Raw genomic sequence first — 51222 nt, 5'->3', positions numbered from 1 at the left:
CAAACCCTACCCTGACCTTAACCCCTCACCCCTAACCCTAACCCCCCTAACCCTAACCCCCACCCTAAACCCTAAGCTAACCCTAACCCCTAACCCTAACAACCCCTGACCCTGACCCTCACCCCTCACCCTAACCCAACCCTAAAACCCTCACCCTGACCCCAAACCCTAACCCCATAATACCATGTTGTGTAGCTGAAGTAATGATTTAGCACGGGGATGCACTTAGCAGGGATAGGTGGTAGATAAGAGAAGGGTTTGTCTATTGGCTAAGGTTTCCGATGCACGAGGGCAACATGCTTTGCTAAAAGGTATATAATCTCTGTATAACCTGCATTCGGGGTCCCCTCCTGATTAGCAGGGGGGCACCATGCTCGAGCATAACAAACTTAGTATCTTTGGGAACTCTGCAGTTGTGGACTTTGTTCGTGTGCCTCAGCCTAGACTCGAACTGTGCGTGACCTATCAGGTATAATTCGCAGCAGTTCCTGTGCGTGACCTATTGGGTATAATTCACAGCAGTTCCTGTGCGTGACCTGTTGGGTATAATTCGCAGCAGTTTGTATGCGTGACCTGTCGGGTATAATTTGTAACATAGGATTAATAAGGAATGGGATAGAGAAAAACATGAATTTTTTTATACAAATCCAAGTGGCAGCCTCTAATGTCCTTGGACCACCATGGCTACTACAGCACTGCACATGGGATATTTTATATCTACCTCTGAGAATCGTGGAAGAAATAGGTCTAAAAAGAAATATTTGATAAAGAGAGAAAACCACCCAGATCTGAAGAGATTTTATATTAAGTGAGAATAGCGGAATAGTATATGGAATTTCAATAAACAGAGTAATAATCCCCCCCCCACACACACATTCACACGGGTAGCAGGGAGCCCTCTAGGGAGGTGCTTTAAGAGGATAAGTGAGGGGGGTATGGAGCAGGAAAACCCCCTGGCAGTGGGGAGGGGACAGCAGCAGGGGGGGGGGGGGCTGGTGACTTGCAGCTGAGGGGAGCTGCCTTGGGCAGTTGGGGGTAGCAGTAGCTGGGACTGTGTAACCTTGGGCTGGACAGTCTTTAGGGACTTTTTCCTCCTGTGCCCTTCCATGCCGTGTTGCTGGCAGAGAATGGCCACGCCATACCACCCCAGAGGCAGCTGTGTCTCACAGTGCTGCAAGCTGTACCCATTAGGCCCTGTCTCATTTGGGGAACGATTCAGGACAACAATTTTGCAATGAAAGAAAGAAAAATTACTGCAGGTCAAATGGGTGGGAAAATATCCGAAATCTGAGATTGTTAAATTAACATTTGAAAATTAGGGAGAAAATGGGGCAAAATTCTTTAAAGAATACAAAAAATGTCAATAATTGCTCCATCAGCACCAATCCTTCATGGAGCAGTTGCTGCCTTTACACCTGAAAGGAGACGTCCTTTCTCTGACTCCTGTCCATGGGGCGCATGGTAGTAAGTGGTGACCCACAGAAGCTGACTTGAGGCTGACGCAAAGTAAGCAAAGCCGAACCCGCCTCCTAGGGTACTGGCTTGGAAGTCGGTACGGCGGGTGGGCCTGGGCTCCGCGACATCAGTGGTTCTCAACCAGGGGTACAGGTACCCCTGGGGGTACACAGAGGTCTTCCAGAGGGTACATCAACTCATCTAGATATTTCCCTGGTTTTACAACAGGCGACATAAAAAGCACGAGTGACGTCAGTCCAAACTAATTTTTGCACAGTACGACGTGTGTGCGCCGCCCTGTATACCACACACTGAAACGTAAGTACAATATTTACATTCCAGTGGGTTTATTTTATAATTATGTAACCCTTCTGCCAGGCCAAGTTGATAGCAGCAAGGGCCGGATTCAGTACACAGGGGTTCCCTCTCATCAAAGCAAATGCAAAAACTGGCTCGAGCCCTCACCCAGTGACCCGGGAAAATCTTACACACCCCCTGGGCGCCTCAAAGAGGCAATACTTCCCCTCTCGCAAGCACAGAGTTTTGGTGTAGTAGAGAATCTTTAATAACATGAGGTAAACAACATCAGCATTAAATTGGGGAAACACCACAACTAGTGTTCATTAACCAAACCATGAGCAAAGACCCACCCCAGCAAATTGGGCCACATCCTTTCCCTCGGGTTCTTGAGTCCCAGAACCCAAACGTCTCTTGAGTCCAGCAATCCACAAATCACCCAAAGTTCAAAAAGTCCAGCCCCAGAGTTCAAACTTCATCTGCAGAGTGTTACTCCCCAGTCTGGCTAAAATGTGCCTGTGTGTGGGGGAAAGAGGTAAGGGACACCTTACGTGTCCTGAAGCTGACTGCCCCACAGGGCTCTGCTCCGCTCCGCTGTCTCACAAACGGCTCCGCTCCACCACGACTGGCTCCGCTCTGCACAGCTTGCCGTCCCACGAACAGCTCTGCTCAGCTCGCCGTCTCATGAACGGCTCCACTCTGCACAGCTCACCTCGCCGTCTCACAAACACTCCGCCAGCCTATCCACGAACAGCACTACTGCACTCTAGTTCTGCCGGCTCCCCACTACTTGACACAGTGCTCAGTGATTTCAGCTCATAGTAGTGGGAGCCTTAATGCTGGTGCACCATGAGGCCAAAGTGAATTCAGCACAGTACCTGTAGCAAGACTCTTAATAGACCCAAAATTAGCTCTGACATTCTACAGTGGAGAGAGACAGAGGTGCAACTGGTGTTTCAGGCCCTCACAAAGAGGCCCACACCACCAGGTACAAATACCTGTCTCAATCCCCCCCGCTCAATTCACAGAGTTTTGGAACCCATGTCCCTTGCCTAGCAAGTGCTACTTAATTGATGGTGAGTCCCTCCATCATAACAAAAGCCCAAGTACAGTTCCAAGCACAGTTCCCATAATCAGGGTAATAACAATTTATTCTTCCCGCCCCAATAACAGAGACACTGGGGATCCCACAGCAGCCAAAGTGACCATTTGGGCAGTTATGGCCTCATTCTAGGCAGGGTGGGTGTGCCTATGCAAATGAGATCAGCCCCTGAAGTTCTTTTCCACAACTTGCCACACCTCACCACCAGATGCCAGGGTGGAGCTCATCCTGACTCTGCTGACAATTATAGGGTCCACATGAGCAAGTCAGCCATGCCCAGTCCCGGGGGCTGCAACACGTGGGCATGTCTGTATCTGACACCTGGGGGACAGGAGACGCAGCCAACGCCTGGAAGGGGACAGTCACCTGCAAAGGGAGCCCCAGCCCCCAGCTACCCATCCCTGGCTCGGCCCCTCAGCCAGGAGACCCCGCCCCCAGCACGATCCCTGGCCCCCCACTGCCACGAGCCGGGCGGGGCCGGTCGCTCCCCCTGGCCGCGGGGGGAGCCGGGGGGGAGGGGGCGTTCCTAGGGGCGCTGCCCGGACCCCGGGGAGCAGCAGGGCGGGGCCCGGAGACTCCGGGGCTGAGGCTCCCCACGGAGCGCAGCGGCCCGGCCGAGGCCGCCAGGGTCCAGGCTCCGCCCCAGGGACACGAGCGGGGGGGCGGGGCCAGGCTGACCCGGCGCCCTCCCTTACCGGGGCTCGAGCGAGAGGCGCCCCGCCACAGCAGAATGCGAGGTGCGCTTCGACTCCCCTCAGAGCGGAAGTGACGCGCCCCACTACCAAGGCAACGACCGTACCCAGCCGCAGGAAGCGGAAGTGACTCATAACCCCGCCCTCCGGCGCCGTCCCTCCTGGGGCAGGCTGAGAAGCGCAGGTCTCTCGCTCACGCTCGGCCTTCTACTGGCGGATTGGGGGTGCGCGTCAGAACGGCCCGCCTCTCCCCGCTCCCTGATTGGCGGAGAGACGCCGGGGCCGGCGCTGGGGGTGGGGAGTCTCAGCCCTGGGGCTTGGCCTTGCTGCCGGTCCGCGGGCTCCGGGCAGCGCCGCTGGGAGCGGGAGCCGCGGGGAAACCTGAGCGGAGACGAAAAGCCCCTCGGCCCCCCTCCCCCCGTTATTGGGAACCCGGCGGGCGGCTCGGCCCTGGGGTCGCTGTTACCCCTGCCCCGCCCCCCGGGTCCTGCCCCTGCCCCTGCCCGGCGGCGCCTCCCCTCTGGCCTAGCCTGCCCCTCGCCCCGTCCCGGCCTCTGCCCCGCAGCCTCTCCCCTGCCCTTGCCTCCAGCGGCTTCACCGCTACCCGCGCTCCGCCGCCTATTTCCGCCCCTTGCTCCGACTCTACCCGTTTGAGGCCCCGGCAACAGCCAGGGCGTCCGCTGCAGCCCGTGGTACCGACGAGCACGCTTAGGCCTTGGGGGAGCAGCCAGCCCAGCAGCGCTCAGCGCCCTGCCCGTCCGCCGCCGCGGCCACGGAGCTAGCGCCGCCGTGAGGAGAGCCTGCTCCGGCTGGGGACACGGGTCTCGATCCTGCGTCCCCCCAGCCTTTGCCCCCGTCCCACAGCTTTGTGCCCGCAGTTGCAGCTCCCGCTAGTTGCAGCCCTGGGAGCGATGGGTCCTGGGAAGAAAGAGGCAGGACTTGCAGAGAACAAAGCACAGAGATCAGTCGCCGGGCAGCACGTGGGGGCGGGTGCTCTGTAAAATACAAGACGCTGCTCCCTCAGTCCGTTGCCTTATTGGAAACCCCGGACGAGCAGCTGCTGCTTCCCCAGCAGGGTCTGTGCTGGGGAGAGACCTTCGTTAAAGCTCGTTCCCTGCCCAGCCGAGGGTGGGACTAGCCCCCCGTGCAGCCCCGGACTCCGCCAATATCAACTCCGGAGCCAGGGACTCCAGGTGACTGAGAGAGACCTTGGGGAAAGTGCTGGGGACGGGCAAGCAAGTGACTTTCTGCCCAAGGGATTCTCAGATGTTGCAGACGCTGGGAATCTGCTCCCTAGTTGTTAACGTGCCCGCCAGAAGCGTTGGAGCTGCCAGAACAATAGCGGAGCTGCTGTTCTCAGCTGCAGCCAGGATCTGCCCCAGGCACAACTGGGATTCCGATGGGGAAAGAAGTGGTTCCCCTTTGTGTGACTGGAGGTGGAGGTATCAGGAGGGGAAGAGATGGGGGAAAGCCAGAGTTGCAGGGAGGGGAAAGACAGTGTGAAATGTGGTAGATTGAACTGTCTTTGTGCAGTCAGGAAATGGGGGGAGGGGTAAACAGGGGGAGGGAATGGCATCCTTTTCCTGTTTATGCCACTTCCCTCTGAAATATTGATTAAAAATTCCTTCTAGTTCTTCCCCTTTTCTCTCTCATTATCACATATGGATAAAAAATCTTTGGAGATTTCCACCTTTTCCCTAAAATTATTGACTCTCAATTCTCTCATTTTATGTTATTTTCTCCATAATTCTCAAATAATTTAAATTCTCTTCAGATTGGGAGACTTTTCCCACCCATTTTATCTGCAGCCATTTGTCCTTGTTTAGGTGAGAAATTGTTGTCCTGACTCCTGAGTCATTCCCTAAAAGGGATCTGCGGTTAGTGGGTGCTGTTTGGGGGAGCCCTCAGACACAGCTGCCTCTAGGGTGGGGAGGGGATGGCTGTTCTCTGTTAGCAACAGGGCATGGAAGGGGTACTTTTCTAGCATTTTGTTCAGAGACTTTGTTACTGGGAGACTATGGCCTTGTCTACACTAAAGGGAAAAGTCAATCTAAGCTATGCAATTTGAATTACATGAATAGCATAGCTTAGATCTACTTACTGCGGGGGCCACACTACGTGATGTCGACGGGAGACGCTCTTCCATCGACTCCCCTTACTCTTCTCGATCAGGTGGAGTACAGGAGTTGATGGGAGAGCGATCAGCGGTTGATTTAGTGGGTCAATTTAGCGATCCTCTGGTAAGTGTAGACAAGCCCTTAAAAATGTGTCTGTGGGCTTAGCCCTGGTGGGAGGAGCCAGGTCTACCCTATAATAAAGTGACCAAGCATTTTCCCAGCATGGCAGAATCTAGGATATCTGTTTGCTGAGAAAAAGCCGGGTGGGAGCAGGAATCATAATGTGAAATTAACTTACGCCAGTTCTGAAACATCTGCAGTTGCCCTTCTCACCCTGCCAGGCTGCAGAATGACGTCCATGTTTCGCTCCAGCTCATCCCATCTTCCCATGGGACAGGGAAGAGAAATGGCTGAAATGGAGCCAGTTCAGGTAGGGATTATTGGACGGTTTGCTGGTGGGTTCCTCCTGGAGGGAGAGGGACAGCAAATGGGGTGGAGAAAGGGAGGAGGCCAGGCAAACCTGCTGGGACTTTGAAAATATGTGGCTTAGATTCTAGGAACAGACCCATGAGGTTGAAAGGTGGAAATGCCCTAATTTGTGGAAGAGGAAACAACCCACTTAGATGGGGCTAGGAAAATTGACCAGATTCCCAGTGCTGGAGCCTGACCTGACTAAACAATGGTGGCTTTGAGATATGAAGGGGGCACCCACCAGTGTGGCTTAGGGGAGATGCCCCTCCCATCATATCCAGCTCCTCACAATGAGGAGGGTGTTGGGCTTCCTACCAGGGAGCTCTCCCTGGACCCTGTGAGGGGCTCCATCTCCTGTATCAGTCTCTGGCTAGTAGATGTGTGATGGATCTGCCAGGACAGAGAGAGACAAGGGGCTTCCTGTTTGTTTCCTCACCCTGGTGTGGGGTGAGACTCTGTTGACTGCAGACCTCCAAGAGCTTCCATTTGATTAGCTCCGTTTCCCCAATGAATAGTGGTGTTCTGGCTGGGGCAGCAAATACTGAGTGGGGGGCTCTTGCTCTTTCAGGGGCCGGTGACCTTTGAGGAGGTGGCTGTGTATTTCACCAAGGAAGAGGGGGCTCTGCTGGACCCCACTCAGAGAGCCCTCTACAGAGACGTCATGCAGGAGAACTATGAGAATGTGACCTTGCTGGGTAAGGATTCCTGTCCCCTCGGTTCTTATCAGGGGAAATGAAGAGTTCAGGTTCACATCACCCCCACAATGCAACCTCAACTCTGCCCTGTTTCAGCAACATCCCAACATGCTAGTAACACGCATATTAGCACTCTGCCCTCCCCAGCTACAGAACACTTTGGAAACAGAGCACAGGAGCAGTATAGCATAAAGTCTAACATCTTCTTTTTGTTAATGCAAAACTTGGATATAGGTCCTATGTAGGGAACAGAAGCTTCTGACACCTCTCTGGCTGTCAAACACAGCCTATGGCACACAAACCATCTCAGACTTATAAAGTGATATCACCCCTCTCCCCAAGGATTCCTTTTCAGTCATTGCTTTCACTTTGCTCTGACTGAACCCTGGAGACCACTAACACATATGTCACCAGGCTGCTGACAATCTCTGGGACAAGCACACACCCTTGTGCACCTTCACTGACACAACCTACAACACTCAGCATGGAAATGAGGCATACTTGGACCCTCAAGGTTCAAATGCACCTCTCTGCATATCACAGTCACAGCTCTGTCAAACTGCTCCAACTAATCCCTCCATCATCCAATTACAGCTGACTCAGTGTACACTAAATGCTGGTATTCCAATCTCTGGAACACAATACAAACAGTGACATGTTATTTTAGTCCTTCTTTGTCTCTGTTATAGATTTATAGACTTTTTTGGCCAGAAAGGACTATTAGGTCATTTAGGCTGAGCTCTTCTATAAGACAAGACACAGAATTGCATCCATTTACTGCTGTATTGAGCTGAATACCTTGTGTTTGACTAAATCGTCTTCCAGAAAGGCATCCAGTCTTGACTCTAAAACTTCCTGAGATGGAGAATTCTCCACTTCCCTTGGTAGTTTGTAAACCTTTGCACCAGCCTTACTGAACCATTCCCAGTGGCTAGTGCCAATTCCAGGGCTATGGAAGGGGCAGAGCCAAGGTTGTGTTGCAGGTGTGGCATGTACTTTAACTCTTCATTTCATAGTTTTTAGAGGTTTAAGTTTAGGTGCCATGCACATGCTGAAAGGACATGATTCAGCTCAGGGCAATTTGAACTTTGCATGATTGTAGTTTATGGGTTTATTTAATTACCTTGATTTTTTTAATGTGTTTTTTTTGCCACTATAACTGTGTCTACCCTAGAGCTTTTGCTAGCCTAGCTATGTTGATTTTTGACATTCCTAACTGACAGCTATTCTGGCAAAAATTTTAAGTGCAGACTGGGAAAGAATGTGCATGTGAATTTTAGATCACTTTAAAATATTACTCTTAACCCTAACATTTTGGTATCAGAGGGCAGAACTTCCTAGAAGAATATCTCCAGGATGCATGACACACATTGTCTGAAAGGTAGCAGAAGTAGGGCTCAGTCTCAAATTCATGACTGTAAATCCGGTTCAATGGCCACAGCATATCCCCTTGAGCCAACCTTTTACTATGACAGCAGATTTCTGGAAATCCTCTAGCAGTTCATAGAGATTTCGTCTTGCTGCACTAGTGCATTTCAATGGCATTGACTCATCAGTTTAGCTTGTGCTGTTCTAAATTCCAGATTCTACAGTTATTAACTTTTTTCACTGCTGGTATCCCAAAGAGGCAGTAGGTGCCATGTATTAACTGAAATAAATGCTAAGTTACTGAGATCAGTTGGGAGACCATGAGAACCATAGTTTCAGCCCCAGCTCCGTGGGAGACAAAATTACAAGAGCAAGATAATTTTATAAAAAGCTGTGTAGGATGTGTGTGGGCGGGGGGGGGGGGGGGGCTCTATTTTAGGAACCTCTTGATCAAATAATCTTATATTTGGACAATTAGGTCTTCCCTGAATGCCCATGAAAAATTTGTCCAATCTGAATAAACGTGAATTTGAGAGTAGTTAGAATAGTTGGTCTTTAAACAGAAAATAATGCTTCCATTGAGCTAGCTCCTGCCTCTCGGGGCAGTGGATGAGCTCTGCCAATGGGGGAACCCTTCCCATTGCTGTAGGGAGTGGCTACACTGACGCATTACAGCAGTGCGGCTACAGTATTTCAAGGGTAGACAAGCCCTGAGATACGACATTCAGTGACACCCCAGTCCCTCCTATTCCTTACTGCACTGAACCCACCAGCCCATGCTCAATGGTCCCAGCTTTCCTACAACTCTCTTTGTCTCTGGGTTTCTCTCTGTGAATAAGAAGCCGATCCAAGGTGACTTCTTTTATGGCTGGTGTCTTAACTTTCTGGGACATGGAGTTTCTATCTCTGTGCTTTAGGAGCCCCTTTGATGAGCAGTGTCTGGCTGTGTGTTTTCCCAGATAGGGTTCCCAGCTCTTCAGGATTGGCCTGGAGTCTCCAGGAATTAAAGATTAATCTTTAATTAAAGATTGTCATGTGATGAAATCTCCAGGAATACATCCAACCAAAATTGGCAACCCTATTCCCAGCAGAAATGGGGAAAGTTAAATCCATAAGGACATAAGAATGGCCATACTGGGTCAGACCAAAGGTCCATCCAGCCCAGTATCCTGTCTGCCAACAGCGGCCAATGCAGGTGCCCCAGAGGGAATGAACCTAACAGATAATGATCAAGTGATCTCTCTCCTGCTATCCATTGCCACCCTCTGACAAACAGAGGCTAGGGACACCATTCCTTACCCATCCTGGCTAATAGCCATTAATGGATTTAACCTCCATGAATGTATCTAGTTCTCTTTGAAACCCTGTTATAGTCCTAGCCTTCACAACCTCCTCAGGCAAGGAGTTCCACAGGTTGACTGTGCGCTGTGTGAAGAAGAACTTCCTTTTATTTGTTTTAAACCTGCTGCCCATTAATTTCAATTGGTGGCCCGTAGTTCTTATATTATGGGAACAAGTAAATCACTTTTCCTTATTCCCTTTCTCCACACCACTCATGATTTTATAAACCTCTATCATATCCCCACTTAGTCTCCTCTTTTCCAAGCTGAAAAGTCCTAGTGTCTTTAATCTCTCCTCATTATGGGACCTGTTCCAAACCCCTAATCGTTTTAGTTGCCCTTCTCTAAACCTTTTCTAGTGCCACTATATCTTTTTTGAGATGAGGAGACCACATCTGTGCGCAGTATTCAAGGTGTGGACAAACCATGGATTTATATGAGGGCAATAAGATATTCTCTATTGTTGCGGTTCAGTGATGAGACAGAACACAGCTTTATGCAAGCAAACAGGCTGGTCAGCGGAGATGGGCTGTTCTGCCCCCCCTGCCTTCCACCTTCTCCTTTTATTATATTTCTCCCCCTAAGCATTACACACTGCTACACAAAGGAATGTATGACGTTGATTCATATGCTTAGTTACCATCCTCTATCTACTACAATCCTGGTTCTCAGGCCTTGAGCCCAGGCTAAAGAAACCTCCCACAGTTGCTGTCCAAACAATCAAGTTCTCAGGGTTCATATCTAGCCCTTGTCCTTGGATAGAGCAATGTGTGCATTGCTTCTAGGAAACAGTCAGGGTGTGCCCCGCCTGCTTCCAGGTGGAATAGCTAGACATTAACCCTTCATCTCCCCTTTTTTGTTTATTGAAGTTGGCCATCTCATGGTAGCCGCCAATTTGTTTTGTCATGCTATTTAACTCCCAGACAGACAAGGACATAACCTGGGGAGCTTTCCAGGGCAAAATTTTACAAAGTCTTAACAAGGAAGGAATACATTGTACACAGCAACAACAAAAAATAAGCCCAATGATTACAAACACAAAATAACCAAAAACTTAACATCTGCAATATAATCATCTAAAAGGGGTACACTTCTTTTACTACAATTGTAACCAACAAAAGGCAATATAAGTATCATTCTACTAAGACAGCAAAGGGTGCCATCACTTAAATTTGCAGGAATATAATTAAAGGTGCATGAACCACAAGTAAAAACCCATCCTGATGGTAGGATGATATGGCCATAATTATATGAAACATTAACAGCATGGGAACAATTTAAAAGGGATTGAGAAATTTTTTGACAGCCCAATGGCACCTTTGTACTAGTGCAGTTAACTACACGCGCACAGGTGACATTGTGAGCCCCGGCCGGGTACGGTGTGTGAAGGGATATAGCCGTGCGAGGCAGAATATAGTTGGCCGGGCCCCAATTAGCCATGCTAGAGTACTGGGAGAAAAGATTAGCATAAGCAGAGAACAGTGTCTTATTCTCCTTCGGACTTGTAACGGGGGAGGCGCTTCCGAGCCAACCCCTACAGGAAATAGCAGGCACAAAAGGCACACAATCATTACAGAATTAGCAGTGATTTGGGCGAGAATCGCCACAAACAAAGTCTTAGGAGTTTCTGGCTGCTGATCTGCTGCCAGTTTTCGTTGAGCCGTGGCGACCAATGCTTTTACTGCTCCCCATGTCACGGGCTGGCTTGGGATGCTACGCCTCCTCCGTTTCCGTCCCGCCGTTGTCGACTCGGGGGGCAACGCGGTCTCCTCCAAGGTCAGCTGAAACTCTGGTATGGGATTCGACAGCCCCTGGTGCCATGCCATGTTGTTTAAGTGCTGGTCGCACGCACCGGGCTGGAACCCACAACGGTCCTGCAGGGAGAGACACAGCAGCATATCCCCGACCCCAAGTGATTAGAGGTGCTGGGCCCAGCCACTGTGGATCGGGCAGCTGACGGTAAAAGACACGCGGTCTTTCCAGTACCTCAGATTTGTGAAAATGCCGATCCGCAGGGGTCTGCTGATCTGCATTCAGTGTTAAATTATTTAAAGTAAACAAGAGGATATACATTTGTTGTTGAATGTCTCCTAAGGTTCGGAGATGCAGCTCCCCTTGTTTTAATTGTTTATCTAGCAAGGTTTTGAGTGTGCGATTGGCACGTTCAACAATGGCTTGGCCCGTGGAATTATAAGGGATTCCGTGTTTAAGACGGACGTCCCAGCGGGCACAAAAGGTGGAGAGGGCTGCAGAGCAGTAGGCTGGGGCATTATCTGTTTTAATTTGGCAAGGGCGACCCATAACAGAAAAGCAGGCCAGCAAATGGTGAATAACTTTGTTAGTGGCTTCCCCACGTTGTGGGGTTGCCCAAAGGAAGCCTGAATAAGTATCAACGGAAACATGTAAAAATGAATAGGGGCGGAATTGTGGTACATGAGTAACATCCATTTGCCACAGCTGATTTGCTGCGGTACCTTGGGGGTTAACGGCATAAGAAAAAGTAGGAGCAGCAGCAGCACAGTGGGGGCAGGAACGAACAATGGAACGTGCATGATCAGCAGGAATGTGAAACTGCCGGGCCAAAACAGAGGCAGACTGATGAAAAAAGGCATGGCTTTCAATGGGGTCAGAAAAAAGGGAATTTACCTGACCACGCAACGCGCGATCGGCGCGTGCATTGCCCTCAGTGAGTGGCCCAGGCAGGGGGGTATGACTGCGAATATGAGCAACAAAGTAAGGGAAATGACGAGTGGCAAGAAGATGCTGTAAAGACAAAAACAGGCGAAGGAGGTCTGCATCAACCTGAGGGGTAATGAGGGCAAGGGGTAAATGATCAATTACCTGATAAACATAATGGGTATCCACAATTAAATTAAAGGGACAATCAGCAAAAGGTTGAAAGGCCAAAATAACAGCAGCTAATTCTGAACGCTGTGCAGAACGCTGAGGCAGTGTAAAACGAGAATGCCAACGAGGGGGGTCACCCAACTGATAAGTGACTACACCTCGGTGGGGAGAGCCATCAGATGTTAATATCGAGGGTGGTGTCTAACTTTGTAAGTAAATCACGGCCCCAAATATTGAGGTGGACAGGGAGCACAAAAGGGCGGATTGTAGCAAGGGCACGGCCTCCTGGTTTAGAGACCGTGACCCAAGACAAACTTTGGCGCCCAGGTTTGCTACCCCCAATCCCCCACAACTCTTTAGAAGGAACCGTAGGCCAAGTAACCGGCCACTCCAGATCACGAATCACTGTAACGTCAGCTCCAGTGTCCACCAGCCCTGTAAAAGGAACATCATTTAAAAGAAGTGTTAACTGAGGTTTCGAGGGGCGGACTGACATTGTCAGAGCAACAAGTGGAGAAGACGCGCTGTGAGATGGCGAGTGAGACAACGTCGATCCAAAGCCTCCTCCACCCCGAGTTCGATCCTCGGCAGCTGGCACCTGATAGGGGACTAAAATCAACTGTGCAATTGACCGTCCACGCGGGAGCGACTGTGGAAGGTGAGTCCACACCTGAACCTTAATAATGCCAGTGTAATCAGCATCAATGACCCCTGGAATGACAAAAAAGCCCTGTTTCCCAGCATGTGAGCGAGGGAGAACAAGACCTACAAAGCCGGCAGGGAGAGGTCCCATCACCTGTGTAGGTATGGCACAGACCTCCCCTGGCAGCTGAAAGTCAGTGTCCTCCTGCATGATCAAATCAAGCCCTGCACTTCCAGCAGTCGCTGCCCTCATAGAGTCTACGGATTCCAAGGCAGAGGAGCGATTGCCTGAGTAGGAAACACCCCCATTTGGCCCTGGGTTTGGGGGGGACCCGTCGCGCGGTTTCCCGACCCGCTACGACACTGATTAGCCCAGTGATAACCTTTCCCACACTTGGGGCACTTCTTTGAGGGTCGGGCTGGTGCCTTAGATGAGCGGCACTCCCGCTGAAAATGACCCTCCTTTCCACAGCAGTAACAGCGCTTCCCCTCCTTCCCAGTTTTTCTGAGGGCGGCAGCCAGAACTCCAGGCTTGTGGGCTTGTGTGCCAATGTTCTGGCACGCCCGCAGCATGTCTGAGAGCTCTAAAATACCAGAGACTTGTGCTGCCTGGAGAGCACGGTGGCAATCCTCATTTGCATTTTCAACTGCCAATTTTAACAGGAGCTCGTGAGCTGCCTCAGTGTTATCCACCTGTCGGAGGATAGCCTCCTGCAATCTGTTGGTAAAATCCAAAAAGGACTCTAAGGCACCCTGACGGATACTGACAAAGCTTTTGGTAGGCTTGCCTGAATCCGGGACCTTCTTGAAAGCATGCTGGGCACAGGTGGAAATAATGGGGAAGACGGCCTGAGAGAGTTGAGACTGCATCTCAATAGTAGCAAACTGGCCCTCCCCTGCCAAATGCTCATAAATGATACCTTGCTCTCTATATACCTGGGCTTGGCGTTCTGCCATCTGCCGATACTCACTAAGCCAAATAACATACTGACTGGGTGACAACATCATGTGCAGCAGCGTTTTCCAATCCTCAGGGATTAGGGAGTACCCAGCACCCATCCCTTCAATGAGACCACGCACAAAGGTGCTAGTCAGGCCAAATTCACGAATTGTTTTCTTTACCTCTCTAACCACCGAGTATGGCAGAGTGGTCCAGGTGCCCACGGGGTTGCCCTGGTCATCATTCTGCCAGGTCACCGGGCAAACGGAGACCAGATCAGCCAGCTCCTCTGCTGTAAGATCTGATCGAGCTTTCGCTGCGTGAACCATTTGTTGCACCAGCGAAAGCTTCTGAGCAGATGCAGATGACTCTCCGGGGGGCCCCACGCGGGGAGGGTGATCACACACCGGCTCCGGTGGGGAAGGCCAGGGAGGCGGTGGTAATAGAGGCACTGGGGGCGAAGCAGGGGGAGGGATGGCTGCAGGAGCGGACGGGGGTGGCAGGATCGGCAGCTCCTCTGTTGGTGCTAGAGAGGGCCTTTCCGAGGCAACACGCTGTGTCGCATCGCCAGGAGGGGGGATGGCTGCAGGGGCGGACGGGGGCGGCGAGAGCACCAGCCTCGCGAGGGAGGGTCTGTCCGAGGCGACACGCTGTACCACGTCACGGCAGAGGTGCCAGGCATGTAAAGCCTGCACGGGTGCCCGAGGCTCTTTGTGCAATGTCTGGCCCAATCGCTCCCAGTCCGCTAGCTTAAGGCTTCCGGCTTCAGGATACCACGGGCACTTGGCACGCACCTCCTGTAGCAGGAGAGTGAGTTCTCGAGCCGGGCAGTCATGCTGAGCCTTACGCAGCAAATACTGCAGCTCATTGTGGTGTTGCACTTGCAAAGCAGAGAGGGAGCTTCCCATACTTACCACAATGAAAAATACTCACCGGGATCCACGAAGTGGATGAGTGACGTGTCTGAAACCCTTGCCGGGCGAGGTGAGTGCTGAGGGCCCCACGTTGGGCGCCAGTTGTTGCGGTTCAGTGATGAGACAGAACACAGCTTTATGCAAGCAAACAGGCTGGTCAGCGGAGATGGGCTGTTCTGCCCCCCCTGCCTTCCACCTTCTCCTTTTATTATATTTCTCCCCCTAAGCATTACACACTGCTACACAAAGGAATGTATGACGTTGATTCATATGCTTAGTTACCATCCTCCATCTACTACAATCCTGGTTCTCAGGCCTTGAGCCCAGGCTAAAGAAACCTCCCACAGTTGCTGTCCAAACAATCAAGTTCTCAGGGTTCATATCTAGCCCTTGTCCTTGGATAGAGCAATGTGTGCATTGCTTCTAGGAAACAGTCAGGGTGTGCCCCGCCTGCTTCCAGGTGGAATAGCTAGACATTAACCCTTCACTCTATCTTATTCTCTATCCCTTTTTTAATGATTCCTAACATCCTGTTCGCTTTTTTGACTGCCGCTGCACACTGTGTGGACATCTTCAGAGAACTATCCATGATGACTCCAAGATCTCTTTCCTGATTAGTTGTAGTTAAATTAGCCCCCATCATATTGTATGTATAGTTGGGGTTATTTTTTCCAATGTGCATTACTTTACATTTATCCACATTAAATTTCATTTGCCATTTTGTTTCCCAATCACTTAGTTTGTGAGATCTTTTTGAAGTTCTTCACAGTCTGCTTCGGTCTTAACTATCTTGAGCAGTTTAGTATCGTCTGCCAACTTTACCTCCCCACTGTTCACCCCTTTCTCCAGATCATTTATGAAAAAGTTGAATAAGATTTATCCTAGGACTGACCGGTGGGGAACACCACTAGTTTACCCCTCTCCATTCTGAAAATTTACCATTTATTCCTACCCTTTGTTCCCTGTCTTTTAATCAGTTCTCAGTCCATGAAAGGATCTTCCCTCTTATCCCATGACAACTTAATTTACATAAGAGCCTTTGGTGAGGGACCTTATCAAAGGCTTTCTGGAAATATAAGTACACTATGTCCACTGGATCCCCCTTGTCCACATGTTTGTTGATGCCTTCAGAGAACTCTAATAGATTAGTAAGACATGATTTCCCTTTACAGAAACCATGTTGACTTTTGCCCAACAATTTATGTTCTTCTATGTGTCTGACAATTTTATTCTTTACTATTTTTTCAACTAATTTGCCCGGTACTGACGTTAGACTTACCGGTCTGTAAATGCCGGGATCACCTCTAGAACCCTTTTTAAATATTGATGTTATATTAGCTATCTTCCAGTCATTGGTTAGAGAAGCTGATGTAAAGGAAAGGTTACAAATCATAGTTAATAGTTCCGCAATTTCACATTTGAGTTCTTTCAGAACTCTTGGGTGAATGCCATCTGGTCCCGGTGATTTGTTACTGTTAAGTTTATCAATTCATTCCAAAACCTCCTCTAATGACACTTCAATCTGTGACAATTCCTCAGATTTGTCAGCTACAAAGGACGGCTCAGGTTTGGGAATCTCCTGAACATCCTCAGCTGTGAAGAGTGAAGCAAAGAATTCATTTAGTTTCTCCGCAATGACTTTATCGTCTTTAAGTGCTCCTTTTGTATCTCGATTGTCTCGGGGCCCCACTGGTTATTTAGCAGGCTTCCTCCTTCTGATGTACTTAAAAAACAGTTTGTTAATACCTTTTGAGTTTTTGGCTTTTCTTATTACATTTTTACATTTAATTTGGCAGTGTTTATGCTCCTTTCTATTTACCTCACTAGGATTTGACTTCCACTTTTTAAAGATGCCTTTTTATCTCTCACTGCTTCTTTTACATAGTTGTTAAGCCATGGTGGCTCTTCTTTAGTTCTTTTACTGTGTTTTTTAATTTGGGGTATACATTTAAGTTGGACCTCTATTATGGTGTCTTTGAAAAGTGTCCATGCAGCTTGCAGGGATTTCACTCTAGTCACTGTACCTTTTAATTTCTGTTTAACTAACCTCCTCATTTTTGCATAGTTCCCCGTTCTGAAATTAAATGCCACAGTGTTGGGCTTCTGAGGTGTTCTTCCCACCACAGGAATGTTAAATGATAATCATGTTATGGTCACTATTTCCAAGCGGTCCTGTTATAGTTACCTCTTGGACCAGATCCTGCACTCCACTCAGGACTAAATCGAGAACTGCCTCTTCCCTTGTGGGTTCCTGTACCAGCTGCTCCAAGAAGCCGTCAATTAAAGTATCAAGAAATTTTGTCTCTGCATTTCGTCCTGAGGTGACATGTACCCAGTCAATATGGGGATAATTGAAATCCCCCACTGTGATGGAATTCTTTATTTTGATAGCCTCTCTAATCTCCCATAGCATTTCATGGTCACTCTCACTGTCCTGGTCAGGTGGTCGATAATAGATCCCTACTGTTATATTCTTATTAGAGCATGGAATTACTATCCATAGAGATTCTATGGAACATGTGGATTCATTTAAGATTTTTACTTCTTTTGATTCTACATTTTCTTTCACATATAATGCCACACCCCCCTCCCTCACCCCCACGACCTGTTCCCTCATAAGTAAGGCTATGATTTAGTCACAGAGGTTGCGGAAATCAGGGAATCCGTGACTTCCAAAGACCTCTCTGACTTCAGCCTGCGGAGGTCAGGAGCTGTGGAGTACCCCCCACCTGCCGTGGGGGAACCCCGCAGCTTCCAGCCACCACGGGAAGCCCTGAGCTCCTGGGCAGCAAGGGGAACCCCGCAGCTCCAGGCTGCCAAAGGAAGCCACAAGTTCCCAGCCGCTGCAGGCAGCGGGGCCCCCGGAGCTGCAGGCAGTGGGGATACCCTGCGGCTCCTGGCCGCTGCAGGTGGCGGGGGAACCCAGCAACTCCACACTGTCGCAGGTGGCAGAGACCCCGCCAGAGCTCCAAGCCACCGCAGGCGGCGGAGCTCCCAGCTGCTGCAGGCAGTGTGGGGCCTGCAGCATCCAGCCACAGCGGGTGGGGGAACCTGGAGCTGTGACACCCAATGGGCGGTAGGGGCCCCGGAGCTCCCAGCCAGCCCGCAGCTGCCCAGCTATCACAGGCAATGTGGGGACCTGCAGATCCCCATTTTGTCAGGGATATTTTTAGTAAAAGTCATGGACAGGTCATGACATCCGTGAATTTTTCTTTATTTCCCGTGACCTGTCCGTGACTTTTACTAAAAATATCCCTGACAAAATCTTAGCCTTACTCATGCACATTTGAGCACCTAGAGAGCTGCCCCCAGGATTTTACTAGTTAAAATGGGCTGGGGTTAAAGTAATAGACTCTTCTTTGTGATGAATGTCCCATGAATTCCCCTGATCTCCCTTGTTTTCTTTCCCCTGAACAGGATTTCCAGTTTCCAAACCTGATGTGGTCTCCCAGCTGGAACAAGGGGAGGAGCCATGGGTCCTGGATCTCCAGGGCTCTGAGGAAAGGGGAATCCCGAGAAGTGTCTGCATAGGTGAGGAATCATTAAATCAATTCTAGAACTCTCAGTGCCTGAAAGAAACAGCTGGGACTCCCTAAAGAGACCCTATGAGCTCTTGGAGTTTAGGATTATCCCCAGGAGGCATTTTATCCTCAGGGCAGCTATCACAAATGGCTTCCTATGGCTCCTGCTTTGTTCCCTCCCTGATGGGAGGTGGAGGCAGAATCGCTTCCCTCCTCTCTCCCATATGGAGAAGAGTTTTAGAGTATTCAGCTACTAGGGTTTTTTTTTCTGTCTCTCCACCTCTAATTTTGGTTTGTTTTCCCCTTTTCCATCCCTGTTTCTGAGGTTCCTCTCTCTATCCGAGCAGGTGCTGGGATGTTGAGTGAGAATGAGGAGCAGAATCCTCAGCAGGAAGATGGCGAGCAAGTGGAACCACATGGGGGATTATCACAAAGATCCCAAGGGAATGTGTCCAGGCATCGTGTGCAGGGAAGAGCCTGTGAGAGTGAGCACAGGCCAGAGAGGGAGCAGAGAAACCAGCTCAGGGAGAAAGAGGGTAAATCCATTTATTGTCAAGGAACTCACAAGGATCTCAAGCAAATCACAGCCCAGCAGATAAAACCTACAGGAGAGAGAAAAAACACATGCACTGAGTGTGGGAAAAACTTTACTCTGAACTCCACCCTCATTAGACATCAGAGGATCCACATGGGAAAGAGCCTCTATGAATGCTGTGAGTGTGGGAAACAGTTCAGTGAGAAATCAAACCTTATTAAACATCAGACAAGCCATACAAGAGAGAGATCCTATCAGTGTTATGAGTGCAGGAAAAGCTTCAGTCAGTGCTCATCCCTTCTTAGACATCAGAGGATCCACATGGGAGAGAGACCATATGAATGTTGTGAGTGCGGGAAAAGCTTCACTGTCAAATCAGATCTTAATAAACATCAGAGGATCCACACAGGAGAGCGTCCCTATGAATGCTATGAATGTGGGAAAAAGTTCACTTGGAGATCAGCGCTTATTAATCATCAGAGAATCCACACAGGAGAGCGACCCTATAAATGCTGTGAGTGTGGGAAAACGTTCCGTCAGAGCTCAGGCCTTATTAATCATCAGAGAATCCACACAGAAGAGTACCTCTATGAATGCTGTGAATGCGGGAAACAGTTCGGTAAGATTTCAAAACTTATTAAACATCAGACAAGCCACACAAGAGTGACACCCTATGAATGCTGTGAGTGCAGGAAAAGCTTCACTAAGAGCTCATCCCTTATTAGACATCAGAGGATTCACGCAGGAGAGAGACCATATGAATGTTGTGAGTGTGGGAAACGCTTCACTGCCAGATCAGATCTTAATAAACATCAGAGGATCCACACGGGAGAGCGCCCCTATGAATGCTGTGAGTGTGGGAAAAAGTTCACTTGGAGCTCAGCGCTTATTAATCATCAGAGAATCCACACAGGAGAGCGCCCCTATGAATGCTGTGAGTGCGGGAAAACGTTCCTTCAGAGCTCAGGCCTTATTAATCATCAGAGAATCCACACAGAAGAGCACCTATATGAATGCTGTGAGTGCGGAAAACAGTTCAGTAAGAAATCAAAACTTATTAAACATCAGACAAGCCACACAAGAGTGACACCCTATGAATGCTGTGAGTGCAGGAAAAGCTTCACTCGGAGTTCATCCCTTATTAGGCATCAGAAGATCCACACAGGAGAGAGACCATATGAATGCTGTGAGTGTGGGAAATGCTTCACTGTCAAATCAGACCTTAGTAAACATCAGAGGATCCACACGGGAGAGCGCCCGTATGAATGCTGTGAGTGTGGGAAACGGTTCACTTGGAGCTCAGTGCTTATTAATCATCAGAAAATCCACACAGGAGAGCGACCCTATGAATGCTGTGAGTGCGGGAAAAGTTTCATCCGGAGCTCACACCTTAATAGACATCAGACCCTTCACAAGGGAGATATACAGCATAAAAACTTTATGTAGGGCAGAGAAAATACATTTTTAAAAGGACATTTGCTAATTCTTACATAGTGACCTTTTAGGGCTGTTTGCACCATTTGCATCACCATGTTCTCTCACTCTCTCAGGTGAGTTGCCCACTTTTCCTTTTGCAGGTCACCCTTCTCTGGGATGAATCCTGTGGTCCTTACTCCTAATTCTTTTCTCCTGTGAGTCGTGGGAGTGTCTCTCCCTCCTGCCAGGAATATCCATCAGCCCCAGCTGGGGGAAATGGGGGTGACCTCAAGTAACTACACTGAGCAAAAATCGACCTTGGCTTTGTCTTCTCTAGGATTTTCCATGGAGTTGGCCTGCTTGAGGTAGCTATCGTAATGTAAACACACAGACAGCTTTGCCGTGTTGACATAGCCCAGGCACAATGGTTGGGGTTAGCTAGCACCTTCCGCTTTGACCTGTCCTAATCGACAGCAATATTCATACTCTGAACAAGCCCTGAGCATCACATTCATACAGTAACCCTACTAGCGGAGTGATTGTTAGTCACCAGGTTCCCCCTTTGGCAACAGATTCTCATTCTCAGTTGTTCTCATGCTGGTTCAGGTTGTGCTGGACAGCAGGTGGTCCATTCTTTTCACCATTTTTCATATTTAAAATATCATAGAATCATAGAATCATAGAATATCAGGGTTGGAAGGGACCCCAGAAGGTCATCTAGTCCAACCCCCTGCTCAAAGCAGGACCAATTCCCAGTTAAATCATCCCAGCCAGGGCTTTGTCAAGCCTGACCTTAAAAACCTCTAAGGAAGGAGATTCTACCACCTCCCTAGGTAACGCATTCCAGTGTTTCACCACCCTCTTAGTGAAAAAGTTTTTCCTAATATCCAATCTAAACCTCCCCCACTGCAACTTGAGACCATTACTCCTCGTTCTGTCATCTGCTACCATTGAGAACAGTCTAGAGCCATCCTCTTTGGAACCCCCTTTCAGGTAGTTGAAAGCAGCTATCAAATCCCCCCTCATTCTTCTCTTCTGCAGGCTAAACAATCCCAGCTCCCTCAGCCTCTCCTCATAACTCATGTGTTCCAGTCCCCTAATCATTTTTGTTGCCCTTCGCTGGACTCTCTCCAATTTATCCACATCCTTCTTGAAGTGTGGGGCCCAAAACTGGACACAGTACTCCAGATGAGGCCTCACCAATGTCGAATAGAGGGGAACGATCACGTCCCTCGATCTGCTCGCTATGCCCCTACTTATACATCCCAAAATGCCATTGGCCTTCTTGGCAACAAGGGCACACTGCTGACTCATATCCAGCTTCTCGTCCACTGTCACCCCTAGGTCCTTTTCTGCAGAACTGCTGCCTAGCCATTCGGTCCCTAGTCTGTAGCTGTGCATTGGGTTCTTCCGTCCTAAGTGCAGGACCCTGCACTTATCCTTATTGAACCTCATCAGATTCCTTTTGGCCCAATCTTCCAATTGGTCTAGGTCCTTCTGTATCCTATCCCTCCCCTCCAGCGTATCTACCACTCCTCCCAGTTTAGTATCATCCGCAAATTTGCTGAGAGTGCAATCCACACCATCCTCCAGATCATTTATGAAGATATTGAATAAAACCGGCCCCAGGACCGACCCTTGGGGCACTCCACTTGATACCGGCTGCCAACTAGACATGGAGCCATTGATCACTACCCGTTGAGCCCGACAATTTAGCCAGCTTTCTACCCACCTTATAGTGCATTCATCCAGCCCATACTTCCTTAACTTGGTGACAAGAATACTATGGGAGACCGTGTCAAAAGCTTTGCTAAAGTCAAGAAACAATACATCCACTGCTTTCCCTTCATCCACAGAACCAGTAATCTCATCATAAAAGGCGATTAGATTAGTCAGGCATGACCTTCCCTTGGTGAATCCATGCTGGCTGTTCCTGATCACTTTCCTCTCATGCAAGTGCTTCAGGATTGAAAATATATTTCAGTATAACAAAGAAGAGGAGCAGGAGTGGGACAAATGTATCATTTCGGCCTTTGTGACAGAGGAAGGAAATGGGCTGAGTCGGATGGATTCCCTCCTTCTCCATTACAGTCACTATGCCTGTTCCCTCCAGCAGCGCTGGTGTCTGTGTGAGCCACAGTGGTGTTTATCTTCCCTTTATTCTACCCCTCCACCTCCCAAAGAGTCCCTCCAATTGATCCTATATCCAACTCATTAGGGCTAGAGATGCAAGTGTCACAGACCTGGATGGAGAATTCCAGTGGATCCAAAACACAGAGTGATCATTCTATCCTTGTTTCCATCTATTGGTAAAGCCATTTCTGGACATTTTCCTGCTGATCTGGGATTGTTAGCAGATGAGAAGGGTGGCAGTTTTTCCCCATTATGCTGTTGCTAATTATTTTTGTAAATAACACGACTCCATAATAAAGTGCTGTTGAATGAAGCAGGTTTGAATGGATCAGAGGAGAAAATGATGGGGGAATCTGCTCTCCTGATCATTTTTGAGTAATCAAATGTAACCTGCTCTGGAATTTCATTTTGTATGAAAGAGAAAGTGACTTATACTGCTGTGTTGTGGCTTTTTCTGTCTCTCCTGAAGGCCATTTCATCACATTATTGAATATTAGTTTTGTTCTCCGGGATGTAGCTCGGATTTATCAAGGACTTTGGGACAAATGACTGTTTGCTAAAAGAGTCCTTCCTTATTTTAGTTTTGACTTTCCCCCACTGCTGCATGACGACTTGAAAAAAGCTCAAGTGCAGTTCACTCATCAGGAGAGGATGCTTCAAACCATTGGGCATGCTGCCAAGGAAACAGTAGTGCTGCCATGCTGCCAAGGAAACCCTAGTGGGTTTAGGGCTGCACTCTGAAATGGTGAACAGCAGCACACCGATAATTGTGCAACTAACTGAAGTAACTGGGTGCATGTGTTCTATGATTTAGGAAACTCTGTCCCTGTCTGTGTTGATTTGGAAAAAATAAAGTTAATTTCTGGTGAACTTGCCCATGACAGATGCTGCAAATGTGCACTACAATGAACTCAGGGTGGAATGTGATATAGCTGCAGAATATTTATTTTTAATATACTCTGCTCCTTTGGTGACTTACAGGGATTCTGATGCAGGAGTGTTTCTAGTCCCTAACTTGGACTTGTGCCACCAGTTTAAAGAAACAAATTGGGCATGTTTGGGGAAGCCATTCCTCACTAACACTGCTCACATTTTGGGTGGTTTTGTAAAGGATTCAATTCCAAAGAAAGTGTAAATGTACCATGACCATGACCAAGGATTTGGCAAGAACTCAGTTTGATATAGAAGGCACCCAGTAGTTGATTTTCATCCCAGAGAAGGAAGCTGTGGTGAACTATGGTCCAGGTAAAACTTCATTTTTGTTTTTTGTTTTTTGGGGTTTTTTTTAACACTGCTCCCTAGTTCATTGTCTCTGATTACACTCCCAAAGGATGCCATGGCTCGACTGGAAGGTCCTTCACCATTTGGATCCAAAGTTCCATGAGGCAAAATGAGAAATAGTTGATGCCTTCAGAGGAGATTCCTTCGCCAGCCTGATTGGGCAAGAAGGACTTTCATGCTGTTGAAATGGTGGTGACTGATGAGAGAATGAATATGTCAAGTTCTGATTTCAGACTGCTGGATATACAAATGTTGAGTCCTGATTCTAGGCTTTTGTCTCATAATTTTGCTCTTGTGTCTTATGCAGTTGTGCCACTTTGCCTCCACCTTCTACGTCTTTGAAAGATTGGAAGGTGTGAATATAGAGCTGAGGTCCTTTTTCTTATGATGCAAACCTTTCCACATAGTATGAGACCCCTTCCACTAACACTTATGTCCAAAGCCCCAGAGATAAATGAACTCACAGATGTGGAAAGCTCCTATGCTGGTGTAGATCACATTTACACAGTGCTCACTTGGTGGAAATGGGGATTAAAAGAAAACTAATGTATGATAAAATGTTATAATCTTTGAATATGTTCTTGTAACCAGTGAAAATGAAATTACCAATTAAGTTCATTACTGGTTAAAGCCTAACTTAGTGATAACCTGAATTATATTGGAACACTGTGACTTACATTGGTTTGCTTTTTGCTAGTAATATGTGAAGTGGTGGCTAACCTTAAGAACTTTATTTGATGTAAAATACCCCCTGTGGACTAAGGCATTCTGAAGTACAACATCACTCCAAGGTCAAGGTGGTGGAATGTGTGAGAAAAATAGTGTATAGGAGAACATAGAACCAGACTTCAGTTGTTTCTATTTCAAATGAAATATGTTTTGACAAGCTGTAAAATAAAATTATGTAAGGAGACAAATTGTGAAACCTTTTACCAAATTAGACTGTATGGGTCACTAAGTTCCCCTCTTCTCTGCAAAGCAAAGATGTATAATCTCTGTCATGAGATGTCCCTGGTTCTTTTTATGCATGGCAATGGGTGCATGATGCAATAGATTGTTTTTCTGTGGGGTTTTTTTTTTGGGGGGGGTCACCTGTTATTTTTATAGGAGCTGAGACCCCTTTTTCTGTTTAGAGGAAGCCAGCTGTTATGACTCAGCCTTTTAACCCTCAAGCCAGGCTATGGAAACCTCCTCCAAACTGTCCTTGGTATTTTCATTTTTGAGATCTTTGGGGTTCAAACCTCCACATTGCACGTGATTCACAACAACCGATATTTTAAGAAAACTGCTGAGTTAAGTGGGACTCTTCCAAACTGACGATAGCCCAAATTCTGCCTCACTTGAAATGGATCCAGTCATTTTGTCTGTAACCAACGGGTCCTTCATTCCTCATTTGCCCAGAGATTTCAGGAGAGTGACCGTAATGTAGGGTGAGCTGGAATCATCAACCAAAAAGACCAAAGTAAAAGTGGAAGCCCTTTTGTACCAGCAACTTAAAGACAGATAGGCCAGGACCCCAAAACTGATTCCTTCTGGGGAAGGAAGTCTTAACATCAACAACAGGCTCTGCCAGCCTTGGTCTGTCTCCTCCTATCTGAGAAAGCTTGTGAATGTGGAGTACTGAGCCTGTGACCCCATCACCAGATCTTTGACTGCAGCTCTAGCTCCTACTCTATGTGAGTCAGTGTGTGCATGAAACCTGTCACTGTGATCACTGTATTTTATGCCCCAGAGCTAGCTGAATGGTGAACTTTAGGTTTAGGAGGTGTGTTCTTCATTTTATTTGTTTGTTCATTTTAATGAAATGTGTAAAAGGGATATTGAGTCATGTTTTTCGTAAGCTACATGGGTCAGAACCATAGAGAATGTGGGTGGAGATCAACCAGTCCAAAATGGAGCCTTATCAGCTCCCTCTATATTAACCCATTGGTTCTCATATGGGAACAGCTGGGGGAGGGGGGCTCAGAGCAGCGTAAGACAAAATTACCTCCCCTTCACAGGCTTTCAGGAGTAGTGGGGGTATGCATGGGCCAGGGGCCCTGTGTCTGCCTGATGGGGGGGTTGGTGGGAGGAGGGGTATTAGGGCGTGGGTGGTGGTGGATTTCTTTGCTGTCACTGTCATTGCCAGGCCTAGCTGCCATGCCCATCTGGTTTGCCCTGGGGTTGTCATGTCAGGCCCAGCTGAAATTGAGGGTCTCATTCAAAGGGTTCTAAATGGAGGTGACAGGGCTTGAGCAAGCCAGATGTGTGTGTGCGGGGGCATCCTCTGGTTCGCTCAGCCCCTGTCCCTAGCAGCCAGACCTGGGCAGGGAGTGGTGGCAGCCACTGTCTCCCAAGGGGGATTCTCTCTCAAGCAGCTGCCACGCTGCACAAAGGCAGCCATCAGGAGAAGCCACCCTCAGCTGGTGTGAGAAGTGGCTCTGCCCTGCCCCCTCTGCTGTCCATAGACACTGGTAGCAGGGTCCCTCTGGTCAGCCCAAGTTCAGGGCATTGCCTGTGCCCCTCCCCCTGCTGAGATGTCCACCAGGGCACAGAAACTCTGGGGAGACACTGTGGTGCTGTGAGTCTCCCTGGGCTGGGGCCGGCCCCTGAGGCATGTGATCCCCATTACTGTGGCACCAACCTCCCCAGGAGCTGGTGGGATTGGCTGGCCTGGCCTGGGATGTGGAGCTGAAAGGTTCCTTCCAGAGGTGATGTGGGGCACTCCCTTCCCCTCCCTTTACATTGTTCCCCTCCAGTATCAGCAAGTATGAATCATTTCTACTGGGAGGGGTAGATTGTCCTGGTCGCGGTGTATATGTATGCCCTGTCCCTTGTTGGGCAGGATCTCCAGCTCCAGGGTGTGTGTGCTGATACCACAGTTACAGCCTACCAGACTGTATTGGGTCTAGCCATGATGAGATTCATGGGTCAGGGTCAAAGCAGTAGCCCTCAGGCACAGGGCAACATGGCCTTGTGGCCAGAGTCCATATAGCAGCCCCCAGATACAGGGCAGTGGCCTAGTGGCCAACACCAGAGGCGGTGTGGCAGCCCAGGTAGGGGGGGCCTGGGCTCACTTGACTCCACCAGGCCCTAACCCAGGGCCTTAACAGCACTCCGGCACTGGGTCAGCAGGGAATCACGCTGACCTCACATGAGTGGGAGATACCGAACTTCCTGAAGCTGCAGTCTATGAGGCATTGAGGTCTCCAGGCTCCTCAGTGCAGGTAACTCCCTGGGATCCTGATGGCAATAGATCTCTGGGCCTGCTCTCAGGATCTCTGGCTCTGGCAGGCAAGGGCTGAGATGGCTCCTCAGCTGGCGCCTCCCCAAAAGATCCTTCCTCTCTGACAGTCAACCCAGACTGAACTGGGTTAGAATCATAGAATCATAGAATATCAGGGTTGGAAGGGACCCCAGAAGGTCATCTAGTCCAACCCCCTGCTTGAAGCAGGACCAATTCCCAGTTAAATCATCCCAGCCAGGGCTTTGTCAAGCCTGACCTTAAAAACCTCTAAGGAAGGAGATTCTACCACCTCCCTAGGTAACGCATTCCAGTGTTTCACCACCCTCTTAGTGAAAAAGTTTTTCCTAATATCCAATCTAAACCTCCCCCACTGCAACTTGAGACCATTACTCCTCGTTCTGTCATCTGCTACCATTGAGAACAGTCTAGAGCCATCCTCTTTGGAACCCCCTTTCAGGTAGTTGAAAGCAGCTATCAAATCCCCCCTCATTCTTCTCTTCTGCAGGCTAAACAATCCCAGCTCCCTCAGCCTCTCCTCATAAGTCATGTGTTCCAGTCCCCTAATCATTTTTGTTGCCCTTCGCTGGACTCTCTCCAATTTATCCACATCCTTCTTGTAGTGTGGGGCCCAAAACTGGACACAGTACTCCAGATGAGGCCTCACCAATGTCGAATAGAGGGGAATGATCACGACCCTCGATCTGCTCGCTATGCCCCTACTTATACACCCCAAAATGCCATTGGCCTTTTTGGCAACAAGGGCACACTGCTGACTCATATCCAGCTTCTCGTCCACTGTAACCCCTAGGTCCTTTTCCACAGAACTGCTGCCTAGCCATTCGGTCCCTAGTCTGTAGCTGTGCATTGGGTTCTTCCGTCCTAAGTGCAGGACCCTGCACTTATCCTTATTGAACCTCATCAGATTTCTTTTGGCCCAATCCTCCACTTTGTCTAGGTCCTTCTGTATCCTATCCCTCCCCTCCAGCGTATCTACCACTCCTCCCAGTTTAGTATCATCCGCAAATTTGCTGAGAGTGCAATCCACACCATCCTCCAGATCATTTATGAAGATATTGAACAAAACCGGCCCCAACACTGACCCTTGGGGCACTCCACTTGATACCGGCTGCCAACTAGACATGGAGCCATTGATCACTACCCGTTGAGCCCGACAATCTAGCCAGCTTTCTACCCACCTTATAGTGCATTCATCCAGCCCATACTTCCTTAACTTGCTGACAAGAATACTGTGGGAGACCGTGTCAAAAGCTTTGCTAAAGTCAAGAAACAATACATCCACTGCTTTCCCTTCATCCACAGAACCAGTAATCTCATCATAAAAGGCGATTAGATTAGTCAGGCATGACCTTCCCTTGGTGAATCCATGCTGGCTGTTCCTGATCACTTTCCTCTCATGCAAGTGCTTCAGGATTGATTCTTTGAGGACCTGCTCCATGATTTTTCCAGGGACTGAGGTGAGGCTGACTGGCCTGTAGTTCCCAGGAGCCTCCTTCTTCCCTTTTTTAAAGATTGGCACTACATTAGCCTTTTTCCAGTCATCCGGGACTTCCCCGGTTCGCCACGAGTTTTCAAAGATAATGGCCAATGGCTCTGCAATCACAGCCGCCAATTTCTTCAGCACTCTCGGATGCAACTCGTCCGGCCCCATGGACTTGTGCACGTCCAGCTTTTCTAAATAGTCCCTAACCACCTCTATCTCCACAAAGGGCTCGCCATCTCTTCCCCATTTTGTGATGCCCAGCGCAGAAGTCTGGGAGCTGACCTTGTTAGTGAAAACAGAGGCAAAAAAAGCATTGAGTACATTAGCTTTTTCCACATCCTCTGTCACTAGGTTGCCTCCCTCATTCAGTAAGGGGCCCACACTTTCCTTGGCTTTCTTCTTGTTGCCAACATACCTGAAGAAACCCTTCTTGTTACTCTTAACATCTCTCGCTAGCTGCAGCTCCAGGTGCGATTTGGCCCTCCTGATATCATTCCTACATGCCCGAGCAATATTTTTATACTCTTCCCTGGTCATATGTCCAACCTTCCACTTCTTGTAAGCTTCTTCTTTATGTTTAAGATCCTCTAGGATTTCACCATTAAGGGTTGCTCCCTTTTATACTAGAATAGCACTCGGAGCACGCCTAGTATGGTCTGAGGGGTGGGAACGTTTCCACCTATAGTGTGGGGTTAACCCCTTCTGGTCCAGTGTGGGGTATGTATGCCCCATCACACAAGACCCCAAAAGGCGGTCCACCTCCCTCTCCTCCCCTCCCAACCTAGAGAAGAAGTCTGCATTGGTGTGGGCCTTACCTGGTCAATGACATACGCAGAAGTCATATGGCTGGAGGGAAAGGTACCAACGCATTAGCCGGGGATTTGTCTCCTTCATGCTGTGTAACCATCTGAGGGGTGCATGAGGAGTAATGAATGTGAAGGTGCTGTGAAGTAAATAATAATGTAGGGCATCGACAGCCCACTTCACGGCCAAAGCCTCTTAATCATTGAATGATGGGTTTCTCTGGGAAACAACTTATGGCTCAGATACAAAATGGGATGTTCTTCCCCATCTACTTCCTGAGGCAGGATGGCCCACAGTCCCATTTCTGAGGCATCGTTTGGAGCTGGATGTATGAGGACTGGCTCCTGTGCTAGCTGTTTCTTTAGAGTCTGAAAGGCCTCTTCACATTGGTCAGTCCATCGCACTTGCTGGGGCTGGGAGCTCTTAGTCGGGGGCGGGGTGGGGGAGAGAAGCAATTGTCATGAAGCTGGGCACAAAGTGTCAACAGTATCCGGCCAATCCCAAGAATTGGTGTACCTGTTTCTTTGGCATTGGTGTTTCAGATAGGGCCTGGACCTTGTTGACCAGCGGTCATAGCTTACCACCTCCCACTACATACCCACATAGGTCACTTCTTCCTGTCCGAGATGGCATTTCATGGGATTGACAGTGAGACTGGCATCCTGGAGGGCTTGGAATATACTGGCGAGGTGCTGGAGATGGTCTTCCCAGTTGCCACTGTAGACCACAATGTTGTCTATATATGTTGCCATGTACCAGTCATGAGGTTGTAACACCTTATTCATCAGCCACTGGAAAGTGGCGGCTGCCCCATGTAGCCTGAATGGCATTGTGATGAACGGGAAGAGGCCATATTGTGCGGGAAGGGCAGTATTCGCCTGGGAGTTTGGCATCAGGGGTATCTGCCAATACCCTTTTGTTAAGTCCAGGGTTGACAAATATTTGGCTCTCCCTACCTACTCTAGGAGTTCCTTGATGTGTGGCATCAGGTATGCATTGAACCAGAAGATGGCACTGACCTTTTGGAAACCAATGCAAAATCAGATGTTCCTATTTGGTTTGGGGACCAAGATGAGTGGGCTCAACCATTCACTTCATATCCTTCAACCACTCCCATCTCAAGCATCTCCTCCAGTTCCTAGCAGGTGGTGGTCCACATTTTCCGGGGAAGAGGCCAATGGTCATCCCTCACTCTCTGTCCCGGGGGTGTCGCGATGTGGCAGCGATGTGGCGGCCTCTGTCTGGGGCGGGTCAACAAGACATCTGGGAAGTCCTGCAGGAGATGCTGTAACTACTCTCATTGCTCTCATCCTGCTCTTTTCTAGTGGCCCAACAAAATCCATTCTGACATATTCAAAGGGTATGCCCACCACAGGGATATAAGCAGGGGGCTCTGGGTACCCCCTTTGGTCTCGAACACTAGCATTTGGAGCAGGAGGCACAATAGTCCTTTACCTCTTAGTTTATGCAACGCCAGAAGAAGCGGCGGGCTATCATCTGGAGGGTCTTCTCTCTACCTAGCTGTCCTGCCCAAGGTATCTCGTGGGCCAAATGTAGGAGGCTCTGGAATAATCTCTGGGGCACCAAGAACTGTTGGCTAGCTTCCTGTGTTTGGGGGTCCTGCACTACTCGATAGAGGCAGTTCCCTGGACCTCAAACTGCGGCCCCTGGGAAAGTTGTGGTGGGGTGTCCCCTCCTTAGTCTAAGACCACCACCTGTTCCCAGGCTTAGCTCAAGGTCGGGTCTTCTCTCTATTTTTGGATGAAGTCCCTGTCACACTCCAGCTCGGTCCAGGCGTCTTCCACAGGGCAGTCCGTGCCAGGGCGTGTATCCACAGATGGTCCCAAGGAGTTAGTTGGCCTTTCACCTACAGAGAAGGGAGGAACTCAGCTGGGGGGGAACTCAGCTGGGGGGGAGGGGCTCAGGGCTCCGGGCCATTGGGGGGGCACAGGCATACAGGATGGAGCCAGGGGCTAGCCTTCCCAAAGGCGGGCTCCACCTGCCACCCATGACCCCGGCATGTTTGCCTCTATCTCTGATATCATATTGCCTCTATATAATTCCATGGTAGGCCCACATGTTGAATACTGCTTGCAGATGTGGTCACCCCATCACAAAAAAAGATATATTGGAATTGGAAAAGGTTCAAAAAAGGGCAACAAAAATTATTAGGGGTATGGAACGGCTGCCAAATGAGGAGAGATTAATAGACTGGGACTTTTCATCTTGGAAAAGAGATGACTAAGGGGGGGATATGATAAAAGTTCATAGACATCATGCCTGGTGTGGAGAAAGTAAATAAGGAAGTGTTATTTACTCCCTGTCATAACAGAACAACTAGGGAATGAAATTAATTAAAATAAATGAAATTAATAGGCAGCAGATGTAAAACAAACAAAATGAAGTATTTTTTCACACAATGCACAGTCAACCTGTGGAACTCTTTGCCAGAGGATGTTGTGAAGGCAAGACTATAACAGGGTTCAAAAATAACTAGATAAATTAATGGAGGATAGGTCCACCAATGGCTATGTCAGGGTTCTCTCCCCATTCTGAACTCTAGGGTACAGATGTGGGGACCCGCATGAAAGACCCCCCTAAGCTTATTTCTACCACCTTAGGTTAAAAACTTCCCGAAGGCACAAATTCTTCCTTGTCCTTGGATGGGTACTGCTGCCACCACCAAGTGAGTTAGACAGAGATTCAGGAAAATAACCACTTGGAGTTCCTGTTTCCCTAAAATATCCTCCCAAGCCCCTTCACCCCCTTTCCTGGGGAGGCTTAAGAATAATCTACCAACCAAATAGGTAAACCAGATTCTTAAAAAACAGAACTTTATTATAAAGGAAAAAAAAAGTAAAAGAAGCACCTCTGGAAAATCAGGATGGATGGAAAGTAACTTTACAGGGTAATCAGATTCAAAACACAGAGGATTCCCCTCTAGGCAAAACTTTAAAGTTACAAAAAAAAAATGATAAACCTCCCTCTTAGCACAGGGAAAATTCACAAGCTAAAAACAAAAGATAATTTAACATGCCTTGCCTTATTTACTTACTCTTTTTGCAATATTGAGACTCATTTTAGGATGATTTTAGGAAAAGGAGTTTTCTGACCTGATGCTTCTCTGCTTCCCCAGGGAACACACAAAACAAAGAGCACAAACAAAGCCTCCCGCCCAATTTGAAAGTATCTTCTTTCCCCATTGGTCCTTTTGGTCAGGTGACAACCAGGTTATTTGAGCTTCTTAATTCCTTACAGGTAAGAAGGAATTCTAGGCTACCCTTAGCTGTATGACAGGTTTCAGAGTAACAGCCGTGTTAGTCTGTATTCGCAAAAAGAAAAGGAGTACTTGTGGCACCTTAGAGACTAACCGATTTATTTGAGCATAAGCTTTTGTGAGCTTATGCATCCGATGAAGTGAGCTGTAGCACACGAAAGCTTATGCTCAAATAAATTGGTTAGTCTCTAAGGTGCCACAAGTACTCCTTTCCCTTAGCTGTATGGTTATGACAGGCTATTAGCCAGGCTGGACAGGGGATGGTGTCCTTAGCCTCTGTTTGCCAGAAGCTGGGAGTGGGCGATAGGGGATGGATCACTTGATGATTACCTGTTCTGTTCATTCCCTTTGGGGCACCTGGCACTGACCACTGTTGAAAGAGAGGATCCTGGTCTAGATGAACCTTTGGTCTGACCCAGTATGGCCATTTTTATGTTTATAAACAAACTACCCACCCCAAAAGTGGAAGCTGGTAGCAGCACTGAACTCATGACATATCACACTCAAGCTGTGTTGCAGTTAAGAGCTCCGTCTGAGGCTAGGACATGCGCTGTGAGCTGACATCAGGTATGAAACTCAGGGAAGGCTAGAGCCGTTACATGCCCCCCCCCCCAAAAAAAATGGTGTCCCTGCAGCCAGGAGGAGCAGAAGCAGACAAAGCAGGGACCTCTGGTTCTCCAGAGATTGAGACTTTTGTACAGTTTGATTTGACTTTCTCTGCCATGTACTGACTGATTGAGCCATCCTCCCTTCTACCTCCCGATCTCTTCCCCTAAGCATCACTTTTTTTACCCTCTACTCACCACCCCACCCCCTCTCTTCTCCCCATCAGTGGCCTTCTCCCTTATCGTCACCTGGGCCCCTCCTGATTAAACCCAACAGCATGAACACCCTGTGGCACTCACATGCCATTGGCTGCCCTCATATTGTTTACTCTGCTGGTGTGTTCTACCCCTTCCCCATCCTGTGGCGGTCTGCTCTGCTTAGACTGTCAGCTCCTCATGGCCAGGGCTGTCTTCCTTTTCTGTGTTTGTACATCACCTAGCACAACAGGGTCCTGGGCTATGACTGGGACTTCTAGGGCTAAGGGAATAGAAATAACAGCAACTAATAAAGAGCTGCCTTGCTACTTTGCTGTTACAGAGCATGTAATCCTTCAGCAATCCACCAAAAATCTCAGCAGTGCTAATGAGGAATAACTTATTCAAACATGGCCAGTTTATTTCTTGAAACTGCTGGCACAGGTGTCAGTTAAGAACTAGACACAAGCCGGGATCACAATCTCTGTTAACTATCTGAGGTGGAGTTTCTAAGCAAAAATAGTTACCTATTTTCCTGCACCTATCTCACCTTCAACACTGATTGTATTTTACACACATTTGCAGTTCTTACTAAGGGATAAGTTCAACAAAAAAACCCACCATTCTATTTTCTCCACATCTCAAAGGGACAGCTTTTCCCAAATTATTGGATTAGGTAGGCAATGACTTCAGAAGTAACGTCATGTAGAGTTGTGACATACCAGCGTACAAGCCAGACTAATGAGCAGCTGTGTCACCCCTGCCCTCAAACCCTGGGTGCCTTACAATGCCTTTATGCAGTAGATACAACCTGGGCCACTCACAAATAGCCTTCCAGCATGCAAGACTCATCCTGAGTGTCTGTGCCTGCCAGCCACACTTGGGTTACACTCTGCCGCTCCCCAGCCTTGGTTATACTGCACGGTGACCCCCAACACACTCCCAGTCCCAGATTTCCCCCAGAAATATATGTCCTGTACTGCCCAGCTGTCTCCTGGACAGCACACAATAAACCTTTAAGAGAATAATATGCCAGTTTATTATTTCGAATAGCTACTCAGAAACTTCAGTGTAAATACACTGGTTTATATGAAACAGAAAAGAAATTTAATAACTACAAAAAGAGATTTTATGAGAGTACAAGAAATGAGGCATAAAAGTCATAAATGGTTTCAAGAAAAATAAAGCTAAAATGCTTACTAACACATTGCTAAGAAACTATCTTAGTTTCAAAGCAAATTTGTCTCAGCAGATGCTTCAGAAGTCTTACTGACCAAACTTTAGGTCAGGACCCCTCCATCAAAGCTCAATGGTGGTGCCATTTTGTCATCTCAGATGCAGAGAATGCAATGGGCAGGACGAGGAAGGGGTGTTTTGGGGGTATCTACCCCTTCTTTTTATAGATATAATTTGGCAAATCAAACTAATATCTGGTTATATGACCAAATGACCCTCAAAAAAGAAAAAGAAACACATCACAGAGAGGTGTAAGATTCACATAACTTGAAATTAGTTTCTAATTTCATATAACTAGAAATTCCAGAGCCGGTTAAACGTGATGACTCAGAATCAAGACAAGAGATTCTCCCATTGCATTCTCCTCTGATCCATTCAAACCAGCTTCACTCATTACTATTGAGTTTTGTACAGGGCTCTCAATTAATCGCAGTTAACTCATGCGATTAACTCAAAAAAATTAATTGTGATTAATCTCACTGTTAAACAACACAATACCAATTGAAATTTATTAAATATTTTTGGATGCTTTTCTACATTTTCAAATATATTGATTTCAATTACAACACAGAATACAAAGTGTACAGTGCTCACTTTATATTATTATTTTTATTACAAATATTTGCACTGTAAAAATGATAAACAAAGAAACAGTATTTTTCAATTCACCTCATACAAGTACTGAAGTGCAACCTCTTTATCATGAAAGTGCAACTTACAAATGAAAGTGAGAACAGGTGTTTGCATGGAACTTTTGTAGTCAGCATTGCAAGGTATTTATGTACCAGATTGCTAAACATTCGTATGCCCCTTCATGCTTCAGCCACCATTCCAGATGACATGTTTCCATGTTGATGATGCTCATTAAAAAAAAGCTTTAATTAAATTTGTGACTGAATTCTTTGGGGGAGAATTATATATCTCCTGCTCTGTTTTACCTGCATTCATCCATACATTTCATGTTAGAGCAGTCTCGGATGATGACCCCGCATATGTTCATTTTAAGAAGACTTTCATTTCAGATTTCTAAAGATAGCTTCAGCACTTGACCCAAGGTACGCTAAGTGCTGTGAGGAGGTACGCTAAGTGCTGTATTAAGGGGGCTGTGTTGGTGAGTATTTGAGTGTCTGTTGCGGGGATAGTTTGACAGTTTGACCGTGTGCTTGATTGTTTGAAAAGTGTGAATTGGGAGTTGTCAAGGTTCCTCCCCCACTCTGAACTCTAGGGTACAGATGTGGGGACCTGCATGAAAAACCTCCTAAGCTTATCTTTACCAGCTTAGGTCAAAACTTCCCCAAGGTACAAAATATTCCACCCTTTGTCTTTGGATTGGCCGCTACCACCACCAAACTAATACTGGTTACTGGGGAAGAGCTGTTTGGACACGTCCTTCCCCCCAAAATACTTCCCAAAACCTTGCACCCCACTTCCTGGACAAGGTTTGGTAAAAAGCCTCAACAATTTGCCTAGGTGACTACAGACCCAGACCCTTGGATCTTAAGAACAATGAACAATCCTCCCAACACTTGCACCCCCCCTTTCCTGGGAAATGTTGGATATAAAGCCTCACCAATTTGCATAGGTGACCACAGACCCAAACCCTTGGATCTGAGAACAATGAAAAAGCATTCAGTTTTCTTACAAGAAGACTTTTAATAAAAAATAGAAGTAAATAGAAATAAAGAAATCCCCCCTGTAAAATCAGGATGGTAGATACCTTACAGGGTAATTAGATTCAAAACATAGAGAACCCCTCTAGGCAAAACCTTAAGTTACAAAAAAGATACACAGACAGAAATAGTTATTCTATTCAGCACAGTTCTTTTCTCAGCCATTTAAAGAAATCATAATCTAACACGTACCTAGCTAGATTACTTACTAAAAGTTCTAAGACTCCATTCCTGGTCTATCCCCGGCAAAGACAGAATATAGACAGACACACAGACCCTTTGTTTCTCTCCCTCCTCCCAGCTTTTGAAAGTATCTTGTCTCCTCATTGGTCATTTTGGTCAGGTGCCAGTGAGGTTACCTTTAGCTTCTTAACCCTTTACAGGTGAGAGGATTTTTTTCTCTGGCCAGGAGGGATTTTAAAGGAGTTTACCCTTCCCTTTATATTTATGACAGGAGTGCTTTGTTCCAGGTGAGCCTTGAGTGGGCCTGACTGTTATAAAAAGCCAGTCAGCTGCGAACCAGCTGAGTGGCAAACAGCAGAGAGGCTAACAGAGGGAGTTTGCCTGGGGAGAGCCCACTGAGGCTTACATCGTGCAGGCTTCTCTGAGTAGTTACTACAACTCCTGAGGAAGCTCGTAGAAGGAAGGTAATGTGGATGGTGAGCGTTCTGCTGTTGTGACCTGCACAGGATGTGCCATGTTTGTCTTTCTTCCTCAGAACAGAAGTGACTTTGTCTGTACAAAGTGCAAGCTGGTCTCCATATTGGAAGAGAAGGTTCAATGTCTGGAGAAACAAGTATCGACCCTGCGTTGCATAAGAGAAACTGAAGATTTCCTGGACAAAAATCAGGATATGCTTCTACAGACACAACATTCTGAAGATTCAGAGCAGGCTGCGCAGCGGGGACAGAAGAACAGTGAAGAAATTTGGCAGCATGTGACCTCCAGAAGAAGAAAGGGGAGCATCCATGTACCAGCAATGAAAATACAGGTAAGCAACCGTTTTCATGTTCTCGCCACAGGTACTAATGCAGAGAGTGGACTAGATGATACATCTGAGGGAAGGGAACTGGAGACTTTGCCAATTGGAAGGCATGAGATACACTGTCCTAGGGATGGGGGTTCCATGACCACCGCTCCCAAGAGAAGGAGGTGGGTGCTGGTGGTCAGGGACTCTCTCCTCAGGGGGACCGAGTCATCTATCTGCCACCCCGACCGGGAAAACCGAGAAGTCTGCTGCTTGCCAGGAGCTAGGATTCATGATGTGATGGAGAGACTGCCGAGACTCATCAAGCCCTTGGATGGCTACCCCTTTCTGCTTCTCCACATGGGCACCAATGATACTGCCAAGAATGACCTTGAGCGGATCACTGCAGACTACGTGGCTCTGGGAAGAAGGATAAAGGAGTTTGAGGCACAAGTGGTGTTCTCGTCCATCCTCCCCGTGCAAGGAAAAGGCCTGGGTAGAGACTGTCGAATCGTGAAAGTCAACAAATGGCTACGCAGGTGGTGTCGGAGAGAAGGCTTTGGATTCTTTGACCATGGGATGGTGTTCCAAGAAGGAGGAGTGCTAGGCAGAGACGGGCTCCATCTAACCAAGAGAGGGAAGAGCATCTTCACAAGCAGGCTGGCTAACCTAGTGAGGAGGGCTTTAAACTAGGTTCACCGGGGGAAGGAGACCAAAGCCCTGAGGTAAGTGGGGAAGTGGGATACTGGGAGGAAGCACAAGCAGGAGAGCATGAGAGGGGAGGGCTCCTGCCTCATACTGAGAAAGAAGGACGATCAGCAATTTATCTCAAGTGCCTATACACAAATGCAAGAAGTCTGGGAAACAAGCAGGGAGAACTGGACATCCTGGCACAGTCAAGGAATTATGATGTGATTGGAATAACAGAGACTTGGTGGAATAACTCACATGACTAGAATACTGTCATGGATGGATATAAACTGTTCAGGAAGGACAAGTAGGGCAGAAAAGGTGGGGGAGTTGCATTATATGTAAGAGAGCAGTATGACTGCTCAGAGCTCCAGTATGAAACTGCAGAAAAACCTGAGAGTCTCTGGATTAAGTTTAGAAGTGTGAGCAACAAGGGTGATGTCATAGTGGGAGTCTGCTATAGACCACCGGACCAGGGGGATAAGGTGGATGAGGCTTTCTTCCGGCAACTAATGGAAGTTACTAGATAGCAGGCCCTGGTTCTCATGGGAGACTTCAATCACCCTGATATCTGCTGGGAGAGCAATACAGCAGTGCACAGACAATCCAGGAAGTTTTTGGAAAGTGTAGGGGACAATTTCCTGGTGCAAGTGCTGGAGGAACCAACTACGGGCAGAGCTCTTCTTGACCTGCTGCTCACAAACTGGGAAGAATTAGTAGGGGAAGCAAAAGTGGATGGGAACCTGGGAGGCAGTGACCATGAGATGGTCAAGTTCAGGATCCTGACACAAGAAAGAAAGGAGAGCAGCAGAATACAGACCCTGGACTTCAGAAAAGCAGACTTTGACTCCCTCAGGGAACTGATGGGCAGGATCCCCTGGGAGAATAACATGAGGGGGAAAGGAGTTCAGGAGAGCTGGCTGTATTTTAAAGAATCCTTATTGAGGTTACAGGGACAAACCATCCCGCTGTGTAGAAAGAATAGTAAATATGGCAGGCGACCAGCTTGACTTAACAGTGAAATCCTTGCTGATCTTAAACACAAAAAAGAAGCTTACAAGATGTGGAAGATTGGACAAATGACCAGGGAGGAGTATAAAAATAAAGCTCAGGCATGCAAGAATGAAATCAGGAAGGCCAAATCACACCTGGAGTTGCAGCAAGCAAGAGACATTAAGAGTAACAAGAAGGGTTTCTTCAGCTATGTTAGCAACAAGAAGAAAGTCAAGGAAAGTGTGGGCCCCTTACTGAATGAGGGAGGCAACCTAGTGACAGAGGATATGGAAAAAGCTAATGTACTCATTGCTTTTTTTGCCTCTGTCACAAACAAGGTCAGCTCCCAGACTACTGCACTGGGCAGCACAGCATGGGGAGGAGGTGACCAGCCCTCTGTGGAGAAAGAAGTGGTTCAGGACTATTTAGAAAAGCTGGACAAGCACAACTCCATGGGGCCAGATGTGCTGCATCCGAGAGTGCTAAAGGAGTTGGCAGCTGTGATTGCAGAGCCATTGGCCATTATCTTTGAAAACTCATGGCGATCGGGGGAGGTCCTGGATGACTGGAAAAAAGGCTAATGTAGTGCCCATCTTTAAAAAAGGGAAGAAGGAGGATCCTGGGAACCACAGGCCAGTCAGCCTCACCTCAGTCCCTGGAAAAATCATGGAGGAGGTCCTCAAGGAATCCATTCTGAAGCATTTAGAGGAGACGAAGGTGATCAGGAACAGTAAGCATGGATTCACCAAGGGCAAGTCATGCCTGACTAATCTAATTGCCTTCTATGACGAGATAACTGGCTCTGTGGATGAGGGGAAAGCGGTGGACGTGTTGTTCCTTGACTTTAGCAAAGCCTTTGACACGGTCTCCCACAGTATTCTTGCCAGCAAGTTAAAGAAGCATGGCCTGGATGAATGGACTGTAAAGTGGATAGAAAGCTGGCTAGATCATCGGGCTCAACAGGTAGTGATCAATGGCTCCATGTCTAGTTGGCAGCCAGTATCAAGCGGAGTGCCCCAAGGGTCAGTCCTGGGGCCAGTTTTGTTCAATATCTTCATTAATGATCTGGAGGATGGCGTGGATTGCATCCTCAGCAAGTTTGCAGATGACACTAAACTGGGAAGAGAGATAGATACGCTGGAGGGTAGGGATAGGATACAGAGGGACCTAGACAAATTGGAGGATTGGGCCAAAAGAAATCTGATGAGGTTCAACAAGGACAAGTGCAGAGTCCTGCACTTAGGATGAAAGAATCCCATGCACTGCTACAGACTAGGGGACCAAATGGCTAGGCAGCAGTTCTGCAGAAAAGGACCTAGGGGTTACAGTGGACGAGAAGCTGGATATGAGTCAACAGTGTACTCTTGTTGCCAAGAAGGCCAATGGCATTTTGGGATGTATAAGTAGGGGCATTGCCAGCAGATTGAGGGACGCGATCGTTCCCCTCTATTGGACATTGGTGAGGGCTTATCTGGAGTACTGTGTCCAGTTTTCGGCCCCACACTACAAGAAGGAAGTGAAAATATTTGAAAGAGTCCAGTGGAGGGCAACAAAAATGATTAGGGGACTGGAACACATGACTTATGAGGAGAGGCTGAGGGAACTGGGATTGTTTAGTCTGTGGAAGAGAAGAATGAGGGGGATTGGATAGCTGCTTTCAACTACCTGAAAGGGAGTTCCAAAGAGAATGGATCTAGACTGTTCTCAGTGGTAGCAGATGACAGAACAAGGAGTAATGGTCTCAAGTTGCAGTGGGGGAGGTTTAGGTTGGATATTAGGAAAAACGTTTTCACTAGAAGGGTGAAGAAGCACTGGAATGGGTTACCTAGGGAGGTGGTGGAATCTCCTTCCTTAGAGGTTTTTAAGGTCAGGCTTGACAAAGCCCTGGCTGGGATGATTTAGTTGGGGATTAGCCCTGCTTTGAGCAGGGGGTTGGACTAGATGACCTCCTGAGGTCCCTTCCAACCCTGATATCCTATGATTCTAAGGTTTAAGAATCTGAAGTGCCTTCCAAAATCTGAGAGGGATGAGGTGTGCAGCATGCTTTCAGAAGTGTTTAGAAAAGCAACACTTCAATGCAGAAACTACAGAACTGAACCACCAAAAAAGAAAATCAACCTTCTGCTGGTGGCATTTGATTCAGATTATGAAAATGAATATGTGTTGGTCTGCACTGCTTTGGATTGTTATCAAGCAGAACCCGTTATCAGCATGGACGCATGTCCTCTGGAAGGGTGGTTGAAGTATGAAGGGACATATGAATCTAGCACATAAATATCTTGCAATGCCAGCTACAACAGTGCCATGCACATATCAGATTATATACAAATTTATATACTAAAAATATAAATTTACTCCCACACTTTCAGGTGACATTGTAAACAAGAAGCAGGCAGTATTATCTCCTGCAAATGTAAACAAACTTGTTTGTCTGAGCGATTGACTGAACAAGAAGTAGGTCTGAGAAGTAGGACTTGGTTCTTAAGTTTTATACTGTTTAATTTTTGAGGGTTTTTTGAATACTGTTTTGTTTTTGTATATAATTTTACATTTGTAAGTTCAACTCTCATGACAAAGAGATTGCACTACATTATTTGTATTAGGTGAATTGAAAAATACAATTTATTTTGTATTTTACTGTGCAAATATTTGTAATAAAAATTATAATATAAAGTGAGCACTGTACACTTTGCATTCTGTGTGGTAATTGAAATCAATATATTTGAAAATGTAGAAAACATCCAAAAATATTTAAATAAATGGTATTCTATTATTCTTTAACAGTGCAACTAATTGCACAATTGATTAATTTTTTTAATATTGTGATTAATTTTTTTAATCACTTGACTGCTTGAGTTTTATTATTTTCAAAAGTTCTAGCATCATCATAATGGAAAATTAAACAAAGCAAATTTAACCTCTCCATCTGCAAACAATCTCATCTCAGTAGGAAAAATCCTAGAAGAGGCTTTCCCAACAGTTGGAAACCGGGATTTGAACTCCCAGTGATCATGCTGTGTTTGAGATCCATTCAAATTCCCCTTGCAGGTCTGTGACACTGTCAGCTCAGTTTCAAAAATACTGTTTTATGATCAAAGAAAACAAAATGTGATTCCCAAGCAGAAGACTGAGAACACTGAATCATAAGACACAATGACGGGTGGAGGTGTAGACAGTGGAGAAGATAAATTCTATTTGGCTCAAACATTGCTGGGGTAATTCGGAAGGTGGGAATCCCTCTAACTCACTTCTTCAGGTGTCACAGAGGTTGAAATTTTTGCCCCCCATCCCTAATCCTGCTCCTTCTCTTTGTTATATTTAACTGGTAGAAAAATGTTCAGCAGAACCCAGTGTAATGTGAGAACAACTGGGAATGAAACAATCTGTCCCTAGTGTGGGAACCTGGTGACTAACAATTTATTTGCCATGGGAGAAAAAGTTTAAATGTGATGCTCCAAATGTGTTTAGACTAGGAAAAGTGATGGAGGTTATGCCAAGTGTTGAGGAAATTTGCTAAACTATCCTTTTCTTTTTGCGAATACAGACTAACACGGCTGTTACTCTGAAACCTAAATTATCCTGGCCACCATATATGGGGTATTTTTCAATTGAAAAAATACTTGTGTTTTTACATTAGGATAACTAATTGAAGCTAGCTAACTCCATGGAAAATCCTAGTTGAGTCAAGGCCCACATAGATTTAATCTCCATGTACTTAGTTGAGGTCACTCCTGGTTCCCCCACCTGGGATTGATTGAGATTCCGGTTGGAGGGACACACACCTCCATCACACAGGACAAATGAGTTGCTGAAAAAGGCTGTGGGATTCCTCCCCCCCAAGGGAGGGTGAGCTACAAATGGGAAAAGCAGATAACTCAGCTGGGGGAACTGAAAGACCATGGGGGCACAAAGCTTCCTTTAAACTCACTAAGTGGGAACTAGCAAAAGGAAAACAAAAACTTCCCTCAGCTCTAGACAAGGTTTTGATTCTCAACTACCTAAGAGGTGGTTCCAGAGAGGATGGTTCTAGACTATTCTCAGTGGTAGAAGAGGACAGGACAAGGAGTAATGGTCTCAAGTTGCAGTGGGGGAGGTTTAGGTTGGATATTAGGAAAAACGTTTTCACTAGGAGGGTGGTGAAATACTGGAATGCGTTACCTAGGGAGGTGGTAGAATCTCCTTCCTTAGAAGTTTTTAAGGTCAGGCTTGACAAAGCCCTGGCTGGGATGATTTAATTGGGGATTGGTCCTGCTTTGAGCAGGAGGTTGGACTAGATGACCTCTTGAGGTCCCTTCCAACCCTGATATTCTATGATTTTATGATTCTATCTCCCTTGCAGCTTCTCTGATGATAAATAAAGGCTGAGCTCTGATGGAAGTATTTCCGACACTTGGAGCATTCATAGGATCTCCCTCCTGCGTGGATCCTCTGATGTCTAATAAGGTGTGAGTTCCGAGCAAAGGTTTTCCCACACTCACAGCATTCATAGGGTTTCTCACCTGTGTGGATCCTCTGATGTCGAATAAGGTGTGAGAGCTGAGGGAAGTTTTTCCCACACTCACAGCATTCATAGGGTTTCTCACCTGTGTGGATCCTCTGATGTCTAACAAGGTGTGAGTGCTGAGGGAACGTTTTCCCACACTCACAGCATTCATAGGGTTTCTCACCTGTGTGGGTCCTCTGATGTCTAATAAGGTGTGAGCTCCAAGTGAATATTTTTCCACACTCACAGCATTCATAAGGTTTCTCCCCCGTGTGGATCCTCTGATGTGTAATAAGATTTGAGTTCTGAGTGAAGGTTTGCCCACACTCACAGCATTCATAGGGTTTCTCACCTGTGTGGATCATCTGATGTCTAATAAGGTGTGAGTGCCGAAGGAATGTTTTCCTGCACTCACAGCATTCATATGGTTTGTCCCCAGTGTGGATCCTCTGATGGCTAATAAGAGCTGAGCTCTGAGGGAAGGTTTTCCCGCACTCTCTGCATTCATAGGGCCTTTCCCCTGTATGGATCCTCTGATGGTTAATAAGGGTTGAGCGCTCAGTGAAATTTTTCCCACACTCTCTGCATTCATAGGGTTTCTCCCCTGTGTGGATCCTCTGATGGTTAACGAGGGCTGAGCTCCAAGTGAAGGTTTTCCCACACTCACAGCATTCATAGGGTTTCTCCCCTGTATGGATCCTCTGATGGTTAATAAAGGCTGAGCTCCGAGCAAAGGTTTTCCCACACTCACAGCATTCATAGGGTTTCTCCCCTGTGTGGATCCTCTGATGGTTAGTAAGGGTTGATCTCTGAGAGAAGGTTTTCCCACACTCACAGCATTCATAGGGTTTCTCCCTTGTATGGATCCTCTGATGGTCAATAAGGGCTGAGCTCCGAGAGAAAGTTTTCCCACACTCAGAGCATTCATAGGGTTTCTCCCCTGTGTGGATCCTCTGATGTTTAATAAGGCTTGAGTGCTCAGTGAAGGTTTTCCCACACTCACAGCATTCATAGGGTTTCTCTCCTGTGTGGATTCTCTCATGTTTAACAAGGCACGAGCGCCTACTGAAGTTTTTCCCACACTCAACACATGTGTTACTTCTCTCTCCCATGGGGATTCTCTGCTGGGCCATGGTTTCCTTGTGGCCTTTGTGAGTTCCCTGATAATTAACAGATTTTCCAGCTTTCTGCACTGGCTGGTTTCCCTGCCGCTTCTCTGGCCTGTGCTGACTCTCACAGGCTTTTCCTTGCTCACAAGTCCTAGACATTCTCCCTTTGCATCTTTGCAATAAAGACTCTTGTGGTTCCATTTTATCATCTTCCTGCTGAGGATTCTGCTCCATGGTCTCTATCACCATCCCATCACCTGCTAGGACAGAGAAAGAAAAAATCTCAGAAACAGGAATGGAAAAGACCAAAAGAACAGCTGGAAATGGAAAAAATCAGGGACTGAATTTCACCAAACTCTTCCTTAAAGGGGAGAGAGGAGGGGATCAATTCTGCATGCAGTTCCCATCCAAACACTCTAGGAGAAGGAAGTTTGGGGAAGGAGGTACTGCCAGAAGTTAGTCAGGATGGGTAGGAAGCTGTGAGCAGTATCTGCCCTGAGGATATGACACCTGCTGGGAACGATCATGAACACAGAGAGCTCACAAGGCCTTTGCTGGGAACTCCATCTATTTTCTTCAGGCACTGAGTTGGTTTAATGATCACTCACCTGTATACCTACCTCTCAGGAGCTTTCTTTCCTCTGAGTCCTGGAGACCTGTGGAAAACAATTCTTCCCCTTTTTCCAGCTGGGAGATGACATCAAGTTTAGAAACTGGAAATCCTGCTAAGGGGAAAGAAGACAAGTGAGATCAGATGAATTCGTGGGGCTTTTGTCACACACACAAAAAAATTCTGTTACTTTAACCCCAGCCCATTTTAAAGCAGTAAAATCCTGAGGCCAGCTCCCCAGGTGCTCAAAGGTTCAGGGCACTCTTCTTCTGAGGTAATTAACTGTGCCCATGTCTACTAGGAACATACACAGCCAGACACTCATGATCAAAAGGGCTCTTAAAACCCAGAGCAGGTAACTCCATGTCACAGAAAGGGAAGACTCCAGTCAGAGGGGAAGTCCCCCTAGAACTGCTTCATACTGACAGAGAGAGAGGGCCACAGACACTGCAGGAGAGAGAAAGGCCTGAGACCTGAGAGCTGATGGGGGACACTCAGAGAGACGAGGAGTGGTAGATACGCTGGAGGGGAGGGATAGGATACAGAAGGACCTAGACCAATTAGAAGATTGGGCCAAAAGGAATCTGATGAGGTTCAATAAGGATAAGTGCAGGGTCCTGCACTTAGGACGGAAGAACCCAATGCACAGCTACAGACTAGGGACCGAATGGCTAGGCAGCAGTTCTGCGGAAAAGGACCTAGGGGTGACAGTGGACAAGAAGCTGGATATGAGTCAGCAGTGTGCCCTTGTTGCCAAGAAGGCCAATGGCATTTTGGGATGTATAAGTAGGGGCATAGCGAGCAGATCGAGGGACGTGATCGTTCCCCTCTATTCGACATTGGTGAGGCCTCATCTGGAGTACTGTGTCCAGTTTTGGGCCCCACACTTCAAGAAGGATGTGGATAAATTGGAGAGAGTCCAGCGAAGGGCAACAAAAATGATTAGGGGACTGGAACACATGACTTATGAGGAGAGGCTGAGGGAGCTGGGATTGTTTAGCCTGCAGAAGAGAAGAATGAGGGGGGATTTGATAGCTGCTTTCAACTACCTGAAAGGGGGTTCCAAAGAGGATGGCTCTAGACTGTTCTCAATGGTAGCAGATGACAGAACGAGGAGTAATGGTCTCAAGTTGCAGTGGGGGAGGTTTAGATTGGATATTAGGAAAAACTTTTTCACTAAGAGGGTGGTGAAACACTGGAATGCGTTACCTAGGGAGGTGGTAGAATCTCCTTCCTTAGAGGTTTTTAAGGTCAGGCTTGACAAAGCCCTGGCTGGGATGATTTAACTGGGAATTGGTCCTGCTTTGAGCAGGGGGTTGGACTAGATGACCTTCTGGGGTCCCTTCCAACCCTGATATTCTATGATTCTATGAAGGGCATAGAGAGGCAGCTAGCCCTGCCAATCACTATGACCCCCATGGTCCTTCCTCTAACTGCTCTCACCCTTCCACACCTCCAGGGACCCAAGGAAAAATCTCTCCTTGGGTTTTCTCCTCTCCTCCCATGGCCCACATCCCTTCACACTACCAGTTCTCCCAAATTATCTACTCCCCAACCCTCATCACATTATCTCAGTTGTCCCTTGGTCCTGATTCCCAAGAGCTCCTGCCAGAAATGTGTCCCTTTGCTCCCTCCCATTGCTAGCACCCCTATTTTCTGGAGCACCCTCTACCCAACACCCATGCTCCCTTTACTCTAACCAGCACCAACCCTTCCAGATTCTTGGTTTCTATTGCTTCCAGCCCTCCACAGCTTCCTAACTCACTACAGCAGCTGTTCCATGGCATCACCACCCCTTACCACTGCCCCCAGCCCTCCCAACTCATAGGAGATCTTTGCCCCAAACCTTCCTCTCCCTGCTCTCTAACACCCTCCCTCCCATTGCCCAGAACCTCCCCATTATTATCATTTACTATTCCTGTTACCATAGCACCTAGTAGTGCTATTCATGGACTAGGATCCCATTCTGCTGGACACTCTATAAACAAAAAAATGGTCTTTTCACTAAAGATCTGACAATCTAAGAAAGAGAGAAGAGAAAGATGGATACAGACAGACATGGGCGTGACAGAGATGGCAGTTTCCTGTGATATCCTGGACCATCCTTATTGAATGAAGTCAAACCTTACTGAATTAAGTTCTCAGTATCCTTGGAGTTTATTTGATTAAAAATATGAGTGTGTATGTATTACCGTGGGACGGTCTTTAACGTCTCCGGGGAGGAGACCTGGCTAACATAAACCCTAGGAAATCTTATGAACTTCCAAAGATTCTTTGAAACAACATGCTAGACAAAGGTAAATGGGATTCCCAGGAAATACTTGGAAGAAGGAGAAGGCAACTTCTCACCTCCACCCCAAACCTATGGAAGCTGTGAACACAAGTTCTACTCCTGGGGTAATTCTGCACCAAAAATTAAAATTTCTGCCCATATTTTAAAATTATGTAAAATTCTATATATTTTAGTTGTCAAAATAACGCAATATAATCATGCCATTTTCAATTATTTGTGTAATTTATTTCAACATACCTGTCAGCAAATATGTCTGTAACAATACAGACAACAAAACAGATTCAGAGAATGTTTTTCGACAAATAGATTAATTACAAGGAATATTAATACAGAACTCTGAGTAATAATTCATTTAAACTACAATACAGAAATGTATTTCCCGCATCCCTCAGAAGCAGTGCAAAAGCTTGTGGGAGTCAGGGGTAATGGAGATGAGGAAGAGGAAAGTGCTGGGAAGGGGCCTGGGTGCGAACCTCGAGAGTTGTTTGGTGTGGTGGGAGAAGTATGGAACAGACTTTTGGGTGGCGGGAGGGGGCGAGAGGGATTGTTAAGGATCCTTCCCCATACAAAGCCTGGCTGACCCGTCTCTCTCATTCAGACACATCTACACATGTCCCCATGTGTCCCTGCACCCTCTCCGCACTGCCCCCATGTGGTGCCACACTCCCACTCAACAACCCCCTCACTCAGGTGTCCCTGCCCCGCTCCCCATGTGGTCCTGCACCCCCAATAAGCCACTCCCCTCCCCATGTGTCCCTACACCCCCAACCCTTAACTTAGGCTGTCCCCGCACTAGTTCTTGAACCCCAGTCTGTGATTCCCCAGCAGCCCCATGTGCCCCACACTGTCCATCCCCCATATTCTGTGCCTCCTGACCTGGCTCCATGGGTATGGTACTATGAGGACCCTAGACGCTCCTCTTCCCTATCTCCAACTGGAACCGCTTGTGCCCAAGAGCATCTGCTCTCTTTACTGGCACCACATCAGCCCCTAGTGGGTGAAAGGTATAACTGCAGCACATCTCTGGCAGAATGTATTTTCTACAGAGAAAAAAATTCTGTGCGGCACATTAATTCTGTGCACATACAAAGGTGCAGAATTCCCCCAGGAGTAAAGTTCAGAGGCCCAAACTAGATAAAAGGGTATGCGCACATGCATAGGCATGCTTGTTCTAACAACCACAGAAAAAACTCTTGGTGGGGTCTGAAGGTCTGTTCACCTGCCTGAGCCCTTGTTGGGGTTGGGGTGCTCTCAGGTAAGCTTATTAGCATGTGTATAGGTTCTTTTATTGTTTTTAGTATGTTCTTTCTGTAATGCTTTTACCTTGAGAATCCCTGTTTGCTGGGAAAGGGCGATCTGGTAACTTAACTGGGGCCAGTTAGGCTGTTCATAGCCTCTGAGGAAGGCAGGCAAAGCAGGTCTGCTGAGAGGATCTGCCTTGCTGGGCAATTCACAGGGTAGGCAGGGAGCTGTGCAGCCTGGAGATACCCCAGTCAGGAGAGAGAGAGATGTGGGTTTCTACCCAAGAGAGGTGACGTCTGGGCAGCCTGAGAGTGGGAGCCCTTGCTGGACCACAGAGGGGGAATACAGGTGCAATGGCCATGAATAGTGACAGGGGAAGCACAAGGAAACAATAAGACAACATTTGTCATCCTGATAGATAGTGGTCTTAGCACACAACCCACCTAACCACTGTCATGTGTTTGAAAGCTTCATTGAACTGGGAAGTTGTATGGAGGGATGGGAAGAGGGCTAACCAGGTAGGTCTTGGGATGTTTATGGGGAGTTCCTCCAAAGAGCAAGAAGCATCATGGAAGAAAGCTCAGAACAATAGAAGGGAAGGGCTGGAAGGGAGCTTAAGAATTTTTCAAGCCCAGCTCTCTGTGCTATGACGGGATCAAGCAAACCTAGACCATCCCTCATAGGTGTTTGTCCAACCTGTTTTTTTTAAAACTTCCAATGATGGGGAATCCACAACATCCCTTGGAAGCCTATTCCAGGGCATAAGTATCCTTGCAGTTAGAAAGTTTTTCCTAATATCTAACAGAAACTGCAAAGTAAGCTCATTAAGGACCTGGTGGAAGATATCTCTGAGTCATTAGTGATAATTTGTGAAGATGTCTTAAAATCTAGTCCAAGGACTAAGTATTATGTAAGCCATCCCCTATCCCCAACCTGTTCTTACAAACTTTTGGGATCGGTAGAACTTTCTTGTATGATGAACAACATTTTCAGTAATCCTCATCGTATTTGACTTGACCGTCTGGGAGGAAGCCCAAGGCTGGGTTGTTTTAAGGGAACTGTTTTTTGCTTCTGGGTATCTAGTAAGGTAGTGTAGAAGCTGTTTTGTTGCTGGCATGGTACATCTAAGTATCAGAATAACCACCAGCTTTGGGGATTGTCTGCCCCATTCTTTGCAGCTTGCACTAAGTGAGCAATCTCAGCATGGTACCCCTGGGACCCTGGTCATGAGTTTCAATAATGGCATAGAGAACACCAAACTGGGAGGGGCTGCAAACACTTTGGAGGACAACATTAGAATTCAGAATGATCCTGGCAAACTGGGAAAATGATGGGAAATTAATGGAATGAAATGCAATAAGGATAAATGCAAAGTAATACACTTAAGAGGAAATAATCAACTGCACAAATATAAAATGGGAAAGGACTGCCTAAGGAGTATTGTGGAAAAGGATCTGGGGGTGGTAGTGGATTACAAACTAAATAGGACTCAACAATTTAATACTGTTGCAAAAAATATGAACAGCATTCTCCCATGTATAAGCAGGCGTGCTGTAAGCAAGACACAAGAAGTCATTCTACCACTCTGCCCAGCACTGATAAGGCCTCAACTGGAATACTGTTTCCAGTTCTGGACAAAATACACTTCAGAAAAGATATGCACATATTGGAGAAAGTGCAGAGGAGAGCAAAATCAAAAACGATTACAGGTCTGGAAAAATGACCTATAAGGAAAGACTAAGAAAATTGGGTTTGTTTAGTCTAGAAAAGAGAATCCTGAAGGGGGTCATGATGACAGTCTGCAAGTACATAAAAGCTTGTTATAAAGAGGAGGATGCTTAATTGTTCTCCTTATCCACTGAGGACAGGATATTACCTCTTGGTAATGAGCTTGAATTGCAGCAAGGGAGATTTAGGTTAGACATTAGTAGTAACTTCCTAACTGTAAGGGTAGTTAAGCACTGGAACAAATTACTTAGGATGGTTGTGGGATCTCCGTTATTGGAGGTTTTTAAGAACAGGTTGGGGATTGCTTATCTAATACTTAGTCCTTGAACTAGATGACCTTTGCGGAGTCTTCCAGTCCTACATTTCTATGATTACTTGTTCTCCTACCTTCAGTGGACACAGAGAACAATCACTGTCCTCTTAAGAACTGCCCTTAACATATATGAAGAGTGTTTTCAGGTGCCCCTTAAGTCTTCTTTTCTCAAGACTAAACATGCCAGCTTTTTTCAACCTTTCCTTTTGGGTTAGCTTCTCTAATCCTTTCATGATTTTTATTGCACACCTGAGCAATACCTTGAATTTCTCCACATATTTCCTAAAGTGCGACACTGAGAAATGGACACAGTACTCCAGCTGAGGCCTCACGCGGTGCTGACTAGAGCAGGACAATTACCTCCAGTGTCTTACAAATCAAATTCCTGTTAATAGATGTCAGAATGATAATATCCTCTTCTGCAGTTGCATCACAATGTTGATTCATATTCAGTTTGTGATCCACTATAACCCCCAGATCCTTTTCAGCAGTACTACTGCTTAGCTAGTTATTC

General features: G+C 47.2%; 1 protein-coding gene across 1 annotated transcript; it reads left to right on the top strand.

Annotated features, from left to right (window-relative positions):
* The first annotated feature begins 3819 nt into the window (after positions 1–3819).
* On the top strand, positions 3820–21249 carry LOC140904214 (uncharacterized). The gene is made up of 5 exons (XM_073326616.2): positions 3820–4988; positions 6005–6093; positions 6703–6829; positions 18298–18411; positions 18749–21249. The coding sequence occupies exons 1-5, from the start codon at positions 4946–4948 to the stop codon at positions 20380–20382; spliced, it is 2007 nt and encodes a 668-aa protein (XP_073182717.1). The 5' UTR covers positions 3820–4945; the 3' UTR covers positions 20383–21249.
* The last annotated feature ends 29973 nt before the right edge of the window (positions 21250–51222 follow it).

This window comes from Lepidochelys kempii, chromosome 28, assembly GCF_965140285.1.
Source record: "Lepidochelys kempii isolate rLepKem1 chromosome 28, rLepKem1.hap1, whole genome shotgun sequence".
NCBI lineage: Eukaryota > Metazoa > Chordata > Testudines > Cheloniidae > Lepidochelys > Lepidochelys kempii.
Note: the sequence above shows the minus strand (reverse complement) of the source record. Positions and strands in the feature narration are given on the sequence as shown.

Coding starts and splice junctions, on each gene's coding strand:
- LOC140904214 (XM_073326616.2), top strand. CDS start 4,946: ATGGGGAAAGAAGTGGTTCCCCTTTGTGTGACTGGAGGTGGAG. Junction 4,989..6,004: donor TTGTGTGACTGGAGGTGGAG/GTATCAGGAGGG, acceptor TCACCCTGCCAG/GCTGCAGAATGACGTCCATG. Junction 6,094..6,702: donor CTGAAATGGAGCCAGTTCAG/GTAGGGATTATT, acceptor TTGCTCTTTCAG/GGGCCGGTGACCTTTGAGGA.